Below are 59,642 nucleotides of genomic sequence, written 5' to 3' on the forward strand. Positions count from 1 at the left end.
ACAAGTCTGCTCGGCTGCTACGCCACGGAGGCGTTCGCCAACACACGCACGCAGGGAAAAACTGCAAATATAAGCACAAATAGGCACTCACACAGCGGGAGCACCTACATGTGCACACGGACAGATTCGAACGCCTCCCCCACCACCACCACCACCACCTGAAAGCGAGCGTCAGTGTGCACACGTGCACACATCCAGCTGCAGTAAATCCTGTGTCGGTGCCGCTGCCCTGGGCTGTGTGATAGCTGAGCTGCAGTGTCCTCGCTGGCTGAACACCTTGACTGTGGAATATTCTGCACAGCATTTTTATTCACAGCACAACTGGTGAGAGGATGGAAAAATTAATGCTAAACTACCTCCACCCCACCCCCTCACACACACACACACACACACACACACACACACCCCGCACCCCACCCATCCCCATCCACACCGCCATCTTCCTCTCAGGTTAAAGCCAAGTCACAGGAACATTTTCTCCTTTATCCGCCGCTCTCGCTCCCTCTCCTCCGGCTGGTGAGTGTGGGCACAGAGATGGCACATAGATTAGTCACACGCTGGCGACGCCACTGACTGCTCGCTCCACTGACTCATCTACAGATGGCAGCCAATTGGCATCTGACAATACTGTATCCCAATGTTCAGCAGTAGCTCGCCATCCAACTTATATATAGGGCATCCTACCTATGTAGGCCGGCCAATCAGCGCCGACCGTCCAACCCACGCCCACATCGCCCGGGCAGCGGGCACCAAACTAACTGTTTGATGCTTACACCGTAGCACCAGAAGCGAGAACAAACAAATCAACCTGCCTGCTGTCTTAAAAAAAAAAAAATCTCCCCGAAAGCTCATCAGACACACAAATGGTTCAGTTCGTGCCAGCTGGAGCACTGGAAGGGTTTTGTAAGATCTTGGCCTTGTCGGTCTGTCGGCGCGACAGTCTGTCTGTCTGTCTTGTGTTTGAAGCTAATGATACAGTATCTTGGTGTTCTGCCCCTAAGCCAGTACGTCTGCCCAGATACAAGACTAGCCTGGACATGCCCAAAACGCACACAGTCACAGAGGACACGCCCTCAAATACACACAAGTAGGTCATAAATACCAGAGTAATGGTAAAGCCATATCAGACCAGCGGAGAAGGGAGTATTCTCAGAAACAAACACACACACACACACATACACACCTCGATATCAACAGTCCAGGTCAAGGTACTTGCAGGAAGAAACAAAAAAAACGAGCGTAATGGATGACGGGTGGTGAGAAGATGGAGCAATAATGATGATCTATTCAACTCTATACATTGTGCACTTGTAGGAAAAGTCTAACAAAATACAACTGCTTTGTGAACTGAATCAGGGTTCGAGGAAATCCTCCATCAAAAATAGTAAGGCAAACATCAGAGGTGCGAAGGGAGAGGAACACATTATTTCACACACTGTGTCTGATACCTGAGCTATCTGGAGAGTTTCCTGGCCCAGCACGGAGCCCTGACTAACACACACGCGCACATGCACGCAGACACACACACGCACACACGCTGTATGCTCGCGCACAAACTGCAGGCTGAGTGGCATCCGGGGCCTGTGTCTGCCTGTTCCTGGCTAGTGTGCTCGGATGGTGTGTTTAATTGGGTGTAGCACAGACTGTACTTCAGGGAACTGAGATAAGTTATATCCTGCCCGTTAAAGGGGACAGCCAACCAGGAAGCTAGAGTTCCATCAGTGGGCTCGCTCCAGCCCCACCCCCCCCCCTGTCGGGGCACAGCAGGGGGATGTGGAAGGTGGGAGGTGGGTGTGGGGGGTGGGGTTTTCAAACAACCCAAACAAACAGAATAAACCTCTCTCATCGGTCAGCTCACGACCCCGCTGGTCACCGGTCAGTGCGTGTCTCTCCAGATTTGTGCAGCAGGTGGTAGAAATAACACGGGCTCGAAGAAGCTTCAAGTCCCCAAAATGCAAAGGAAAGTGTTCTTCCCAAGAACGTAAATCAAGCGCTCCTCTCGTCCTCTCTCCTGCGTCGCCGGCCGTGCGGAGCGTGTCAGACTTTGTAGTAGATGTTGGCAGGGCTCTGCGGGGGCATCTCCTGGACAATGTAGACGGGGTGGCCATAGTCGCCGCTCACCTTCTCGTAGTGAGGGCAGTAGTTGTTCTCTGTCCGCAGCGGAATGATGATGTCACTGGGCTCCGTGCCAGCCGTGCCCCCGGGCATCTTGGGATTGGACAGCGTGCTGAGTGACAGTGCCGAGGGGCGGGGCTGCGAGTGGGCGTTTTTCCTGGCGCGCTTGCGCATCTTGATGAGCAGGATGACGAGGAGGAGGATGAGCAGGAGGAAGATGATGCAGCCGGCCCCGATGGCGGAGAACACGGCCACTTTGGAGCCCAGGATGCCGTCCGAGTTTGCGGAGGAACCAGACTGGTCCTGATTCATGTGGTCTAGAGAGAGAAATGGAAAGAGAGAGGGCTTAGAGACAGGAATGTTCAAAAATGACTGGAGAGGGAGGCGGGGTCAGAAAAAAGGGAGGGTGTTTTAATTTCATTTTTGCTGAACCAAGGGCGGAATAGCTTTTTTTTTTTGGAGAACAAGGGAGGGTCTTTTATTTTATTTAATATTTGTAAGATTTATAATATACTAGAGAGATCAAATCCACATGTGCATCAGAAAGATGGTTTTCATGTGCTTCATAAAGATGTGTCCACATGCAGAGTATGTGGTGCAGGGTGAAAATAAAGCGTTGCACAATCCCTGCAGCACAGAGCTGTTCCCTGTTCCCGCTTTACTTAATTGGTGGCTATAATAACATTTTATTTATCAGCCTTTTATTCACAAATACAGAGTGGCTGTATTTTTTACCATTTTGTTACAGCTGCAATAATCATGCTATTTTGAGAAATGGGGCGATGATGTTGCAGCTCCTTTTCTATGCAGCCGGGGTCCAAACAAAACATTGATAACACTTGCTTTTTTTGCAAGATAAAATGCAAGATTTGGCCCCCTCCCCACCCAAATCATCTTGGTACAGTCTCTTAAAGGCCGGTGAACAATCAGAGGAAGAACAGTAAGCCCGCCATGTCCTGTGCAGATCTTACTGCCCTGTGCCTAAATCAACTCTGATCACATTGTTGTTTGTTCGACATGACGAACAGCCCCACTGATGTAATCCAATTGAATTAGCTCAATCAAAATAGCCTTGTAATGAAATCCGGAGTCATCACTCAGCATTACAAAGATTCCTGCTCTGATTGAGATTGAGCCGCGGAAACTTGTATGACATGTCGAGGCCACGTTTGTATGGCAAAGGCCGAGTGAGATATGAAAGAAATGAGGAGGGCATATCTGAACATCTGATTTTATTTTATCCTTTTGTGCGAGGGGTTCAGAGCAGGGGGGAAGACGGGGGAGGAGGGGGGGCTGTGACTGGATGAGAGAGAGAATGGCTGGCTCCTCCAGTGACTGAAATCTGAGAGGAACCAAATCTGTTTTCCATGTATGCATGCAGCTGCTGCCAAAGAGCAGCACTCACCTCCTCCCACCACCACCTCTTTACTGTCCATGACCCCCCCCCCCCCACCGGGACACAAAAGCCTCATACGTCCGGAGACTGCCATCTCCACTAATGACTGTGTCTCCACACTCGGCTGACCACTCTGCACTTAACCATTTATTGAGGAGGGGATAACCGCGCCTTACGCCTTATCGCGGCTAAATGACATCACTGAAAGCTACCGATTCCGGCCTTATCGGTGAAATCAGAGGCGCGAGGAATTTCGTACATTCTGGGCGCTCGAGAGAGGCTGTCAGAAATTTCATTCCTGAAATATCAACCCCTCAAACCGCAGTGACACGTCCTTCATTCCACCCTCCACTTCACTTGACATAATCACTGATCTAACAATGGCAGACAGGTAAAAGCCCAGGTATAGGGAAAAAGTGACATTAGAAAATCTTTTTATAGAGCAACTAATGTCAAATAAGCAATTATTAAATGAGGACGGCTTATCACATTGGGACAGGCAGAACAGTCTGTACTTGGAGGAAGTTTGTGGCTTGCAAAGTTGTGGAGTAAGTCAAAAAGTTGAGAAGTGGTTCCCCCTGCGCACAGCGTCTATGAGAGGTGCTGGTGAAAACAGGAAACAAGGAGGGCCCAGAGCATCCACGGAGGCTCGAGTGACTTCTTCAATTACCTCTGCTTTTAATCCTCATTTATTTGCAATTCTAATGAGTTTTAAAAAGATATATAAAACAGAAGTGCGTCTTCGAGTCTCCTTGGGTGCAGCACGCCCTTTGTGTACAGTGCGAATGAGCTAAGTGGCTCGGGGTGAGCTGTGTTTGTTTCGGGTGGTGTTTCTTGTTGTTTTATTGCACGCTGCACTCTGGTGTGTGATATTTTATTCTGTAGAACATTGGTTTTACACCTATTTTAGCATGTTGACCCCCCCGAAATCAAAGGAGTGCCCGCGGCATGGAAGAGCCATACGAGAGACTCAACTGTGAGTTTTATTTTCTCTTTTCAGGCTAATTGTGATTAATTATTAGAGGAGCCCCTGAGGCTGTGAATATTCTTTTTTTTTTTTAATTCCAAAAACCTTTATTTTACTAAAATATTTGCACTCTAGAAACTAGACAGCACTCTGCGAAGAGTCTGAAGCTGCAGTTTATGGGTATCATATCGGTCTGTCAATCTGCTCACCAGGGTTTCCTGGCATCTCTGGTCCAATGCGACCCTGATCAGGCGGACTGGGACTGGACTCCGGTATGGCGTTGTCTTCTGGAGCCTCCGGCGCCACAGGGTTCGCTGCGTTCGGGACTGTGGGAAACAAAAAACACACAGAAACTCAGCCTTGGCAAGCCGCATGCTCTGAATTACAATTACTCGTCTCTGTTCATTGGCAGGGATTATTTTTTATCATCTTTTGATATGTCTTTTATACAGCGAGAAGGTTATCTTTGCATGTGTTGAAAGCGTCTCAGAAGCGAAGATGAAAGCACAAAAAGAGGAAGGACAAGTCGGGGAACGTCTGTGAAACACGCCAGTATCCCTGTCCTGTCGTAAAAAATGAGCTCACATCTACATCAGCAGCTCCTTCAGCAAACACTCAGACAGGCATTTCCAACGCTGACACATTCACGAGTGCAAGACACACACGCGCGCACACAAACACACACATGCGTGCACACACGTAAGCCCACACCTAGAATATTCTTACAATACACTTAGGCATGGCAGAATGAGGGTAAAGTAGTTATATATTAACTTTTTATTGTTTTACATTATTCATCACGTTAAAAGGCCATAATATGCCTTATTTATTGCTCTGGCTTTAACTCAGCCTGAGAGAGGCAGACTTCTGAAGAGGAGCGAAGAAGAGGACAGGAAGAGAAGGGGGGCAGAAGAGGAGAGGAGAGGAGAGGAGGGGGTCGACGGCGCTCTGAGGAAACAGACAGTTTATCTGTCTGTCTGTTGTGATTTCAGCACACGCACTTTGAAGTCTTTGTGCGGTAAACACCGGCGGGTCCGCTGCGTGGCTTTTACGAGGGCAGGGCCGGCAGACAGAAGACAGTTAGAAACCATTACCGAAGTCGGTCCGGTGGATTCCACAGTGCGCTATCAGATGCATCCCCTCTATCAGGCCTTATCTGCATCTGCCCGAAGGCCCGCTCAAGGGGTGTGTGTGTGTGTGCGAAATAGAGAGGAGGGCGTGTGGGGAGGCAATTTACATTTGAGTCCCGTGTGGCTGTGAGTGTGTGTGTGTGTGAATGAGTAAAAATGGCCCAACAGTCTAGCTGTCTACTTTCTATTTCCACCCCGGTTTGGCTGAGACGCATGCAGGGGGATGATTCTGGTGTCTGGCATGTATGAACGATAGAAAGGGAGGAAATATGGAAAGAGGAAAGACAAAGAGGGCCATAAATTCACGGGCGCTTTTTTTTTTTTGGCGAACATAACTGCACTATTAACAAAAACAATCTCCTCTCCTACTCTATCCTCTCCATGTCCGGACCACCGCATTGCCCCACACTGATTGCAGCAGCGGTGAAGTTCGCCGTGAGCTGTTGTGCGGCGTCAATAATTGATGAGAAAAGACAGGAGTGAGAAGTGGGAACATTCAAGTACGGCAGAGGATATGAGAGGACACAGTGATCTGATTCACTCGGTGTGTGTAGCCCCAACACTGTGTGCCACTGAGCATGTGCAGGGAGCGTTCTAATGTTCTGACCCATTTTTCGGTGTGTACTGCTGACATTTCCCTTAGCTATGCAGACAGCAACTACCTCAGAACTGCCAACCCGCCAGAAGGAGGGAGAAGGCAGGGGGAAGAGGAGGAGTGAGAGTGAGGGAGACAATGATCGAGCGACAGAGGAGAGAGACGGATATGTTGGGAGAGGTAGAGAGGGATGCGTGCGAGGCGGTGAGTCAACATATTTCTAATGAGCGCAGTGACATGATGTGGTGGAGGAGAAGCAGAGAGCTGAGCGGCGATGGATGTATAAAACATGGGCCGCCCGTATTTCCCCTCAATCAATTTCGCTTCCCTTTTACTTCACATGTTACATAAAGACAAAAGACGGAACACGAGGCTTTTAAAGCACAATTAGATATCTATGTGCCAGGGCGCATGATTTCCCACAAACAGATGATTCAACGTGATTACACCCACGTGTGTCTCCACAAAGAAACCGTAACAGTGAAAGAATGTGCATGTATTGCACAGTGGCGTGAGTGGACATATGGGAAGATCTCGGGGACTTGGCCACAGCAAGCGTTGGCATTCGGCTGCAGAGGAAATGTGGCTTAAACACAATAGCATCTGGGGTCAGAGCCAAGCTGAGCCCAGGTTTTTGTTTGCTTGTTTGTTGAAACAACATCTAGTGCGGCTGCAGAGGGTCGAGTCTAGGGCTGCAAATAATGCTGGTTTTCATCGCTAATTCATCTTTTAAGGGTTTTGTTTTTTCAATTAACTAATTTTACCCTATAAAATGTCTGAAATATGGAAAAATGCCCATTACAACATTTAAGAACACAAAGTTTTGACTAGGCAGCAGGTCCAATATACTGAATCTATGATTAATTTACAGAAAAAAAGCATTAAAACTTCATGTTTGAAATTTTTGCTTGATAAGTAACTTTAAAGTATAATCACTAATCAAGATTTTGTCAATGAATTTTCTGTAAACCTGTCAACAAATCTACTGAAGTCAGTCAAAAACATCACTTTTTAAAGGTTGGAATGCTTAGCAGTAAACTGGTAAATTTTGAGACTGTTTGCATCAAATGGTCATCGGATAGGAAGTATTGAGACCCTTCACTTAAACAAAAGCAGCAACACCACACTGTAAAAAAACTCCATTACAAGTTAAAGACCTGCATTGTAAATGTCACAAATCTATATTGGGAGTTATACATCTTTTTCTGACATGGTATAGACAAAACAATTCACTGGTTAATCAATACAATAATTGTCAGGTTGATCAATAATGAAAAGAATCATTAGTCGCTGACCTAATGGTAAATCCTTTCTGTTTTCAGGGAAGTTGCACACAGCAGCCGAATCAAAGTTTCCGTCAACGCTCTGATTTCTCACGGGCCGTCCTCTAATAGTTACTGGGTTGGAGGGGCACATTATGCATCAAATATTCCGCTCACAGAAATAGATTTAAAAGTAGTAGCAGCTGGGCCAACAGCATCTTTTCTAACAAGGTTTTTAGGGCACTTTGATTGTGAGTGACAGCTCGCTTCGGACCGTTTTGGGAAATGAGCGCGTGGCTCTGGCGGAGTTGAGGAACAGCCGGCGGCCACAGAAGCAGAGAGGAACTTTCCTAGAACTTTCCTCGAATAAGACGCTTCCTTTCGACTTTCATTAATGTGAGTTCAGCCGTTTGTTTTTCCTCCCAGCTAATAGTTTACTATAAAAGCCTGTGTTGCCTGCACTCACGCAACCGTGTTGTCATTCGGCGACGGTGTTGCGAGCCCGGCCCGCCGGGTGCTCGAATCGACCTACATGGGGAGATAATGCGACGCCTGTCTGTTTCCGAGGCGGCTGCGGGTATTTTTCACCGTATCTGCTGAATTTGTTCCCACTCAGACCTTGCTAGCATCAGCAGCTTGTTAGCTTCTACTCTGCCACCGACTGCCAGGATGCACTGCTGTCATCCCACTAGCCACCATTCAAGTGTCTGCACGCAGATGTGCACACACACACACACACACACACGCACACACACTGAGCAAGTCTTAGTTTATTTTTGACATGTTGAGATCCAGCTTTTAAGCTGGAATCAGATCATCGTGGCGGGCAGATGTTCCTCTCAGATGGTGGTTAGTGTCTGTTTCGCTCATAACAACCACACTGAGGATGGGGGGAATGTTTACAGAGTAACACATCTGTGTACTGTTCCCTGTCAAATTCAGGATTTGTGCGTCCACATATTGAGCAAAACTGCGTCTAAAAGTGAAAAGTATGATGCAAACCAAATGTTGTGTCCAAGGATATCTAAACAAAGCCTGCTTGTTTACTCCCAGCATTTTTAGATGACTTACCCCGACCGTGCACTTACATACCAATTTCAAACACATTTTCATTCTGTGGTTCCTGCATAAGAGTCAGGTTGAGAAACAGCTGAGGAACATCAGAGGCCTTTTTACAGCTTGCAAGTGGAGCCATTCTTCATAGTCACTTTCTATTTGGTTGTTATTTCTGTGTGATTTCACTGTTTGCACCAACTGTTTATGTGTATAAAAAGATTTATTCAAAACTACTGTCTATGACTGAGAGGGTGGACAATAAGGATAAAATCATTTATCACTGAGTGTGTCAGTTTGCAGCACGATACCGTCATTTTCACTGGACATTCAACTGAGAAAGTGATCACAGACAAAGTAACTAAGTACATTTATCCAAGTACAGTACTTAATTACACATTTGAGGTGCTTGTGTTTCCATTTCATGCAACTTCTACTCCATTACAGAGGGACATTTATATTTTTCACTCCTCTCCATTTGTCTGACAGCTTTAGCTGCTATTTAGTTTTCAGATTATGATTTTTTTTATACCCTTCATGTCCAGAGAAAACATGTATCTCCAAATGTGTTGATTTTGAATGTTTGCGATAAACTGGAGGATTATGTGTTCCTTTATGGCTTGAGAAAATTCTCCAACATTTTAATCTAAACAAACTATTCAAAACCCCGGGCGGATTAACTGGAAAATGCATCGTCACAAGGCTGAAAACTGGCCTGTTTTTCTGAGCTTAGGAAAACTTTTTAGAGATACGCGGATCTTGGAGGACAGCGATGCTACATGTGATGATCTTATAGAATATGATGCACTGCTGCAGATTAACCTACCAAACATTATAAAACATAAGTAAACATCAAGAGCAGCAAAATGCTACAAACACATTAATGCAACAATAATATTAATCTAAAAACATGCTAAATCATAGCAAAACGCTGTCAGGGACCATTTTACTGCAGAATGAGTACTTTTACTCTGACACTTTAAGTATGTCTTCTTGCTAATGCTAACATGCTTTTATTTCTGTAAGGTTCTGAACGCAGCACATTCACTCGCAGTGGAGCGTGTTCACAGTGTGGATCTGAATACTTCTTCCACCACGGATACTTGAGATCCTGTAAATCCAGTCCTGCAGTCCATAAAACAGTCCTGCGTATTGATTTGCAACATTGCCTGTAATGGCTTAATTCAACCAGAGATATTAAAGTAATAGATCACTTCGTATGATATAAGGCAAAATCTCTGCTGGTCGACAAATCTCTGTTGTTTAATCTTTATTTGCTCTCTTGAACTCTTGATCTGACAATTACATTTAGACTATGCTTTTTTTGGTAACCATTTATTATTGATTAAATATGCCCTCATGTTTTATATGACTTAGAAATATTAAATATGCATATGTTCAGCATATTCATTTTTTTTATTCATTGTATAATATATTGAATTCACTGTCTTAACGAGGTTCCTTTTAAATACGATATGTAAATTTTATTTACCTTATTCATAAATAACAACTGAGAAAACTGCATTCATAGTTTATAATCAAACTAGTATTTCCTGAGTCAGGAATGAAGCATCAAATTCAACCTGTCTTCATGAGTTTTACATTTAATGTGGATCGAATGTGTTAGAATTGTTGATAAATACACATATTAATGCTACATGGAAAAGTGTTACCATGTCTTTTTTCTTTAAAATAAATAAACAAAAGATTACACTATTTATTTTTATACTGTGTTACGACCTGTAAAATCAAACACTGCAATCTAACGATGAGTATTTATTTTATTTTTACTACTATATTTTGAAATGATTGTTAATGTTCTGAATATACTTTTATTGCTGAATGCTTTTGCACACTCATTAGTTGTATTTTATATCGCTTTTATTTTGTACTTTGTCGCTGATCTTTTGCATATGTGTGAGTCTTGGATACAAATGCACACACTGAGCTGGACACAACTGCAATTTTGTTGTGCTGGCATAATGATAATAAAGTTGTTGAATCTTGAATCTAAGAGTAGGGCTGGGCAATATGACCGGAATACTTATTAAAATATTAATACGAATATTTTTCACTTTCAATATGTAGTATATAAAATGCAAATGTTTACAAAATCACACATAAAACAATGTAATTGTAGTTCAATTAAATAAAATGCTCCATTGTTATGCATTACATCTAACAAAAGACTTCAAAAGTGGAAATAAAACTTATTTTGTTAATTTTTTTCTCTTTAGGTCTTGCTTGGGATGATACACTCGGACATCAGAACTTTTTTAAATGATTGGACGAGATGATCATATCATAAGAGTTCATAAAAGACTAAATGATGACCATCACTCAAGGAGACACATCAAAAAATAAATACAAAAACACAAACAACAATTCATTCCATCACGTAAGTTCAGCGTTGTAGAGAGCTGGTCCTGCAGGAGGCCGGTGGCAGACAAAGTCATGCTAGGCACACATAGCGAGAAATGAAAATGTCACACCAAAGTGAAACATGGCTTGAAGGCAGCGCCGCCGTATTGTGTTCGACATGTGAGGTGAGCGCACACTTACCTTGCCCGACTTTCATGATGACTTTCATGGCTCGGCTCTTGCACACGCCTCCCTCCCGGTTCTCCAGGCCCTCCACTGTACCGTTGGAGGTTGCTGCAGGGGGGGGGGGGGATGAGGAGCGGGAGGAAGGGGTGAAGGACAGGAAGAGGGAGGACGTGGTGGAGGGTGAAGAGAAGAACGGCGGGAGAAAGAGGAGGAGAGAAGATGACACACTGGTTAATGAGCACGTCCATAACGCACAGAACTAATCAATATTTACGACAAGCACTGATTAGCTGTTCCAGTGATTAGCCGTTCTCACCCTCAATCAACCGCCAGCTCCTCTCAACAGTATCTCTCATTAACACATTAAAGTGAAGTCAAATGAATGGAACAACATTAGAGCCTACTGAGGGAGGGTGGGCACTGAGGTGGAGAGGAGGAGCATGGTCAGACCTGTGTGTGTGTGTGTGTGTGTGTGTTTTCTGTCTGTGCATAGTTGAGCAGTGAGACATGCCAGCAAGACTTCCAGCTGCTTGCCAAGTCCTCGAGCAGCTTTACTCCCTCTGAGCCACATGTGTCATTACTTGCTGGTAGTGCTGAGAGCTAAATGCCTCGCTTAATGTTTGTGCGTGCGTGCGTGCGTCCATTTATACATTGTACTATGTGTGTGTGTGTGTGTGTGTGTCAGCCTCTCTCCATTTGTTTTAAAGCGTGTGTTCTGCTCAGACTTGAGCGAGGAGCTCAGGGTCGAGGGTTGTTTACTCAATGTCACATTCACTTCAGACACTGTGACACAATTGGCTGTCTATTTTAGGGCCCATGATAATGACCTAGGGAGACAGAGTGTGACTCTGACCTTAACACTGAGCGGCTAAGCACAAGGCAGTTGTGGGTGTGCGTGTGTGTGTGTGTGTGTGTGTGTGTGTGGGCGTGCGCCTGTGTGGGCGCATGCGATGGCAGCTCTAATTTTGGAATTCCCCAAATGATCTGCATCTCCGCTTAGTCTGCTGTTTCAACTCACTCCCTTCCTCTGAAATGCTTTTGTTTCTCTTCCTGCGTTATCCGTCTTGATCTCCTCTCTCTCTCTCTCTCTCTCTGCTTTCTCGTTCACTTCATTTAGTTTTTTTTTATCTGCGCTATCGGACTCTGCCCCTCCCCTTCCCTCCCCCTTAACTCAATGACCATCTCCCTGGGTGATTGCTTCAGATGGCACCCTCATTATGATGAGATAGTCTTGGAGAGGGTGCTTATCTAATGATGACACAAAGAGAGGCAGGCTCAGCTACAGATGAGTGGGGGGTGGAGATTGGGTGGGCCCAAACAATGCACTAGAAACACCAACATGCTTATCCTCGCTGGCATGATGCAACAGTGTTTCTACATCACGTTTCCCTGCGATAAACTGGTGTCACATCAAGCGGCGATGAAATCTGGCTCAGCAGCTACGGAAAAGCTCATCAAGTTGATTCATGCCTTGTCATTCCTAAGTATTATTAATGTTGACATTTCGTTGCCCTGTGGGATTCCAGCTTTGCACTCGGGCGAAATTGGAGAAAACGAAATAATGAATTGCACTAATATTATGTTACATTATCAGATCATACTCGGGCTCTAAATTACACGGGGAACCACAACATTTTGCTAGCGTGGTCGGGCGACGTGATAATTTGTGAGAATGATTGTGATAACATTGTGTCAGGAACCCTTTGGCCGCGTCCCTCCCGCCGTAGACTCAACACGACTGAGTGAACCGGACGCTGAAATGTATACGGGGGGCCGGCGGAGCCGAGCGGCGGCGCAGGAACAGAGAGATTTTACATTTACGTTGGGACGTTAATGCGAATGAACACTCGAGGCTAAGTGAGGCTTATGATTTATGTAGCGCCTATGCAGGGAGCGTGTCTCTTCTGAAGGGAACATTCAAAGACAGTGAGGTGAGCAGGCCTGCTTCCAGTCTTAAAGGCGCACCGTCTCGCAGCCCAGACGCTGCCACGAGCGCTAACCTCATCCTGCCATTTTCCACCCAATTTCTCCTCTTCTTTCAATTTTCAAATTTCCAGGGCAAGGTTATACAAAAATGAGCTCTTTGAAGATCGAGCTCAAAGGCACTTGAATAATCTGACTAAGAGTGAGCGTCATGCTAAGAATTTTATATCCACTCAGGGAGAGCAAATCTTCCCAGTGCTAACTTACTTCTGTCATCTAAATTAACTCTTCCTTCAGGCTGGCTGAACGGGCTCCTGCGCTCCTGATGTGGCATGATGATAAGTTGGCCCTTGGAGGCTTCTGTTTAGGCGAACAACTGAAAGGGAGCTGGATTCATAATGAGATGATCACTTTATATGTTGTTTGTATTCAGGCCATTTAAAACGTCAAATAATTTAAGGCCTTTACTGTACGGCTGGAAATTCATAATCCGATTAACCGTGTCCAATTTTAACCACATTTCCTTATGTGAATCCGTCTTTTAAGTACTATTCAAGATGGAAATCTGCTACAGAAACAACTGTTGAGTGCAGGAAATAATGTGCTGTGGACAAAAAAAAACAGAAAAAAAACCTCCAGACTGTGCTTGTCTTTTTAACCTTTGTCTGATATCAGTGTATTTACATCTGTCGTGTCATGAGTTCACTCAAAAAAAACGACGATTGCCAGCCACGCTTCTCAAACTCTCTAACCCTACTCCACAACAAGGACACGCTGCCAGCTTTTCTTTTTTTTTTTTAATCTGAAAGCCTCTCATTCACTCTATCTCCTCTTTTCCTCCCTCTCTGACCCTCTCTCTCTCTCTCTCTTTCTCGTTTCATCCCCGCATACTGACGTTAATCCAAATCTGGATTTCCAGATATTAAAGGGCCGACGGCTATGGCGTGTTTTGGAGAGAGGAAACTGGGGAATTGGGTCTTCCTGTGTGTCTCGACGGAGATAAAAACACAAGGGGATAAAGCAGCGACGGGGCCAAGAACAAAGAAACTCCCATTCGGCTGCTAATGATTTAGTGGAACAAACCGGTTCAGCGTTAGCGGTCCAGAATACCCAAAGCACTGGTCATTGCATGAAGGAATGTTGATTTTTTTAATAAAGCGGTCTGCTCCAGAGCTGTTTTTTTTTTCTATGATTTAAGGCCCTCTTTGTGGGTGTGGATCACTGGCCGCAGAGTGACTAGTGGGAGAACAAAAGATCTACAGCTGCTGAAGTCATAAGAGGAACCAGGTGCCAAATGTTGATGTTGGGAAATATCTACAGTACAAACGTATCAGCCAAGAGAAAGCCTTACAGGGGAAAGAGCTGGCCCGCAACAAAGGCTCCTGTTCCAACGCTGCACGCATACCACTACTGCTCGCACACTGACATGCATTTGTAAATGCACACGATCGCATATACACAAATGCACACAGATTTCACAAGGACATTGAGGGCAGAGTGGAAGGACTGCTCCCCCAGGTGCTCCGAGGAGAAGAGTGGGAGATGTGTGAGAGATGCAGTGCTGACTGGCCGAGACGACACCAGCTTAGGCTAGAGTGCGATGCGGTGGTCTATATTTATTCTCAGGTCTGCTAAATGAGGTCACTCAGGTGGTCCTGCTGAATACATTCCCCATCTCCATCATGAATCATCTGCTGCTTATTATTCCTGTCCAGCCCAGGGGGGTTTGCTTTCATACAGCGCAATGGGCTGTGTGTACGTGGGTGCGCATGTGCGCCCGTGTCTGTTGGGCGCACGCGCGAGCTCCGGCGCGCGACATCTGCCCAAAGCACCGAACGAGGGGATAGATACAGCCCATGTGACAGACAGAGAGCAGGTTGTTTAATGAGAAAGTGGATGAGAGGTGACATTCATTGGCTACCTTTCACACACCGCCCCCCCATTCTCCACAGCATTCAGACTTCCACTTAGACGAGCCGAGCAGCAGTCGCGGTAACCACCAGCAATAATGTCTACGCTTTCAAAAAAAAAAACTAAATGCATAAACAGGCACAACCGCGACCTGATCACTCACACTTTGCATCAAGGAGAAAACAGCAGCACGCAGAGCTGTTTCATCCATGTGAGGCAAGGCGGGGAGCTGTTTCAAACACGGCGTCACAGCAGAAATGGCTATTTCTCATACCTGCGATATTCTTATCTTGGTTTTTGTTTACATTAGCGGACCACAGTCAAAGTGGGGAGAAGGAAATGGGAGCCTATTTGCACAAAATATTTCACTCCTGAATGAGCACAGAGAGGGTTAGATTAGGTTTACAGGCCTGATTCCAGAGATAACCCTCCCCAGCAGATCTGGCATGCATGCAAGCACACACGTGCACACACACCCACACGCACCCACACAAACATGCAGAGTGAGGTTGGCAGACTGGAATAATACTGGGGGATCTAGATGTTTGCACTTTGAACCTTTTCTAATCCTGAGTATTAGGGCATGGCTAAAGCCTGATTATGGCAGAATGAAATGGATCTAAATAGATGTCCCGGCCCATCAGCCCTCCATTTCTTTGTCCTAGAAATAGAAATGGAAATCAGCAATCAACCTCCAACCTCTCACTCGCCATCTCTCCCACGTAGCCTCCTGCGCAGGTCTGGTTTGAAAGAAAATTCATTCAGACTTCTCATATCATCTCAGATGAATTAGGCGCACTCGGCTCAGCCAATGTTTTCTTCTCGTGTTTCTTTTCAATAATAAAACCTGACAGACAATATAAAAAAGTCATATCTTTGAGGCTAGCTGCACATTTTTCACGCTATTTGGAAAATCCAATATTGAATTTAGGTTGGAATAAATGTGGTTTTGAGTAATGGGGCTGGACACAGCTGATTTTCTCATCTTCATGTTTAACAACAATGCTTTTTTTCCCATTTAGTTTTTGCAAAGCACCGCCATGTAGCAGGTCTAATATCGCGGCGTGCTGCCTGCTCCCAGGAGCCGCTTTGAAGCATGTACGGTGAGCAGGTAGCAACACTATTGTCAAGGTTTAAGGTGGTTAGCGGCCCACTGCACACACACAACTGTTGCTCTGCTCACTGCTTCAGTATACAGCCAGAGGGGGAGCTCCTCTCCTGCGTCCTGATTAGACTGCTCTCGCTCTCACGCACACACACACGCAAACACACACATGCACGCAAGAAGCAGAATCATGCACGACCGCGCACACACAAACACGACCACACTTGAAATGGTTGTGAAAAAAAATATACAGACGTGCAAGCACTTGGACCCACAGGAGCAAGCGCACGCTGAAGCACACACTGACATGTGCGTGCACGCTTACACATGCATATTCACACACACACACACACACACACACACACACAGATTGGCTGCCTGTGTAGCCAGAAGATCAGGCAGGACTTAAGAGCTCCTCCGGCACCAAAATTACAGGGTACCTCTAAATCCTTCCAGCAGAGAGCACTATGGGATAGCATGGGGTGGGGGGAGGAGGAGCGGTGGCGCTGTGGAGGGGTGAGGGAGGGAGGTGAAGTGGAGAGGTGTGTGTGTGTGTGCGTGTGTGTTGGGGGGGGTTGAGGTGTTTAGAGAGCTGATGGAAAGAGGAGTGTGGGGTTGGGGGGGCAGGAGAGGAAGTGGGAGATTCCTTTTTTTGAAGACGAGAGAGTGTGCAAGCCGGGGAGGAGTGAGACTTGATCTGTCTGAAGTGTACTTGCGTGCGAGTGTGTGTGTGTGTGTGTGTGTGCGGGGCAGCGGATGGGGGTGTCTGAGCGTGTGTGCATATGTCGGTGAGGGAATATGGAAGGAGGTGATGAAGTGAGGAGTCGAGAGGAGGAGAGCTCAGTTTGGAAAGAAGAAGAAGTGGGAGGTGATCTCTCTCTGTGAAGCAGAGGAAGCATATGTGTGTGTTGGATTGTGTGTGTGTGTGTGTGTGTGCGTGTGTGTGTGTGTGTGTGCGTCTGCCAGCTCGCTTCTCTCTCACTCACACTCACCATTTCTCTTACGCTCAACCCCGAGTCACTCGTTGTACGTGTTTTGGCCCCTGTGCAACTGCCTGCATTTGAGCATCTCTGTCGAGTTGCGTGTGTGTGTGTGTGTGTGTGTGTGTGTGTGTGTGTGTGTTTATATTTATGTGTGTTTGAGTGTGCGTGTATGTTTGGACAGATATGTGTATGTGCATGAGTGTGAATTTGTATTTCTGCATGTACGTATATACATTTTCCTTAGTGATTTTGGTAAGATATTTATTGTGTGTGTGTGTGTGTGCATGTGTGTGTGTGTGTGTGTGTGTGTGTGGTCCCTGTGCATCAGTCAAGACAGTCCCAGATTACGGAGCCAAAGGTTGGGCATTATGGACTTCCGTGGCCAGCACCACTGGGCTAGTGCTTCAAGGCTACTTACGACAGCTTTTAACCTCTGCAGAGGACCTGTCAGCGGCTCCCAAAGTGTCTGTGTGTGCGTCTGTGAGTGTGTGTTTGTGTGTGTGTGTGTCTGTACAAGACTCACAGCCTGCAGACACAGAGAGCTTCTGCATCATTTAGCTGCAGGGGTCTGCGTGTCACCTCTCTGGTGAATCCAGAGGGGCAGAGCTTTTACACCGCTGCACTTTCCACTCTCCATTTCCCAACTCAGCATGCTACAAAACCCTGCGCTCCTGTGCACAGCACAAAAGTTCCCCTGTGTATCTGCACACACACACACACACACACACAAAGACAGAAGATGACGCCGTCTTGTACGTACGCGCGAGCGTGGGGAGACACAAAAGACGGCATACGCACATGCGGAATTTTCACATACACACCCCCACGCCTACGCCCAGAAAACAAAAAGTACACACACGGCGCGGGCCGTCTGTTGGATCAGGAGGAGATAAAGGACGCAGAATAACAGGAGGACCTTGGGGAGCAGAGCAAGTCATCTGTCTCAAACATGAACAGACTGAGCACACTCCAACATGACAGATGTAGACAGACTCATCTTAGAGCACATCGCATCCTCAACCTTTCTCCTGTGCTCCTGCCCCTGCGCCCCCTTCCACACACACACACACACACACACACACACACACACACACACACACACACAACGAAGGAGACCTGCTCAAAATGTGCACACACGCTTCTAAGCCGAAACCCATATAATATGACAGGTGTACACCGGAGGAGCTCAGATCAGAGAATCCTGAACGTGGGTCGATTGGGACAATAAAACAGTGCAGCCTGAAGGAGCGGGACTTACAGCTTATAATGCTATACGCTATTGCATATGGTGTTAAAGTTATGAGAGGCATAACTTTAACTGAAGCATCCCATATTTATTTCGTAATGACACTGCCTGTAAAACTCGACTCTGTGTTCACAATATGGAACATTTTTAGATTATTAGCTATTTCAACATTACCAGCCATTCCAGCTATAATGTATTCTCTTGTGTGGCGAAGTTGCCAGGAGCCCACACAACCCTCCCTAATGACAGAGTAGCTAATTGGCTGTAATGGCTCTTTTCACCGATATCATCGAGCTGCAGCCGCAGAAAACCTCAGCAGTTTGACACAAATCATGTGCAGAGTAAAAACAGGGAAAAACAGCCTGAAGGAGCGGCCTGCCGTAGCTCTCTTCGCGTTAGATGACCGGCAGTTATACGCAGCTAAAAGCGCTGACTGAACCGTAAAGGGAAAACGTTCCAGGCGGTTGTGACTGTTGTTTTTCTTTGTTGGTGGCGAACGTCGCTTCTTATCAATTAGAAGATTATTTCTCAAAAGCGGCACAGCCCTAGTGGGCACACACACACACACACACACACACACGTTAACACCCTCGGATAAGCAAAACTAACAGGTGAACTAACGTGCCCCGAGAGCGACACACACAAACACAAGAACACCCAGCGCACACGCAGCGCATCATTTGACTAATAGCAGCTGAAATGTTGCGTGTTCACAGAAATACACAGAGGGGAAACTGGGTCAGAGAGAAAAGAGCAGCATTTCACCTCCTTATTGGTCAGAGCTAAAGGTTAGAGGAGAAGGAACACATGCTGACGTGCACGCACACACACTCACAAGCTTGAAAGCTAAAGGTTAATATTGTTCATGTGGGAGTTGCTGAGTTAGTGTTTATCTCGTGCTTAAACAATGTGTGTGTGTGTGCATAAGGCTTGTGGCAAACAATGAGTACACAGAGTTTCATCCCTGTTAAAGACAGAGGGGAGTTCCACATTAGTGTTTCATTAATCCCATCATGGGCCCAGTGTTTCCCTGTTACCACAGAAATCAGTGGGCCAGATGCCAACTTTTCTCAACTAAATGCCCACTAATCCACATCAACAATCAGTTCACATGACTTCTACTACTCCGGCTCTCCTGCTCTTGCTCTCATCTAACAGATAGCAGCATCAGTGGCCACTGATCTGCCATCAGTCGCCATGTTGTTGTCAAGATGACTCTTCACTTCCTGCTGCTGCGTCAAATCAAGAGCTGCACACCTCAGCCATATCCTTCAGTCAAGCCCAGGGTTAAGAACGTTCTGGGAAGTCGCGCCCAAAGAAATGGAGCATATTATTCCATTTTCATTCTTCATTAACCGTCATTTGTGCTGGGGAGAGTCGGAGAGAAAGCCAAGAGAAATGGTGGGCAAAAGGGACAAGTCTCTGTTGACAATATTAAGAGTAACTGCCCTGAAATTAACTACGAAGAAATGGCTGCAAAAAATATGAGAAATAATGAGTCCATTTAATGTTTGGAATGGATAACAAATTAAATGAGAAGAGATAAAATGGTTGAATTATCTACAAATAACTAAGCCAGAAAACTCTTATCATATATTTATGTACTATCAAAAGGATGAGGATAATGTCAATAAAGAGCTTCAGAACAAGGATTTAATAGTGAACCAATGAAAAACATTACTTGGGATGCAGCTAGAGGAAGTGCTGCATTAGAAAATGAGGCTAGCAGCCATGATTACTTATTTAAAGTGGAATATATCAGTGGTTCTCAACCTTTTGGCTTGTGACTCTTTAAAATGAACTGTAACCTATTTGTGACCCCTCACCACAGCTTACGGCCTGTGCATAGTCAATAATGAGCCGGTAAACCAAAGATGGATTTTTCTGTCTCAAAGTAGGAAAAGTACCAAGATGTTTATGGAAACAATGAAAGAAAGGTCAGAAAATATCCAAATTCTACCTAATATGATCCAATCCCTTTATCAAATATAGATTCTTGTGACCCTCCACTTTGGGAACTTTTATTTTTGGGCTGCAGACAACAAGCTGTTTTTGCAGTTTGAGTACAAACCTTTAAAATGTTCAAGTGAGCAAGACTTTTGACCTCTTTTGACCATCATCCCTTTAATTGCAACTGCTCACAGCAAGACACCGAGCTCCCAATTGCACGGATGTTCATCATATGAGGGCTGCACTAGGGCAAAACTATTTTGCCCCCATAGAAATTGCATTCACAATATTCTCATTCAATTTCAATACATAAACCTTTGAGGCTGAGCATTCTACAGCATTCAGAGCCCCTTTTTAATGTAATGAAACTTACAAGATTTCAAGAGAGAAAGAGACAGTAGTGCTCTAGTTGTCCCATTATTATGGTCATTACAATGCCTTTGCATTAATCTCAGCCCATTATAAATCCCAGGAGTTATTTTCTCAAAAGATGCAGTAACGTCCATGTCAGTGGGTGGTATTGGTATTGTCAGGCTACACATGTGTAATCAGCTGACAGATGCACACAGAAGGTCTCTTAGTCAGCTTGTTACCCAGCAGGGGGCTCATTGAAGTTTTCGCCTTGCTTCATTTGCACTGATAATCACACGAGGTGAACCGTGGTTCACTCGCTAAATCCCAACAGATGATAGCACTGATCCTCTTCGTCTTCTCTCTGCCCTTTGTGGTTGTCTACAAAGGTGATATGGGACTCTGGACTCCGCAGAGGAGTCGCCCGGCTCGATCTAAAGGTCCACGAGCCACAAATCAGCCCGCGCTGCCTGATAAAAGAAGCGCTGGAATGGATCGGAATGTGGTGGGAGATAGTGATGGCATGTCAAAGGCCACGAGGCTCCAAAAATCTAGACTGGCTAAAGAGCTAATCTGTGAGCAAACTCCCCCCATGAGAGAAACCAGAGTCGAAGCCCTGGAACAAGTTAACGAACACGAACGGCGCGGGACCAAACATCCTCAGAGGATCCGGGCTCGTGCTGATGCATGTAAAAAATGTGCTGGCAGGGACAGTGTGTGTGCTTCTGCGTGCGTTTATGCAAATGTGTTTAGATGTCTGAGCCTGTCTACATGTGTGATCCTGTGTGTGTGTGTGTGTGTGTGTGTGTGTGTGTATGTGTGTGTGTGTGCAGAGCTCCTACACTGTGTCCATTCATCCTTTGTGGAGAGAGGAGCATCATTTTCACTGACCTTTTCAATCTGGCCTCCAGAAGAGAGTTATGACAACTGAGCCAGCCTTGTGCTCCTCGGCACAATAACACACATCAAAGATGGGAAACAAACAAACAAACAAACAATAACTCTTATGGCACTCGCTCGGCACTTCCAATCGCAAATAGGCGATGCAAAACAAACCCAATGAGGTATGTTAAGTAAGAGCGATCAGTACAGTGATCCGACGTGAGGGGAGAGACAAGCTGAGTGCTTTGGCTCAGGTGAGAAAACTGTCCTCAGGGTAATGAAGCTGCCTGGGTGATCATGCTGGAGAAATACAGAACAGGAAGATTTAAGGCCGCAACAAATGACTTTTGTTATGAATAGTTTTTTGGGGGGGGCGTTAATGAAGTAATTTACTTGTCAATAACATGTCAGGAAACTGTGAAAAATAGCTATCACAAGGTGATGCTTTCAAAGAACAGCGAAGAGCAGCAGATCATCACGTTCGAGAGGCTGGAACGAGCGAACGTTCGGGATTTTTGCTTGACAGCCGAGTGAAGGGAATAACTGAGGAATCGTCTCAGCACAAGAGGGATTACGGCGCAGAGAGGACGTAAAGACGGCGAGATGGACGGAGAGAGAGATGTCAGAGGCAGACAGCGAGAGACGGAGAGTGTACTTGTTATTTAGGAGAGAGTCGATGTCAGCCCATCTGTTGTCCGCAAAAACAAAATCTGCAAGAGGCAGAACAAAGAGAGAGAGAGGACAGTGCACGTGTGGTGCGTGGGCGTGCATGTGTCCCTGCGACCGTGCACGTGTGTTTTGTGCGAGCGGGCGCGTGTGTGTGTACGTGTGAGCCTGTGTGGCTGAACCCTGGGGAAATCTCCTGTACCTGCTAACATGCGGGCGACTGAACAGAGCTGACTGCAGCCAACACGGGGCGGGGAGTCATCGCAGCTCTAACGCACGCAGACACACGGACAGCGAGGGCGGCAGGAAGACAGACAGATACATAATAAATAGAGGGTCTGATGTAGCCGACGTGTAAAGCGCCAGAGCTCCGAGCCCGTCTCCAAACCACGGCGAGGCTTCTCCAGCTCTGAGGCCAGGCTGCAACACAAGAAGCAGGAAAAGAAACACACTCTTCCTCCCTTCCCCTGTTATTCGCCAAAACCCCAATCAGAGAGCACAGCAGACCACAGAGAAAATGCTGCTGATTGCATCCTAATACACACGAAGCCAGCAGCTGACGCACATATACAAACACGCACGCACACACACACACGCACACACACTGATTACGTTCTCCCTGCTGCTCCTCATCCCTGGTGTCGGTTACACGGTAAAGCCACGCTGATCGAGGATCAGTGTTTTTTGGCGCAGGGCGGTGAAAGAGTTCGGGAGCTTAACCTCTCGTCCAAGGAGCGGAGAGAAACTGAGGCTCCGGACCCCCGTGCCCCCAGCACAAATAAACAGCTACAACACAAAAATGTCTGGCAGACTCGAAACAATTTCCTGAAGGATCTGTCACTGTGCAGGAGAGATGAGGAGAGGAGGGAGGGAGGGGGGGGGGGGGGGTAAGATCTAAAAAGGAGAGAAAATAGGTGGAATGGCAAGGCGGAGGGAGAGAAAGATTAAGTTGCAGAAGAAAGAGAGGAAGAGAAACACAGGGGAAAAAAAGTGGACCTGTGGGTTTGGGAGGCAAAACTGTTCCGTCGCCGTCATCAACTCGCTGCGAGAGGCGGCGCAGCCTGAACGCAAACAATGGCACATATTTATCTGAAGACATGACGCTTTCTTTTCAGCGTCCGTCAGTCCGTCCATTACGGTACGCATGCACAAACTCTGACAGCGCACACGTTCACGCCCATGGGACCGCGGACTGGAAATATCTTGTGCTTGGCTAAGCTACAGCTCTCTTGAATGTGCATTAACAAATGCACAATGCATGCAATGGCTCCTATTACGCAAGCAAATCTGTGCAGAGAGATGGAGGATGGACGTGTGAGAGCGCATTGTGTTTTTGGTCTGAGCATCAATTTGCATGCTAGTAAGAGCTTATGAGTATATATATATATATATATATATATATATATATATATATATATACAGTATATATATTTGAATTTGCTTATGTGGCTCTGTGCTTATTTATGCCTCTGTGTTTGTGCGCACACACGCCTCTTGTGTGTTTGTCTGCTCCTGTTACTGTGTTTGTGCGCCTGTGGTCGCGCTGGAATGGAACATGGACATTTTGCCACCGAGCTGAATTCACAGAAACGGGCTTGGTCCTGGCCTGCAGAGCAGTATTTAGACTCTGTATTTATGCGTTGGACAACCACAGCAATCTCTATCACCGCCTTGTGATTCATGTTTGTTTGCTTTGCTCGCCGCTCGTTCGATTCCATCAAGAAGCTCCCTTTTCTCTCTCGCTCCCCCCCAAAAAAACGCTGAAATGTTCACGCCATTCCCCGGTCAGAGTTTCACAGGCCGCCCCTCGCCGTAGCTGACCAAGCATGCAGTGGTTACCATAGCAAGGATGCGACATTAAAACTAACAACCTCTATAATTATACATCCATATTTCTCCGATGAGTTTGTGTAAACAGGCCCAGGCTCCAGCTCGGGGAGGCGGACTTCTTGGCAGGCCCCGGCTGAGGGTGCCACTGAATGGCTGTCGGAAAACAAAGCCATTTCAGAGTGTGCCTTGGAAAAGAGAAACCACTGTTCTAGGGATGGTGGAGAGAGAGAGAGAGCTCCATTTGAGAGACAGAGAGCTGTGATTTGAGCTTAGCTTTGGCTGGAGAAGAAAGACACTGAGAATATGTGTTGTTGGCAAAGCAGAGGGCAAACAACCTCAGACATCTCCGATGGAAAGGGAAATATGCATTTGAGTGTTTTAGATTATGGGCTGTCATTGTTTTATCCTGAGCTTGTGTTTTTTTCTGTGCACCAATACACCATTGTCCGAAACAATTTTCCTTATGGACAATGATGCTCATCTTCTCGTGTCCTACATTTACTTTCCTAATCACCACGGACTCTACTCCAAACGTGCATCCTTCCAGCGGTCTTAAGATGTCTCCTCTCCTTTTGCCTGAAGCTATTTTAGTGTTGCAAAAAAAGAAAAAAAAAAACACAGAGATGGTTTCTGCATGGCGGATGGAATTAAAGAAAACCAGGAAGATACTTTCAACAACAGAAAATCGCTCGCAGAGAAAGGAGCCTTTCTGCAAATGAGTTTGTGTTAGTTGAGAGGATGAAAACGAAAACAAAAATCAACAGTGTTGTTGTTTCGCGGAGTTAGCTCTGCGGTCTCTCGTGGTCTGCGTGTTGAAAGGAGATCTAAGCTATCAGTTAACAAAAATGACTTGAACACAGACTTCCCACAGTACCCACACACACACACACACACAGACACACAACTCCCAGACATGAGAGCAGAATGGCGGAAGGAGAAAGGGATGGGTTGGAGGAGTGGGAGCGAGGGATGACATCGTCGGAAAGAGAGGGAGAACTCGCACGCAGGATAAAATATTCTAATAAGATAAGCACGGAGCAGAGGCGAGGAGGGATGAGTGTCTGCGTGTGAAGATGCACGGAGCAGACTAATTGAGATGAATACATGAATATATCAGCTTCATCTAGCAGCGACGGGTTCAGCCGTAACCAAGGGTTACAATTCACTTGTACAGCCACGTGAGCAGCCCCCCCTCTAAAAGAAAGTCCTCATGTCCCCCCAACCCACCCTCCACCCTCCAAACAACCCCCCCTCCCACCCCTCCACTCTAAACAAACTCCTCTGTAATAAACGAAAGGCAATAACCAGCGACAATAACGCTGTGCCTGCTAACCCTCTCTGAATGAAATATCCAACGGAGAAGTAGCAGAGGCAGCCTGGATAGATTTGCAAAGCAAGCAGAAAGTCATATATTACACTGGCACTCTAATAAACACCGGGCTATATTCACTCGCAGGGGGTGGGGGGTTAAATCTCCTTATCCCAGGCCATGCTGCTGCACCGGCGCTAACCTGACCTGTTAGCAGGGTTTATTTTGAAAATGAAATCCGTTCAGGCTTACTGCTTAAAACTCTAATCGGTAACATCAATGACAGGTACTTGAAGTCGGCCCACAATGATTTTCTGTGCGAATCCTGCTCTTAAAGTGTTCTGCAAACCATGGTAATTCACTCATTGAAAATCATGACACATACTGGAAGGAAATGACTGATAACACAGCAGTTTAACAATCTAAAGGTATGGCAGTATCCTATGGAATCAATGGATATAAAATCAGGATAGTTTTCTTTATCCTAGCATATACTAGACCATAGCATTTAAAATAGGACTACTAGAAACGTTTACCAACAAAAGAAATCATTATTTCAGACCCTGTAAGTGATTTTTAACATCTGCAAACACGGCTAAATATGCAATAAATGCAACAAAACAATACGTCTTATGTCCCTCCCTGCTCACATGTACTGTATGTGGGAGAGTCCACTGTGTCTCTTGCTTGTAATTAAAATATTTCAGTGCGATTTTACTGAGGGAGGTTACCAGATGTTACCATTTATCACTTCTCTAGAAAAATTCGTTTAATTGCGAGTTAGAAATGTGTGAGTGTTTTGCATCTCTGTAATCTGACAATCAAAATGCCTTTGTCTTTTTCAAACGCGCCGCTGACACATGCAACGGCCTGTTTTCTAAGCGCCTGTGATTTGATTATGGTAATTTTATGTTAACTCTAAAAGATGACATTTAACACTTTTTTTTCTAATCAGATTAATGCTATTGCTCTGCAACAAATCAAGCTGCAAGCCTGCTGCTGTTTATATTTATTTGACTGTGTACAGGCCTGCATTTGTATATATGTTTGCGTCTCCGTGCTCATGAACTCACTGCGTGGGAGCGCGCATGTTCACATATGTCACATAGGAGCCTGTGATCCGCTGCAGCCGGGCCAAGGATTTCAAACTTGACCTTCAACTCTCCCAAGGGCAAGAAGCTGACTCGAAAAGCAAAAGAGGATGGTGTAACATGCATATTGTCCATTGAAGGAGGATTCCTTGGGGGGGTATTTGGATGGAGGGGTGCATAATGTGTAGGCTGTTAGTTTGTTGAGCAAAAAATAACAGCAATACAGAGGCACCCACGCTAAAGAGCATGAATGTTAGTGATATGCAACATGCCTCCTAACCTTAATCCTGTCAGGTGTGAGCTCCACAGGAAGATCATCCCACAGTGTCACATGCAGGTTGACAGATGTATTCTTCAGCATTGCTTTTCAAAGATTGGGTCAGCACCCGTGTTTAAAGGAGCCATGAAATAAAGAGAGCTTTTGCATGACTAATCTATCCTCAAAAAATAAAGTACTTATCAGTCCAGACTGGAAAAAAAATAAAAAAATTGCAGGAAGTTGGAGTGGATTTACCTGCAAAAGCAAGTGACAAGAATGAAAACATCTTTTGCTGTTTGCTGCGAGTGGGCATTACCCAATGTATTTTTTTACTGAGGCAATCTCCTGGAGGTGAGATAGCGTGTGCTCCACTGCGGCAGTATTCTGGTGGGGAAGTCGGTGTGTGTCAGAGTCCACGACGGTACACTCAGATGGAGAGTGACAGCTGTCAGGAGGGATCAGGCTTACCCTGCCCACTACACAGGAAATCAAGGCAGAAGAGGAGTGCACGACGACAGGCTGCCTGTGTTTACTGCCTCATGGCCTTGCCCTTATATAGAACAGAGACTCACCGGCCCGGCTAACCACTGAAAACATATCACCGAGCAGTCGCAGTACATTATTTCAATGCTGACTCTTTTTTTGTCTGAACATATATGTGTGCTTGTTCCTTCTCTCTCTTTCCTGCTCTGTTGCTCATTCTCTCCATTATATCTCCTTCTCCTTAAAAGCCTGCTGTCCAAAATCACTTCTCTCCTGACTCCAACCCCTAAACACAGCGTGGCCGTTTTCCTCACAAACAGCTCATTCCATATCCTGTGTTTAGACAACGCAATGAAATACAACCAGTCAGCCTGCTCGTACGCCAGGTGGGCGGGAAGGTGCATGCGTGCATGTGTGTGTGTGTGTGTGTGTGTGTGTGTATAGGTCGAGGGGCCGCTGATGGACAGCACAGGCTGGTGCTGGCCTGGGGTTTAGATCAGTGCAGGGTTATCAATGCTGACCCCCTGCTGTGTTTCCGCGACCCCTCGTCCGTGAGTTCTGACCTTTAACCCCCCCACGACTCCTGTCGGGGCTGGGCTCGGATAGACGGGACCGAGCGGACAGGATCCCCTGTGGTGATGCCAAGGCACGGGACACACACACACACACACAAACGAATGTACACACACACCATTTGTTGCTTACTTTACCCCACACCTTTTGTTGCTTCTTCTACCCCATGGAAGGAGCAGAAGGAGGTGCGGGGGTGGGGTAGTGGTGATCAAGGAAAAGAAAAACGGAGCCGCGGAGTCAGAGTGGAGACCGGGGGCGGACGAGGAAAGACTGCTGGAAGATTCAGTGGAATGTCCACTCCCTGTGCATCTTCTTCTCGTCTCAGACCGCGTCTGCCACGCTCGACCGTTAATCAGGGCAGATAAGCCGGGTCTTTATAGGCCGAGCAGATTTACACCGCTCTGCTGGCCGGCTGGACTCCATTCCCAGCAGAGACGGCGGGATAACGCGCTCACATCTTCTGGGAGGGGATAAGCTGGCCTAAAGGGGCTTCAACACACACACATACAAACACACAGAACTCTACTGTACAGGAAAAGTGTGTGGTGCAGGTGCTCACTGCCCCGCTCTTGCCCTCCCAAGAAAACACACACATATTACACACATATGGCAAGCACGCCTTTATCATTACAGCCATTATCATTACAGCCATTATCTGAATGATAGATGAAGTGTGTCACAGTGTGTGCACAGGCTGCAGTGGAATAAATAACGGAAGCTCTTCCTGTTCCAAAGGACAACAACATTAACATAAAACCAAGACAAACACTACATCCGATTACTGCTGACGCGAGAATGTTACAGTATATGAGCCTAATGATGATCTACCATCAGGCAGGATCGTGCACGTCCAGCCTCCCTTGTGAAGGATTTACAAGGGGCTCTAGTTATGAGTTCACAGTCTGAAACACTGTGGATTCTTAACGCTTGCATAATACGCACATCAGCAAGATATGCTGTTCTTCAGGCACGAGAGAGTGTATAAAAGCAAACTCAACCTAAAATAAAGTTGTTTCCTTTTTGATGTCGGATCACACTGTAGTCGAGACGGGCGCCCACGCATATGTCACTAATAGAGCAAGTTAAAATATTTATGATGTAATCAGAAGACAGTATGTGAAGCAGCCCCTCAAACAGCTGGATAGGAAAACTGCGAGCAGACAACGAAAGCGCCCAAGGTGTTTTCCAAAGACATGTGGGGGTAATAAAGCTCAAAGAAATATTTCTTAAAGTCTGCATGATATGTTGCCACCGAAGCGGGGCCCCAGAAATTGTCACGTGATAGCATCGCGAGCTTCACGCCATCCCCGCATTCTGGCTTTGAGGCAGAGCTCACAAATATCAATTGATCTGCAGCAGATCAAAAGAAAAACATATGTGAGATTAAATTTAGCGTGGATTTTTCCTTCAGAGGGAGATGATATTTTTGACTGTAAGAGTAAAACATAGCTTGGGTTTTAGGGGGGGAATTCACTTCCACTTCAATAAGCTTTCTCTCCATATTTGCCTAAAAAGAAAAAAGTACATACTGTAATAAATGTGATGATAAAAGGTAAAAATGGACTTTATTTCTTATGGTGTTCAGAGCCTCCGCTGACTTCTCGCTGCGGCGTGAGGCTGCAGCTTGTTGCATGTTAGCTTAGACGTCGCATCTCTCATGTCACGCTCATCTCTGATCATTTCATTGATTCAGTGAGGAATCAATTACAGATGCGGCGCAGCACCCAAATGACAGTATCCTCAGACCAGATCAACCACAACACATGGTTTGATTTTAGGAAACTGTTCAAGTCATTCCAGGAAATGAAGGAAATGACTAACCAAAGTAAAAATCAGATAAGGCCTAAGTAACGTCTGGAATAACACTGTCTTTTTTGTTATGAGCTGAGCTACAGTTTGTTAGCTTCTGCTGCTACTGGGCTAGCAAGAAGAAGCAGCGTCTAGGCCGTCTGATGCCTCACCCCCACGATGAACTACTGCTTTATACATACTAACTCACAACTTAAATGATATGGCTGGTATTATTACGGGTATGTTCAACAAATCACACTAATAGACTCAAACCAGGAGTGTCTAAATATTTTATGAATATGTCTGTGGCCCCTGCAAGCCCATTTGTTCCTTCTGAACACCTAACACAACCTAAACACCTAAACAGGTTGCAAATACAGCAGCAGGACAGTAAAATAAACTACTACAGTGTTGATCGTGATAAAGAAATATGTAACCTGGTACAACAGTGTGGCTCCTTCTTGGGTTTTATGAGGGTCTGAATAACAGTGGAGGTCTATGAGACAGAAGCATCAGCTCTGTCAGGCTGCGGCCTCTCAGGCAATGAATGTTAGGACAAATTTGTTGACAATTAGAAAAACATAGACTATAACCAGCCTTAACCTTTACAGCTAAATATGTTTGGCTTTGTACTTCACTGGAAATGCTGGCATGACCAAATTCTTTTATCTGTTATCTATGCTTCATTTAACAGTAGTGTCCTCAATGTGATTATAGACTTTGCACTTTATTTGACAGGATACTTGAAAAAAAATGGCAACCCACCACAACATGAGGTCGTTGTAATATATGCGGAATCATGACACTGTGACTCAACATTCTGAATTCCGCACAGACCTCATAAAGTCTGGACACACTCTTTGTGCCAGGCAGATCAACTTTGTTTGAGTGCTCGCTGGTCTGCCGTTCAACGTGCTCTTGTGAAGTCTTCGTAATTGCCTCACAGTTTTGTTTGTTCTGTGTTGTGATCTGCAGCAACAAAACATCAATGAGTTTCTTGAAGGAGGCAGAGGAATCTACAGACCCATCAGATGATGTGAAAGAGTTTCTGTTTTCACTGGTGTTCAACTTTCAACATCTATTTTAGAAAACTGATTACAACAAAAAGCATCATTATCTGATTTGCCTGAAAGGCGCTGTTTGATACACCCATACGTGATCGCGCTCTGCAGCTCTGCTGGAAGACAAACAGTTACACGTGTCAGGTAAGACTTTCTATCCTCACATAAAATGGCGGATACATTTTGGTAGATTGTGTCTTGTCATGCTTCAAGATGAGTTATCTCCTTTCTGTTTTGCAGGTTGCTGCTGGTGATGGAACCTCTAAGGCACATATGTCAAAGTGATTCCATAAAGGGCCGTGTGGCTGCAGGTTTTCGTTCCAACCAAAGAGGAGCACACCAGGCCAACCAATCAACATCAAGGGATCATTAGTTATCAGCTGAAGACTGAGATCAGCTGATTAATTGATTCCAGCCTGGTGTGCTCCTCTTTGGTTGGAACAAAAACCTGCAGCCACACGGCCCTTTATGGAATCACTTTGACATGCCTGCTCTAAGGCTTCAACAGAAAAACACAGATCCGGTGTCAGGTGAAAGCTGAAGACATGATTCACTTAATTTTGGACAAGAGCAAATATATGCTGAGAGAACAGTAAGCTACGAAGAGACACACAGATGGTCTACAACTACACCTTGGGTGAGTGATGTAACCTTAAACTCATCACAGTATTTCTTTCTTGATTTTTATGGTGAGGGTATTATATCACATTATCAGAAAAAACAAATAATACTCCACTCAAAACATGAGTACCTACCTCTTTTCACTCCATTAGCAATGTAAGGCAACACATCTTCACAAAAAGATTTTTTAAAATTGACATGTTTATTGCTCCAAATAGGAGTGAAAATGAGAAATAACCCTACATGTGTTTTGGAAGGAATAACCTTCCCCATAATGTAGGTTAATAATTTAATGTAAAGTAATTCATTCTCAGAGTTAGATAAGGGTTAGGATCAGGCATCTAAACAACATTTATTTGGCAGAAAACCCAATGTAGATACACACAATAGTCAGTGTACCATGGGACATGGGTCTATCAAGTACATTTACAAAAGGCAGTAACATCAGTGTTGGAAAGCTACTTCGAAAGTACAGTGAGCTCAGACTCCAGTTACTCTACATCAAATGAAGCTTCACTACACCGAAGCTGTGTAATGCTGCTTTTTTCTGTTTTTTTACATTGAACCAGCTTCATTCCAAGTCAATGCTATCTCAGGGATCAATTAAACTGTCAGTAAAACAGACAGGCAGGGAAAATGGTAATTTCAACTGCTAATTAAGCACTAAACTGTGCCCTCTGCTCTCACTGCTCCAAAACCAATATGGCACAAAAACAAACAAACCAAAAAACATGTGCACCACATGATAACAAAAAGCAGGTGTCAGAGTGTGTGTATGATCATCTATTTATGTGTGTGCGCAGGGGCACCTGTGCTTGCATTGTATGCTCAATTTAGGCTCAATTTAGGCTCAATTGCGACAAACTGTTACCCTAAAACGTAATTACACATCTGTGTATGGCGGTAACATCACTTATTGATCCTGAGACTTAAATTTCAGACTGCAGCAGAAAGCTCCGCTGCGTTTGAGCTTCAGATAAAGTTGGGAAAATGTAACTTGTGTGGACACGACTGTGCTACTTCATTAATAAAGAGCTAAGCTGCTGATTCAAAAAACAGGGACGCGACCACCAGGCTATTGAAAAATGTCGTAAAGTCCTGACGCTTGAAGCAGCGCTGTTCCCCAACACTGACAGACACAAACACACACTGGCAGAAAAACCAAAGTATGTTATATTATGACAGTAGTCAGTGTACCAGGGAGCGTGTCTATCAAACCCAACTAAATCAGAGAGCAACAGAAACTCATAACCAACGCAGCAGGCTGCAGAGGAGGCTTTCCTGAGACATCAAAACCAGGAGAGCTTGTATTGCAGCATTAAAAGTGGAGATAACCTCAGATCTCACTGCATGAGATGACCAAAAATGCAAAATGAAGGCCAACGATGATATTAATGTAATGCCCATTGTTGAGGAAAAGCCAAAAACCAACAGAGAACCAGGTTCTGCTGCAGCTCCGAGAACATCCCCTGATGAACCTGCACTCATGAATCAGGTGAGGGAGGATACTGGACAGAGGATATCTCAACCTCTGGCTATAACTAATGTTCTGGCCAGGGAGGGGGTGTATGAAAACCCCAACCTGGGGGTTGACCCAAAACCCACCTGAGAACCAGACTTTGCTGTAGTGCTGTCAAAACTGACCAAAAACTACATTTGAATATTTCTTCTAAAATAACATGCCGGTTCAAACCATTCGAATGTCTATTATTATTATGTCCACAAGAGGGAAAACCAATACGAGAGACACAATACTTGGACATGGTTTCTTTTGAAATACCAACATATCTAAACATTACAAAATAAACCGATACCATGTTATTGAATTGCTCGCTCATTTCAGCTCGATTTAAATTTCATTTTCCAGCAAAGAAATGGCTCCAGCTGCATCGGCTGCTCATCGGCTGTTAAACTGTTAAACAACTGCTGCTGTTTTGTATATATGGAAACTCACTCATTGTCTTGATGCAACGATTCAAATCTAAAATAACTGGTCATTGTTTAAATGGTAATGCTTCTGGTGAACATGGAATTTGGGAATGTTTTTTCATTGTCATGCTCAGGTGTAAAATATGTTTCAATATAGTCATTTTTTGTTGTCAAAATTGCTCTCTTCTAAAAAAAGCATCTACTTGGTGATTTTTTAAAAACACTTATTTATAAATGTCTGTCTTTCTTATAATTTCCTGACAATTTTCCACAAAATAACTTCCCTAATGATTTTCCTGACAAAAGAGCTACAATTGAAAAAAAAAAATTCATTCACTATTAATTTATTGCTGGAAACTTTAGTCTGCATACATGTTAAATAATTTGCTTAACTGTAAAGGAATGAAGTCTACAAACTAAACACGGTCTCTATTTTCCAAATAATTGGTGCCTTATTTTTTTCCAGGAAATATCTTATATTTTATTCTTATTATGAAACCAAAGTCCTGAAAGCCGAAGTGTTACACACTGAAACAATAATACAGAATTTTCCATTTGTACAAGTACAAATGTAAAGGAATACATAGGAGTGTAACTGTATTAAAGCAAAGTAGTACTTGAGCAAATGTTGATACAGATGGTAGGTTTGTATCCTGAACTGACAGCAACTCTACACGACTCTCTGAAAGCCACCCACCACTGTGCCAGAGGCAAGGCACGTCACATCCAGTAGATGTTGTGGAGCTGCTGCAGGGGCCATTAAAACACAAATAAAACTCCCAAGTGTGACTGTGTGTAAGCAGAGATTATTACTCAGATTGTTCACTCAGGCTGCTCTGGTTAAATGAGGGTTAAAAAGCTGAATCTGGACGATAAATCTTATTTTCAGACAAACTTACAGGTGATGTAGTAGTTCACATTCCTCTTGAACTCCAGGCCCATGTAGTTGGGGCTGAACTCCTGGAATTTGATGGTGAACTTGATGTCCTTCTCCGGCTTGTTGCAGTTGACCAGGACATTAGGATCGAGGACCGTGCTGCAGCTCTCCGCCTGCTCCCTCTTCACCAGATACAGCTTGTAGTACTCATACTCTCTGCCTTGGTCCGCTTTGGGACAGATGATGTCCAGCTTGTCCCCAATATCTGGGTAGATCACCAGGCCCTTTCCGGCCAGAAACCTGCGGGACGAGAAAAAACAAAACAAGACTGTTATTAACGTATAATTAAGGAAGTCTGGAAAAGCAGCCACGTAATTCAACAACAGTTTACACAGTCTTAATACTTTGAGCTATAGGAGTTATGGGTTTAGATTTGTCTGGCGTGGGCTTTCAGGCAGAGCGTAGTTAATTTGGCCCCACAAAAACCCTACGTGTAGCAGCTTGACATTGTTCAGCGTCAGTCGACAGAGCGCTTCGCACAAATCCTCTAAGGTTTTTTCTCATACTTGGATCCAAATCAAAGCATACCAAAAGTTTACAAAAAGGGAAACAAAATGGCCAAACACAAAATGGCTGCCACAGAAATGGCTACAGATAGGATTACAACCAAAGAACGCCACGGATTCTTTTTTCATTCCATATAAGACCCGTGCTTCGGCATAATATCTACGCTGCTTCTTCTTGAGGGGTTTCTGGAGGAAAACAGTGCGCGGGGGTCAACCGGGAGGTTAAGGCTTCCTGGTTCATCTTCCCTGTGCCGTGATGATCTACTGGAGGATTAAGATAATCCATCTGGCCTTACTGTACCTCTCCACCTCGCTCTCTGCTGCCAACTCAATCAGATCAGCTCTTGTTCTCCTTTATTCACTAAAGGTGGGGGGACAGGAGGAGACCCACTGTGTGTGTGTAAGGGTGTGTGAAGAGAGGGGGCGGGGGTACGCTGAGTACTTGCAGTGTGTTTGGGCAGTGGTGTGTATGTTTATGCATGTCTGCATGTGTGTGTATGTGTGCGAGTCGGTCAGCAAAATGGGCTGAGGTTGCGGTCTGACGGGGGGGCAGACGGGCTGAATCATTGTTCTGGACTTGTTTGAGGCTTAAAATGTCAACATGGTTCAGCTCTGCTGTCCCAGTTAGCCAAGCATTAACCCAGACAGCCGGACTGACCACGGGTGTGTTTATGTACGTGTGTGTGTGTGTGTGTGAGTGAGTGTGTGTGTGTTGTGGTCGCAGACAGCGAGCACAGCAGCGGGGCTATCTGCTAGATCTGCCCATGCCAGCGGATTTAAGCAGGATTTAGCGGCGCGCAATGCATTTGTTGTTCTTCCTGATCCCTCACGTTTTAACAAGACATCAGGGGCTGGGTCCCTCTCTGTCTCTCCCTCCTTTTTCTCTCAGAGTGTAATCTCACCTTATCTACAGCCCCTCATTTCATCATCACACACATCATTTCACCACTAAATAACTAACTCTTCAGACAGGCCCAGGGAAGGGAGGACTGCGATGCCTCCTGAAAGAGACTGATAGAGGAGTGTGTGCGTGCAGGGGGAGCTCATGATCGCCATCCCTCCTCCTCTGATGTTAAACATTGGCAAACGGCCAGCCGTTGTAAGAAACGGTCATTTGAAAAGTCCCATTTTCTGAAGAAATACCCCCCATGAAAATGAACATGATTGGATTAAGGCCTTTTCAACATTCATGGCCATTCTTCTTGGACAGGGACGTCATCAAATAAATAGCTTCATTCACAAAAGAGATAAATGCAACATGAAATCTGCGAAACGGTCAAAATCCCGTCCGTCAACCCCTGTTTTTTTGGCAGAATATGATGTCATGAAAGCATGTGCGGATAGCCTGTCTCGTATGAGCCCTGGGAGCGGGTGAGACGTTATTTCTACCCTATTGTCTGATGCTCCTGGGGGTGAGGAGGGGGCTGGGGGTGAGAGGAGGGGTTGCGCTAATTTAAGCGCAGATAAGAGAGAGAACGCGGGGTATCCTTTGTCCTACCTCTGCCCATAATTTGCTGGTTTTCAGCAGAAACACTCTGCATGTGCTCCTGTGTGTGTGTGTGTGTGTGTGTGCGCATATGTTTTCATGCACGCATGTGTGTGTGCGCGCGTGCACCATGCCAGCGAACACGTGCGTGTGTCTATGAAGACACGGACACAATCAGTCCCTAATTGGATCTACAAGATGCATCAGTGAGGCATAAACAAGTTTCCATGGCAACATTTGGCTTTGTTGCTGACCACCCCCCCTCCTCCCCACCTTCTCTCTATTCCTCCCTTGATTCCCCCAAATCTCAGCCCCCTCTATTTCTACTCACCAATCTCATTCCCTCTAGCTTTATCCTTCCCTCTCATTCACCTCCTCAACATCTCCCTCATTCTGTTTTCCCTCACCCCCTCCCTCCATCCTCCCCTCCATCCCCCTCGCTCCCCCCACACACACACAAAAAACACCTACAGAAAAACAAGCGAGAAACCGGAGGGGGAAAAAAACAGGCCGCGCAAACATCACAATTAGAGCTTGATTTGTTTCACTCAACAAGTAGGTGTTTTCTTTGTAGGGAAATTGTTGGCAACTTTTTTTTTCCAAATGCCCTGTTAAAAATACTAAAAACAGCCTGGCTCCAAAATAAAACAATGAGCATCACACCCCACTTCTCGCTTTTACAACCCATTTATTCCACTATCAAAGTGAGCCGCAACTATTTAGATGAATTATTAAGATTTCCAAAATCTTACTATCTTAATATCCCTGAAGGATTTAATCACAAGCCGGCCCCTGTCATTGATTCAATTTTCCGAGCAGGCCTCCTAGTTGGCGGTTAGATAGCTATCCTAAGTGAATTCTCCGCTTCTGTTTCCCAGCCTTTGTTAACTGTCTGCTATAATGAGGCTCTGGCTGCTGTGGAGGTCTGGAAGCACCATCGCAGATGGGAAAGAAGCAACATAAAAGAAATAGGGCAGCAATTAGTGTTTAGCCCAGTTTAAAAGCCCTCCACTTGGCAAGCTGCGGCCCAGCTCCAGTCCAGGATGTGAAACTAAACTGGTGGGCTGGGACTTTGTCTCCCGTTTGTCTCTCTGTTGGCTTAATCAGCGCCACTCCGGTGCTACACACAGCCACGCAATGGAGAGGAGGAGACGAGTGACTGAAGATTATTGTACTTTTGAGGAGGTCGAAAGGGAAAAAAGGGGGGAAAAGGGAGGTTGAATTGCATCTTTCATTCATGTTGTCTGGAGACTTTATAAGACCTGTTGATGAAAGGAGCTCGGGCGCACAGAGGAAGAGCCGTGCAGATACAAACGATGTTTCTGGGAAATGACCCTGAACGCGAGAGAGCCTTTATTCCCCTCATGTCAGACGAGGTGGATCTGCCCGAACCAAGCAAAATAAAGAGAATCATTTTCAAAACAACCAAATGAGGTTGGTTTTGTTTCATCTGGATGGCTCCACGGCGTGCTCAATCCTGTAAAGAGCTTATACAAACAGACCTACACTGCAGCACAGCGGAGAGAGAGAACAGAAAACAACGAAGCAGAGGAGAGCGGAGAGCCCCCTCCTCGCTCTTTTTACATTCCACTGGTGAATATGAGCACATGATCTCACATATGCTACACCCCCTCACCACCACCAGCACCACCACCACCTCCCCATACACACACGCGGATGTGAGAGCACACAAAAGCACTGTGGGGTGCATCCTGGACCTTCCCAGCCCAACTTCCCAGCCGCCCCTATTCAAGCGCCCTGCCCTCACCAACTTTCATATAAAACGCCGCCTACACGAAGGCCCACTCAAAGCCCCTTACAGAGCCTCAAACCAGCCCTCCCCCCGTTCTCCACCCCCGTCCAGTCAACTCAGGCCTCTGCCCCGAGCATAGCACTGGCAGGCAGCCTCAGCCAGCGAATGAATGGACCCGAGACACAGGAACTGTGAGAGAAAGAGGCAGAAACGGCTCATATCAGCAGAGCGCTGTCAAATTGATTTGTTCCTCCCGAGCAGCAGCATGAACATGCCATACATGTCAATTAAAATCAATTATCCTCTTGCACGTATATCAATCCACACGCAATCCATCTTTACTAGCAACAGCCCAGGCGCAGGTGCGACATCTTCCTCTTCCTCTCTGCAGCCCAAAACTCAGCGTGCCGCTTTTTTCTCCCTGACCTTTAAAGCACACGAGTGCGTCACGCAAACACAAACACGCATACACACACTCCACACACAATCACCACCACAACAGGTACTCTATTCCCCTCGCTCGCAGCGTGGTAATTATCACGCCAGGAAAAGCGTTCCCTCACCAATTATCATTTCTCTTTTACATTATCCACAAAATCAGCGTGGCTGCTTCCCCCCTATTATTACGGATGACACTTTCCGTACGGCAGCCACATTCCCTTTCGTCCATATTCCACAGGCTTACGGTTTGGGGAGATTTTACGGCTTCTCGTGAAACATTACTGTAATTCACCCACGTGACAGCGGCTACACTTAAGTCGGTTAAGAACACAAAGCTGCGTTATGCAAAAAGTATTGTAGCTGAGCTCTTGTGTAATATACATAGCGACGGGGGTTTAAAGCTGATTCACTTGCCCGAGGCAGTCTGCGTTTTGCCTAATCGCAGGGTACAAACGCATCCTGTTCTCATTCAAGTCAATCAATATTAAATAATTGTCTTCTAGCAGAGACTGTTTCAGCCTTAAACCACTTTCAGATCCATCAAGATAGAGCCACATGCTCGCTGCGCCTCACAATGGAAACATTCAAACAGCAGCTTCTGAAATGGCTTCCCTCTTGATGTGTGGTTAAGATCCATGCAGCGCTGTTGACACAGTGTGATCGTTTCATACTTGGGGAAAAAAGGCACATATCATCACACTGTCAGTGTGTTTGTAGGGCCCCAGAGAAATTTGCCACATCTATAATACCGTCACGTCACGTGAAATGTCCGTTATCTGGCTAACAGGTCTCAGTTCCTATCCAGTTTGAACCGTCTCCCTCTAGCGTCTGAAGGGACGGCGTGGGAAGGGGAGCTGGCCGAAGGCCTGCCCTCGTAGCCCGGGGCTCAGCCCGAGCGCTTGTATACATAGCGGGCTTCTGTCAGGCCGTTGCAGGGGAAGATGTTCTTCGGGAGGCCTGACTGTAAACACACACACATAAACACACGCCCCGCAGTGTACACACACCGGTTTCCTCACATGTCAAACACGGTAAACAAGTCACCTCAATGCTGGTGCAGGCCACACACACACACATTGAGACACACAAGGATCCTGAAATTAAGCAAAACAAGGCCCATCTGGCTCCAGAATTGTTTAGCAAAGCAGGAAGGATTTGACCCTTATTATAGAAAAGCAGGACAAACTCGCCAACGGGTAGTGGTATTGGACAAACTGTAAACTCAATCCAAGTTGCATTTAAACTCCAGACTTGGCAGCGGCGACTTGCTGGAAAGCAGGAGGCTCTGTATTTTCCCTCTGCGCTGTCCCCATTAGAGGGACACAAATGAAGATGTCAGAGGGAAAAAAGACAGACAGAATATCCTGAATCCCACCCCGCGGAGAACTGCTTTTGTACGTGTGAACGCCGACACCCTCTCTCTCTCACAGACAAACACACACTAGCCTCAGTCGGCCCAGTCAACAGGCTGGCATGCAGAGCAAATCAGATTCAGCGTGACTCATAACGGCACACACGGGCGAGTTCTAACACACACGGACGCGAGAGCGGGCCGACACACACTCCCCTCGTGTTCACCAAACGAGCTCGGTGTGCTTGCCCCGGATCGCTGTCACATGAGGGGCTAGCATCACACCGCCGGCCGCCGTAACGAGATAACAAGATGACGCCCAGATGGCCTTTGCCGCAAGGAGGACAGAAGTGGACGTTGTTACTGGACGAACAGGCTGAAGAGGACTGCTGAGCGCGAGGAGTGTCAGAAGTCATTAGGGAGGAGAAAGAGCATAATCTGTTTCTTCTTATGGCCTCTGTGGTTTCTGTCAGTGCTGAGCCCATCCCTCTCTAAGAGCAGGGGAGTTAAGCGAGCATGGGTGTATGCGGTTGTGATTGAACGTCATCCACGGTATCACTGACAGCAAGAGAAGGCCCAGACTGTTGCACTCTGCGTCTCCACTTATTCATCCCGGAGCCCAGGGACTGAGCTCTTCCAGCTGGAGGGCTGGGGGGGCGGGGGGGGGGGGTGAGGAGAGGAGAGGAGAGAAGAGGAGAGTTGGCTCAGCTAGATGAGAGCGCTTGGGTCAGTTTCAGCTTGAGTTTAGCCTCATTCTGGGGTTGTTCTGTGACCCAAACACACGCCACGACTCAACACACACACACACACGCACGCAAACTCACACACACACACACAACCAGCTGCCTCCCATCACTGAGGAGCAGCCACAGATGGGCTCTGCATGCTCCGTAAAGATCTCTCCACAGGCCCAGTCTACGGTCGCTGCCAAACCCGCCTGGCCCGAACCCCACTGTATGTGTGAGTGTGTTTGTGCGACTGCGTGTGTGCAGATATACGTGTGCCCATACGTGCCTGAGTGGGTGACGGTGTGTGTGTGTTACCCTGCCAGACTCCCCCGAATGTGCCAGAGTTGGTGCGTGCGTGTGTGTGTGTGTGTGGTGGGGGGGCTGGACAGTCGTAGAGAGAGAGAGAGGAATCCCCCAGGACTAAGAGCTGCAGAGCAGAGAGTCAAGAGCTGGACCAGGATGCAAGGTTGTAATCAGTGCCGAGCAGAGCAGGAGGCGAGAAGGCAGGAGAACCTCCCAGACGAACAAAAGCATCTCTCACACTCAGCCGATTGTGTTTCATTCCCACGTGGGGGAGCGAAGGAGAAACTAGAGAGGAAAAGAATCATAACCATTATCAAACCCACGCAGCTTGCCCGGGTTGTTAACCAGCAGCCATTTTCTGCTCTGTATCTCCAAAACCATCGATAAGCTCTCAGAAAGCATTTCCCAGGAAAAAAAAAACAGCACTTTAATGTTGCTACTCAATCAACACACACACACACACACAACCGCTCCATATTATACATTAGTTATTTAAATTCAGCTTAGACAGAGCATGGTTAAATTCAATTTTTAACAATTGCCCTCCTATCTCAGCGTGGTTAAAAATTACTCGAGGGATCACAGTTTAGACTGAATAATGAAGCAAAAGTGAAAAGCTCATGGAGGATTAGAGTCAGTCTACTGTTTGGAGCTAAACTTAGCTAATTTGTCCAACCCGTGCTCGCAGTGAGTCGGCTTTCAGCCGGGGGGGGGGCTCGGTTGCCCTGCTCAGCAGTATTATGGCACCGACACATCTGGGAATCAAATCAGCGAGCGATCAGCCACAAGACATCTCCCAAACAAACCTGACACCCATTACTAATGAGGTTTTTCCCCTTCAACATTTTGGGAAATATGCTTGCTTATTTGCTTTCTTGCCTGGAGTGATTGAGAAGATTGATACCACCCTCGTATCTGTACGGCAAATACGAAGCTGGAGCCAGCAGCAGCTTAGCTTAGCACAAGGACTAAAACAAAAACAAGGCTGGCTCTGCAGGAAGGTAACAAAAGCTGAGCAGCACCGCCCTGAACGCCGCCATGTCTCATTTTTTAGTTTGTTTTAGTCCAGCTTGTTGCTTTTGGACGGAGCCAGGCTAGCCCTTTGCCCCTGCTTCCAGGCTTTAAGCTGAGCTAAGCTAACTGACTGCTTGATGTTTAGCGGTATCCACTCCCGGCAAGAAAGCTGATAAGTGCATTTCCCAAAATGTCAAAAACATTAGAACAGTGATAATAAGATGTCGATCACTGAAAGGATATTCATTACTCAAGCACGTCGTGAGAAAGTCCGAGGTGTGTCAGACTTTACAGAATGACCTGCTTCCAGTTTGAGTTTTATGGCAACGCTTTATGATCAAGTGGGAGCCGAATTGATATTTTATGAGCGTGTGTGTGTTGTTAACAGGTGCTAATATGACACAGCCACAGAGAGTCTGGAGAGAAACCAAAGGCGTCCTGGAGGAACAAAGGGAAGACATGGCGCGCAGAAAGCGAATCAATCAATCCCTGCCACGGCACGTCTGGCTCTGACAGCGCGGCTCTGAACCCAGAAGTAAAAGATAGCACGCAGCAAAGTTCAAAATACTTTCATTGTTCATCTGTCAACGTGAGAGACAATTGCAAGGGAGAGGGCGGGAAAATACTAACACAATATTTATCTTGCGTCCCCTTCCCTCCTGACTCACTCTTTTTTAATGTATTCCTGCTATTGTGAGGAGCGCCGGGAGATGGATGGGTAGAGGAGTCCGGTAGGTGATATGTGTCTGCTACAAGCACAGTGCAGTCACTCACACATTTCCCCTGTCTCCAATCTCGAGCAACGGCAATAATTCAGTCGCCAACAAACAGCGGCGCTTCTTTTCTTTTTTTTTTGTGGCATTTCAATTGTCGGTGGTTGGTGGTTTTTCTTCTGCATTGTTCTTGAAACTGCTTCCCTGGGAAACTGGGAAAGTCAAACAGCTGACGAGATGTCACCTCATGAACCCTCTCCTTGGTTTCACACACTCGCAAACAGCCACGTCGGCGATTTGACGCGCACCCGCCCTCTCAAGCATTCTCTTTCTGCTCCTCACACGCACGCACACACACACACACACACAAATTGTGAGGATCTCTCATCAACTGCTTGTCAAGCTCAACGGCACACATGGCTGTCTAAACAGGTCGAGAGCTGCAGCTTCTCACATGCACTGACTGTTGCCTTTCAAGGCTGTGACTCTTGATCATATCATTTCAGACATGCGGGTCCTCTGATGGCTGCTGGCCTTGCCTTCATTCACAAGTCGCTGCAAAGGCTCACAGTAAATCTAAGGGACTTCCGCGGAGTGGGAGCGCACATTCCTCTTAACTTAGCTTTCCATTTAGCCTAGAGCCGCGAGAGCATGAGAGAACGTGTGTGGCGCAATAAAACTCCGCTTTAACAGTCATTTCCCTGTAGCGATGGATGCTCACTGTGCATGCCTGCACCTGGGCCTCACACATGCCTGTTGTGACTGGTCATGCGGCGCTATATGGGGGAGCATGTATGACCTGAGGAATTATCCTGTGCTCGAGCAGGGACATATGCATGGACATGCACGCACGCACACACTCGTGCATGTGCGTATGCATTATGCACACGCACATTCTTTAAAAGCCAACAGTAGCGAAACAAGAGAAGATAGGCCTCTCTGTGTGCAACTGACAGAGCGAATTACACGGCGAGCTAAAACACCGGCTTCCTGTCTCGCACAACAGCGCTGGATGGCTTTCAGACGGATTCTTGTGCAAACAGTGATTCAATAATGGGGTAATGGTCGAGGAAGAACAGTTCACAAGTGATTTGCGGATAAAATGTATGTTTAGAGCACTTTGCGCCACAGGCTGCCACCAAGCAATGACAAGGGCCAACAGATTTCATTTGCGGGGCCTGACACCAGAGCTGCATGCAGATATCCGAATGTTCCTGAATGTTCCTCATCACAGACAGGCCTTGGAGAGAGGGAGAGAGAGGGAAAAAAAAGAAATTCCGCTGATGAAAAGCTGATAATTCTGTCTCTAACGATTCAGGAAGCCATGAAATCAATGACAAATTTGTGTTATGAGCAAACGTACAAGACATTTTAATCCTTCAGCACTTTGCCTCTGATATTTATGTCTGTTGCCAGCGCTTTCATTATCATAAAGCGTGTTTAATATTTCTCAGCTGTGCGTGAGCGGGCCGCCACACTACAGATGATTGAGTGCACTAGATTTAGAGGCTCTTTCTGTCTCCGCTTCTCTTTCTCCAGCTGTGTCCACGTACTTCAGGACCTATACACACGGCCACGTCGGCCGAGGGAGAGGGCAACAGAGCGGAGAAGAAAGAGAGGGGGGGAGGAAGCGCTGTGCAAGCGCTGAGGACATGGTGCCAACCAGAGAGGCCCACCGTGCCTCAGTCCCATCTCTCCAGCTGAGGGCTTTGATTCGCCTGATTGTCTCCAATATTGAGACACACAATAAACACAACACTTGGCGGCCATTTGCAATTCTAATCAGTCCCTCTCAACCGGCCTGGACAACCCAGCTACAGCCCTCTGGGATATCACTCATCTGACTGCAAAATAATGACACAATCATCGCCATGGCTACGCTCCTACTGCATCCCATGAGCGGCAGCACAGAGAGGATATTAATACACAGGAGTGCTCAGAGGACTAAATGAATTAGCCAGGAGATTAGCTAGATACCAGGTTAATGAACGCGCCACGCAGGCAACTTCTCCCGCCTAGCATTTGGGGAGCATTCACACCCCCCTCCCCCCCAAATCACTAGTGGCAAGTAGGCTAGCGAGCAGGTCCACACCTGCTTCTGCAGGGCATGTTGCAACCGGATTTCAATAAACCATCTTCTTTCAACATGAAATTCACACTATGTAAACTTCGGCTGATTGTTTCTTGATAAGGAAGCAAGTTGCAAACTCCTGACTATCTGATTCTGACATGCTGTAAAGTGACGATAAACCGGCGCACGCAGGCTGCGTGGTGATCGTTATCCGCCATAAAAGTCTGTGTTTATGTTGAACTAAGTGAAGGAGCTTGTTTTCCGGATGTTAAGAATCATGAATAAATGTAATTTAAGAAGTTTAAGATAAGCTAAAAGATTTTTTTTTCAAAAGTTTATCTTTAACAAACTGTCCCAAAATCATACATCTGTGAATTATAAAAGCCCATCTGTTGGCTTTTCCGGTGCTGTTTTCATTGACTTGACAACATGATGGTAATAGATGCTTGCAGATAAATGAGAGCAAAGTGACACGCAATCATCCACGTTTTAGTCGCCTTGATGTATTTGCTTTAACAGTCACCCGGAAGATGAGAAACTCAAATTTATTTCAGAAAATAACAGGCACATCTTACGAAACTGGCTATTTGACTTGCAAATCATTCAGATGATTCATAACGGCAGCCGTGCTCGTCTGCCCTCGTTTCGCGAGCGAGCACGAGAGCACGCCTGCATGCGTACGACCGTGTGTGTGTGTGTGTGTGCCGGGGCACTCGCAGAGGCATGTGAATGACAGCCTGTCAGTGAAAGAGATGTCATTATCTGGCTGATGTCTGCGTGAGCTGGGACCGGAGGCAGGGTCACATCACTAGTGGGGGGCTGACACCGTGCGGACAGGAAACATTACTTTATGATTTCCCACTTGAGGGGAAACACTCTCTTCACAATCTGCAATGCCACTGTTCGACCCCGTTTAGAGGTTATTCCAATATGAGCAACAAAAAAGTGTGTGTGCAGCGCACTCATGACAATAACATGACAGATATTTCTCAAAAGCGGCTTCGACGGGAGTGATTTCTTTAAAACAACATTTTTTCCTCTTCTTTTTTTTTTTGCTTTGTTCACAAGGCCTTGAAGAGAGGAGTTCTGGTAAACCTCTCCCCTCCCCGTCCTTAGCCTTTGACTTTTTCTGTGTAACAACAATACGCCGGTTTCAGTTCAGTGTCCTGCAGTCGATCTGTTAGGGCGCTGATAAGAGAAGCTGATGGATAGGTTTAATCAGCCAAGCCCTGGGATCAAGACCACGAGAGAGATCAATCAAATGCTGCGTGGTTTATAAAAGAAGCAGCTTTTATCGGCGTCTCAGGGGTCTCTGTCTGCGCTTTTTGTCACCGAGGGAAGAAACCAACATTGGCACAGCAAACTAAAGGCAAAAAATACTATCTTAGGTACGTGTGCCGAAAGCTGCACTAACTAATGTGACTTAAAATAATGAGCCAAATGCAGTGGGAAAAAAGCACAGAAGAAATAAAAAAAGGCACATCTGTAATCACCATACAGAGACTAGTAACCTTCTACGGAAAGCATAAAACTAATGTCCCTGGTCTCTAGCATACTAAACACCTCCTGACATAAACTGAAATAAAACGCCAACTAAACCCCTTCTGACAAATAAAAACTTAACAGAAACGAAATCCGCACTGAAATCTGAAAGGAACACAACAGAAAGAACAAAAAAGGCTGAGAAGTCTCTACACCAAACAAAACAACAGATCTCCATATAAGAGAGCGCCGGGCGCTGTTCTAACTAGGACACGGTGTTTTTAATACACAGCTGCCTTCCGTGTCTTAAAAGCAGCTCCTTATCAGAGAACTTGAGTGACAAGCCTATTCTCTGCTTACAATCTCGGCTCATGATTGTAAAAGACAGCTACACATGTCCCATCCAATCCAAGACAAATTAGTTGCTCTTTCTTTCCTCCCTTGGATGGGAGATCTTATCCAGGCGGACATGCTTAAGTTGTCAGTGGGTTTCTAAAACCCATATTGAACAGCATATTGACTGATGCAATCGTGGAGACACACATCATTAGGCTCATTAACAGTGGATGTAAAAGGGGAGGACGGCCTAACTGGTGTAGCGGGAGTCTGTGTCTCCTCTGATAACGCTCGACTTTAACAAGCAGAGCGCAGGCAAGATGCAGGCTGTCGGTATTAAAATGAAAAGTGTGTGTGTGTGTGTGATGTGCGTGCTAATAAATAGCTTGTTTGACATGATGCTATTCTCATTCACACAGTTTGCTCTGTGATAACCGGGTGGATTGTGGCCTCGTAAAGACGCTCCATGTGTTGTTTTAGGAAGCCATTACGAACTGGGCCGTCTCCATTACAAGGGCTATCTGATCATTATTACCGCCATCTGTAATGCACACTCAAACCTTAATCTGCACAAGCCGACCACAGCTGACTCCTGAGCTAGTGCGCACGCACAAGTCCACGCCACCTTCCACGGTGATATATATACACACATACGTGCGTGTGTGCAGCCGGCCGTGACACAGCCGCCGCTCCCTCGACACGTTGCGGCTTTCGGGTCAACACTTTTCTGTCCGGCCTACTTAAACAACGCCGAGCAGAGCACCGCGTTCCTGTCGAAGCCAGCGACTTGCAAGTCTCTCTGCAAGGCCCGAACCCCAAAACCCATGCAATGCAATCGCAATCTCCCAGCCAGAGCTGCCCGCACCCTTCAAAGGCTCATCACAGGACGCACATCTAATGCAGAGAGAAGGCCGGTTAAAGCCTCAGCCAGGCACACTGCTTTGAAGCGACTGCTCCAGCCCCTCGAATAGAAGCCAAATCATTTCCCTTCCCTCCACCATTCCATTGTGTGAGAGGTGCACCAGGCGGCTCTATTCGGTGGTGGCATGTGGGGCGCCTTCAAGGATCACGCCACTCCATTCCAGAGCAGGGCCACTACAGGAAATGAGACTCTCCCGGATGCACAGGGGCGTCTCGACAATAAATATATTCATGCATTCATGTATATTTCAAATACGAATTTTACTCGGCCCGCATAATGCGCATGCGAGGGTCCGACTTCGAGATTCTTGACATGCACGAGGTGCTACAATCAGAAATTGTATAAATAAATCAGAAAATGCAGCAAACAGAGCTACTAAAAGCAGCGACGCAGGCCGGGCCCCGGCGTGCAGAAAGGACTCACAGAGGTTTGTCTGCAAAGAAAAGCTTTCATCTCGGAGAGGAGAGGAGTGATGTGGTGGAGGTTTGGGCTGTCATGTTTCACAGCGGGGGGCTTGGGAGACAGATGAGGAGAATAGCTAAAAGTAGTCAAAGTTTTCAGTGCAGGGGGAAAATGGAAGACGACACAGCAGAGCACAGAAAGAGTGCCACACATTAAGATTAGGGAGTTAAAATCACAGTGTGAAATATTATATTACAAGGCCATGAGAGGAAAAACTACCACAGTTACTCATTAAATCGAGTCAACGCAGTGCCTACGGTCTTACTCTCTGCATAGTTCATAATAAAGCGAGCGGAGAGGGTTTGGGATATTGTGTTTGCTTTAGCAGACCTTCACTCCTATTTCCAATATTGGAGAGATGAGAGGCTTCCATGGCAAAGCACATCATGGGGGAGAATAAACACACATCTGATGGGAAACATGTGTGTGGGAGATGAAACGGCCTCCCTCATATGAATGGGATGAAATATAGACCTGCGTCCTGCTGTGCTCCAATCACGGCCGTAAGAACTCGCCGTGGAGGGGAAACGGCAGACCCCCGACCGGCTCTCTCACTCAACACTCACACACACACAAACACACACACACACAAGCTGCCAATATGGCCATTCTGGAGCGGATTCATGTGGAGGCCAGAGTCTGACAGTGACATCTCCATTCACTCTTGAATTCTTTTTCTCTTCCCAACATGCATTGACACACACACACACACACACACACACACACAGTCACAGAGAGCCAGAGGCCATGGGAGGAGGAGCAGCGCTGGGGCATAAAAAAGCCTTTCTCCCTGCCGTGGGTCTCTGTGGGGTTTAGCATGGCATTATGGGAAGATTAGACTTTAGAGTGCTCTACTATCTGATGTCATTGTTGGTTTTACGTTGTCTGGATGGCTTGTGGAACTCGGACCTGATGGCAGGCACATTCCTCTCAAAACAAAATGCTCGGGGTTGCAGTTGTGATTGATTGCAGGTTCCTATTGTATCTGTCTGGTACGGCTCTATTGGAAGAAGAATTAGTCAGACAAAAACTCATGGAAAACGCTGCACATCTGACTCCATCAATCAAGTCAGCAATCAAAATAATTCAATTAAGAGACTTAAATCCCGCTGGCTTACGACTCCCTGCTCCAATAGCCCAGAGACAAACTCAATTTACTGACAATCCATACATGATAGCATTAACTCCACTTTTAGGCTCAAATCTTTTTCCATTACTTACATTTTCTAAATATCAAGGGAAACGCAAAGGAAATAGCTGAGTTAAACTGTTTACTCAGGGAGAGGACAACTCGGAAAAATATTAAATAAACAAGAGCAACTTTAAATACATAATCAAATTGCGGACAGGCTGTCCAGACATCTAAACTAATTTGCAAGTTGTTTAAAAGGAGGGCTTATTTGCAAAACACAGAAACTTTAGAAATGTTTTTTGTAGATCTGGTAAATGGGCGTACATCAGGGATGCAGGATTGTGGAAAGACCGGGAGAGGGAGGTTGCTGAATATGTGTGTAATTGTCTTTTTCCCCCCGTTTCCGAGGTGTGAAAGGGAATGCAGGGTTGCGCTGGGGTGTCCCAGGGAGAGGCGATTGAAGCGTCAGTCACAGCTGCCACACAGAGCCCCGGCGCGCAGCAAATCCCAGGCCCGGCCCTCGTGGGCGGAGGGGCCGGGACTGGGCCTGGGAGCAGCGGGAGTCCCACAGGCCTTTTCTTCCAACTCCTCTCACCAGCACAAGGGGGACCGGGATCACGCTGGGAGTTTGCTTAGAAAAGGCTGAGCCAAGACTTGGCAGAATGGGTTAACGGAGGCACGCATACACACTCACTCACACACACACACACATACACACACACACACACACTCACACACAAACACACACACAAATTTCGAAAGCTTTTTGGGCTGTCTGTCTTGCCTGTGGGCATGGTGGGAAAGAAAACGATGAAGTAGGAAAACAAAAACAAAAAAAAAAAAACAAAGATAAATCAAAGTTCCAGTTAACGTCTGAAAATTTGGGACACACATGTACAGAGACACACACACGGAGCAAGAAAGGGAGCGCTGAAACAAGATTACTGGAGAAATGAGTGGTTTTTGCTCGATGCCTGGGGAGCCTAATAGTGGTAAAGTCCTGAGGATTATACACTGTGCCATTTCCATGCTCCCCCTAATAGTCTCCATGTCCTGCCTCTGTATGCCATAGATGGATTATGATGCTTTATAATTAACATGGGGGAGGGGGGTTGTTACAGACCGCCCATCTGCCATGCTGACACACTTACGGGGGCATCCCCTGGGAAAAGGGGGCCGCTACCACACTATTCCATTACTTTATCATTCTATCATTCTATTATCCTACCACTCCATTCAATTACACTGTCACTCCATTAGTGTACTCATAACAGTGAACAAAGAGCTCCATGATGATCATTAATGATATGTTCAGAGCCGGTTGGGTATGGTCATGCTTCATCCGCTCTCTAAAATATTACCTGTTACAGAAGTGAAGCTCACTCTGGTTCCAGGTAAGAGATTCAGCAACCCCCACTTTATCTTGTATTATATTGTATTGTATTGTATTAATCTTGAGTGATATAAAATTCAAAAATAAAAGAATACTTTCCTGGAAAGTTTGACACAAGCTTCACCAAAAAAAAAAAAAAAAAAATGAGCTCAAGGTTGTCTTACTTAACTTTTTCAGAGCTTGTCATGGTCTTCCTCAGCAGATAGAGTTTGCTTTACGAGAAGACAAAAAACATTACCTTTAAAACCAGTAAATCAACCTTGATGGGGTTTTTTTGTTTCGTTATTTATTTATTTATTTATTTTTTAAAGCTAGCAAAATTACTGCTAAAGCTAGTAAGTTAGCTAGCATTACATATATTTTTTCGTAATTTTGTTGATGTGGTTTAAAGCTCAAGTTTGTATAAAATATGAACAAAGCTGGTAAGAGGACCTTGAGTTAAGACATTTTTGTTATAATTTTGTAGTTTTGCAGATGAAAGCTCCAGGAAAATAAAATAACTTTTTAAAAAGTTTTCTGTAATTTTGTTCTTCAGCGCTGAAGAAATGAAGGAAGGGTCGTTCAAAATTTAACGACCTCAAATTTTCAGCAAAACGCTGACATTTTTATTTGTCCATAAACACGCACTCCAAGTCCTATCCCACCCGTTTTGTCGCTGTTTGATCCCTCATCCGCTTCCCCAAAGCCTTAGCACACTAAATTCAAACCTCCCCACAAAAGTCTTTCTAGAGCCACAAAACTGGGGGAAAATAGCTCCCTTGCTGCCTGTATGCCGGTGACAACTCATGACGTCTTAAAGAACTTGCATTTCAGCTGGCTGTAAAGGTTGCCTGCCCGCTGTTTGGGCCTGGCGTCTGATGAGGTCTGCCTCCGCGGCACAGAGGGGTTCTCTGAGAAAGAGTTAAGTCTATGAGGTCAGTCCAGAGGAGGAGGTTACGAGTTCCCGAGTCGGAGCCGCAGGGGTAATGGTTTTAGAGATGGCTGTCACACAGATCCGTTCCACTGTCCAACACTGCCGCTGATCTCCACCAATCCAAGTCTGCTTGCTTTTCAATCGCTCAACTTCTCTCTCCCTGTCGCCCTTTCTTCTTTTCTCCCTCTCTTTCCCCCTCGCACTGACACATGGAAGTAATCTGGGAGCTCTGCGCCGGACTGAAAGGATGTGCGGTTGAGCCCAGGGCCGCGTTTCAACGCTCTACATCAGCTTCCTTTCCTCTCCTATTTAATCCCCTTATTTTCAACTGCTCTTATGTAAAAGAACTAAGATGGCAAACAAAAGGCAGACTTTTCCCCGCCTTTGCCCAACTTTTTTCCCCACTTCCTGTAGCTCTGCATCCTTCCATTTTCACTTGATTCAGCTGAGGCGCAGGCGGGGCGACGAGAAGAAATCTTAAGGGAAGCATTCCAGCACCAGCGCCTGTGCCTCTGCTTGGCAGAGCTGGAGCTGATGGGAACTTCCTGGTTGCTGCCAGCCAGGCCTCCGTCTAATGAAGCCGGGTCGCTAACTGCCTGTAAGGCAGCCACTGTTCAGCCACTCCACACTCGTCCACCGCTCGGCCCTAAGCACTTTCACAGGGGCACACTGGCACGCTTCTAACACTTCCTTAATGCTCCTCTGTGGCTGGACAAAGAACAATGGCACACCGGCATGCACTCTCAAGCACTCATTCACTTCCATAAGCTTAGACTTGTCCCTTTCATATGAGACTTAGTGTTTAATTACAGCATGAACACATAAATTGAGTGAAAATTAACAGAACGCATATTGAGTTGCAATTCATTTCACAATGTAACTGGATTAGAATTTACAGGAGAAAATAAAGACCACATATGCAGTACTTGGTGTTTGTTTTGGCCCACTCAGGTCTTAAATTAATGTGGTTTTATTACCAAAACAATTATGCTGAGTAGCACAAAGTTTCAACAGCGTTGTCAGAGTTGTCTGTGACTCTAAACAGACACTCAAGGTCCATGTCTGTCACAACTGTGTGACAGCAGAGCAGGTCCAAACCCCGGATCTCAAAATCCATTATCTGCTCTAGGGCTGCAACTAATGATTACTTTTTTTTTGTTTAACTGAACTGAACCAAAACACAAAGATATTCATTATGTATAAAACCGACACATGGGAAATTCTCACATCTAAGACGCTGGAAGGACGGGCTTTTTTTGCACAAGCGCTTAATCAGTTGTAGGCGTGTGCAATATGGTAATACACAGCACAAGACAATAAAACTTTGTCTGCTGTGGCATCCACCTCTGGCTGGATTAGGTTTTAATGACAGGACTGTTGCATCAATGTGGTGAAGTATCTTGATATGTCAGGTTTGTAATTCCCAAGATAAACCTGAGACATTCCTGTCTGTTGAGTTAGTGTAGCAATCAACAGTTTCTCAACGCTGTGATATCTCTCAGTGTACTGCTATTGCACCACTGCTGTTTGTTTTTGATCAGCTAACTGATTCATTAACTGAACTAACATCTTGAGCTCTTCTTCTTCAGATTCATTGCATTCAGCTGTTGTCTCAGTTGTGAATCTGTCCATGAACTGCAACTCCGGGTCATGAGGGCCAGTTGGGAACTTGTACATGCGTGTGAATTTTTTTTTTTAAATGCTGAAAATTGGTTGCAAATGCTAGTTGTCCCACGCCGGGGAAGGAAACAGGGTTTCGTGCGCACCGCTGCTTGAATATAAAGAAACGAATGCATCAATAACACACAAAAAGCAGAATGATCAGTTTTCAGTGATGTGGCAGCCAAACCACCAGCGGATAAAGTGAGTCCATCTGGAGGGAAACCATGACGGAAAAACTGCAAAAAAAAAATTCTTTGGAATAACCTAAAGCGCCGCAACCCCTGTCTGAGCCCAGGTGCCTCACGTAGATAACCGAACGAAGAATCTGCCACTACACACCGCTGAAACAACAGACATGTGGACACAGAAGTGCACACACATGAAAGCAAACGCAGCTGTCCTTACAGTGAGACACAGGGTGCCTTTACAGCACCATGGGCCAGTTGCTTTCCACAAGTATTTCTTATTGGCTGGCCCTCTCTCTGAGTGGGGCTCAGGCTCTAAGTCCTCTCTGTGTGTAATGAGATCTTTATCAGAGGGAAACACGATCAGAGTGGTAAGGGGGAGAAAGGGGGGACTCGGGGAAGCAAGGAGAGAGAAGGTGTACATCGCAAGGGGTAGAGGGGGCAAGCAGCAGGGCGCGGGGCAGGGAAGAAACAAAAACAGGCCTCTGACCCTCTCAGCGGTGACCCGCACTGCAGCGAGCTGCAGAGGGGAGCGCTCGCCGGACTCCTTGCGAGGAAGCAGATCCTGTTTCTGGTCTAGTCCTGAAGCCTCGTCCGGCCCCCGTTCAACAGGTTGCGGCAGTTTCGAGTTTTGCAGTTGCGGTTTGTTTTTTTAACCTCCTACTGGAATCCTCGTTATATTTAAATGTCAGCTAGGCAAAGCTTTTCTGAGCGCTGCCTCGCAGGAGTCAAAGGTTCCTCATTGTTTCGAGGGCAAACCTTTAAAGCATTCTGCTTTGATAGTATCTGATTCGAAAAACAAAGATACAGCGGACGTTTGTTTTTTCCTAATTACCTTATAGGAAAAACAATTTCTTCCCCCCATTATCTTCCTGAAAAAGCTAATTATAAAAACAAAACTTGAACTTTAATTAGGTCTTCTGTGCGCATACTCTGCTAATAGCACATACACATAAAACCACGTTGTTTAGAGAACAGATTAAACAGTAAACTTGCCACCTCATTATCTCAAAGTACAGCTTTTATTTCTCTTGAAAAATGATAACACATGCTTTTGTTTGTCTGTTTCGGAAAAAAAAATAACATGTTTGCTAAATATCACTAAATATCACAGCGGTAATCAAATCCAGCTTAATCATCAAACTCGCTGAACCTTCAAACACTGCAAGCACGCAATAAACCAAACCAGCCAACTGTTAAACTGTAAGCCAGGCAGCTGAGGTCAATGGACAGCAAAATAAGATGAGTAAGTAAAGACCCACAGCTACACAGGCTGTGGCTGACTTTTATCGACACAAAGGCCCCTCTCTCTCCAACGCTGTTTTGTGTGCCTTTGTGGGCTTCAAAACCGACACCGAGGCCAAGAAATGCCTGCAAACTGTTTCCAAGCCTCATCGAAAATGCGAGGAGTTCAAAATCGGAGCAGCCGACTCCTGGCCCGCCCGTGGCTGTTTCCTCGCTGTCTGTTTTCAGAGGTGAGCGAGCGTGTTTTCCGTCCCTCTCCCATCGTCTTGTTTGCCTCCTGAGCTGCAGCAAACTGGCTGCCGTGGCTACAGGTCATGAGGTAAATATTAGCGGAGGAGGGTTAGAGGACGTGCAGGAGCCACTCACAGCAACCTTGTCAGATTATCATTAAATTGGCATCGCTGCAGCATTCCCGAGCACAGTGTGAGTGTGTGTGTGTGTGTGTGTGTGTGTGTGTGTGGGTGAGTGTGTGTGTGTGTAGCATGCCTGTGCATTGCTGTGCTAGCTTCAGCCAAACCGATGGGACGTGATCAGTCATAACAAAGTGACATTTTCTGCCGTAATCCCACTCAGCTAAATGAGAACTAATCCGATTTGCTCTGATCAAATGTTAGACGGTTCTTTACCGACCAGAGACGTTGACACATCCAGCCTCCTTCTGCACGGCTGCTCCTCCACCTAATTCCCCCCTCTCGCCACCCCTCGCCATTTCACTCATCCAGCCCCAAATTAAATATCAGAAAGGTCTGATACATCCCGCAGCAATACCCAAACTCAGGGATCTCTCTGCTTCTTCTTTCCAGACGGCGCTACGGCGATGATGTATGTTGCCTGTTCAAGCATGCTGGGGGGAAATCAATTAAGCAAACCCCAGTTATTGATAATGCAGGAGCGGGAGTGATAGCATCCTCACATGGAAATCCATAACAGCAGGAGCGCTCGGAGGGCCTAAGCCTGCACACACAAGCACATAAAGAGGGGGGAAACACACAAACACACACCACAGTGGCCCAAACCTGCTGGTTTCCTCTACTTTGTCTCATAACTCATGGCCTGCAGGGAGGCGCTGGTATTGTTATATTTTGTGTGTATGTGGTACAGTGTGCAAGCAGGCCAGATTAATTTATTAGCTGAGGCAGCAGCGCTCCCCAAAGTGGGAACAGGAAGTAAGACGTCGTAAATCTAGATAAGTCACCAGATAGTGTACTGTACATTTCTATAGGCTTCCCTCCCTCTGTTATCACTACGGAGTAATATAGACCAAGACGGAGAGATGGAGCTTGAAACAACAAACAGTGAAGACAGATGCTGATTGCTGTACAAGTATTCCTTTTTTATTGGCTATCAGACGCCGCTGCTGACTGATACATTTCAGAAGAAAAACAGGTTTGTCTTTTGTTATTGCAAAGCCTGCACACAGCAAGATAATTGTCTATTGTTTTCTAAGCGCAGAGGAGCGGGATAATTAGGTTGAGAGAACACTTTGCGGAGTGCATTATTGTTCCACTGTGAACTTTATGAAATATTCAGCCGGCGCGGGGATTTTACAAGGAGCAGAGCGGAGAAACAGATGGAGAAATGATCTTCCAATCCCTGAACCAGCGTGGTAACCTTCTAAGACATTCCCTCCAGGTGACATCATCAATCAATAAATGTCCCCCTCACACCTCCACCTCCTCCTTCTCCTCCTTTTTTTTATTTGTCTCCTCATGACTGACACAAGGTGTGGGTTTTTGTGCATAGCATGTGTGTGTGTGTGTGTGTGTGTCTGTGTGTGTGTGTGTGTGTGTGTGTGTGTGTGTGCAATATCTCTATCTGATGACGCTCATTGTTCCACTACCTCTGCAGCCATACTCAAATAAAAGCTGATGGGCCGTAGTCTTACCATTAGGACCAGGCCACACACACACACACACGCACACACGCACACACACATAGCAACACACACTCCACTGAACATGGCAGCAATATTCATACTCACTGACTGCACAACGAGCTCCTATGACATCTGACATTTGGGGGATAAATCATGGATTCAGTTGAATGAGTAAGTTCTAGTTATAAGCTGGTGGAGCTCCTCTCCGTCTCCCCCCGGTGCTGGGAGCTCAAATGAAGGTCAGCTCCTCCGCTCCAGCCACGCAGACGCGCAGCAGAGGCCTTTTTTTTTTTTTTTTTTTGTTACTCTTCCTTTTTGAGTTTATTTCCCCCTCATGTATGCTTTTCCAACATCATGCAAATGTGGGAGTCAAGTCTAAGTGGGTGCTAATTGTTGCCAGAGCGCATTTTATTATCAGCAGTCTGGGCGCACTCGGCTCGTTTCGGTGGGAGGAATATGAATTTTGAGACAAAATGTCTGGCTTCGGCTGCTTGCTTTTGAGAAACTTGCCCCCGGTTTGACGTGGAAGCCAGGACAATTAAGGCAATTTCGATTCATTTCAAGCATTTGCTCGTCTGAAACGTGAAACCATCTTATCGCACTTTTGCGCGTGTGTTTGCGTGTGTGTGGGCAAACTAAACTCAAACGGCGGAGAGCTGTGGGGACGCAGCGTGGCCCTCTCAGCAGCCAAGTGGCCCCCGCGTTCAGGGCTCCTGAGGCAGCCGCAGAGGAGAAATATCCTCGATTGCTGGGCTACACCTTGACACACTTGGCACGCTTTCCCTCACTGTTCTTCCTCGGCCTCAAATCGGCTAATTACATCAATCGCGAGCGATTGTGGGGATGAAGTAGCGGACGAACTCTCACAACTCCGAGCCAGTCGTGATTCAGGTGTCCAGGCAGACTTTGCCCTCAGCCTGGTAATAAAAAGGTGGATGTCATGCTGTCATAAATTGCTATAATTAACAGTCTATTATTGCGTTTTAAGTGAGGCCTTCTGTGTATTGTATAAGCCTGTACCTACTGTGTTTCTTTGGTGTTGGGAAATTCCCCACTGGGAAATAAACCAACACAAAACTCTGCGGCGCAGGAATGACAATTACAACTAAATAAATTGTGTTCTTTTTTCACATAATTGCTACATTTAACAGAACATTTAACCCAGCCTGCGCACAATGGCAACTTTTCCAGTAATGTTTAGTCCTCCATTGCGCACACACCCAGCGACTTTGGTATGCTTGTACAAATGAAACACGAGACTTACTTGGAATTCTGCGAGCTCCAAATGATAGTCTCCAGCGACTTCGCCGAAGGTAACGCCGACCTGCACATTAAAATAAAGATCCAGAGATAGTACTTCCAACAAGCGAGTCCCGCCATTCTGGTAGACGTACAGACAGTGAGCCGATAACTCAGAGCGTCGGACGGTGCGCCTGGCAGCCTTTATGCGTGGTTCGCCCGGTGGGAAGGTGAGCTACGATCAGTCGGGAGCATGTGAGGTCGATGTCAGATACATGTCCTTCTGTCCGACTTCTTAAGATCTGCTCCAGGCCCCCGTGTCCTTGACTGAACTGTCCGCACGAACAAGCCCCCGGTTCTTCGATAGGATCTGGGAGGAGAGCAGCCCCCGAGTGTCCTGGTTGACCTGTGGCTGAGACACACACACGCACGCACACACTCACACAAAATCAGCCACTCGCGACCTTCTTACTCTGCGGAGACAACTCGACGATGCGATCTGACGTGCGATCAAACGGACCCCGCAGATCGCACGGTTTCCAGGGACTCAGTTTCGGCGATGCGGCTGCCGATGAAGCGCTGCGCCGCGTCTTTGTCAACGCTCCCCTGACGGTGTCTGTACCTGCCGCTGAATGTAGCCTACAGATGACCACACTCATCCATCAGTCACAACTCCGCAGCACGCTGGGGATCCCGAGCTCCACTTCATTCCAGTGTTATCTCTCCCTCCTCCGCCCCCTGCTATTCTTCCTCGCAAAGGAATTGAGTTTCTATTGTAAATATTCCCCCCGGCTCTCAGCGCCGTTCCGCGTGCGTGTTGCGCTCCGGCAGGGTAGCCTCTAGTCCAACTCGGGCATGCTGCGTGGCCGCTGCGTAAATGTACTGTCCGTCTCCTCTTTGTTTGCCGCCGCTCGGACGCAAAAAAAGTGCCGCGGGGAGATCAGACCCGCTCACCAGCCCGCTCGCTGGCTCCGAATCCACTTGCCAACCTTTCCACGCCGGTGCATGTCTCTCTTTTCGACCGCTTACAACACTCCGTGCGCTCCGGCGAGTGCGGCAGCTCGAGCTCAACTGTAACCCGAGCCGAGCGGAGCGCAGGGGGAACAGCCCACAGTGCGAGCCGCGGCCAATCACAGCGCTCTGTCCGAACTTGGAAGCAGGAAGCGAAGGCATTTATGGAGACGTGGAGGGGTGGATGGTGGATGGAGGGAGGAGGGGGGGGTTTCGGGGGTGTCTGTTATTGGGTTGACCCCCACATCTCCACCCGCGCCACCTCGGCCCTAGCCATCGACCCAAATTGAAATGGACTTTGAAGTTATTCGTCATACTGAAAGCTTTGGGGAGGAAAACGAGCGTGATAGGCTACTGGAGCGTGCGTAAAAGTGCTTACAGGAGAAAAAGTTTGGCCCCTTTAAGTCCTGGACCTGCTTGTCCCTGCGGATCCCGCAATAAACGTTTATGCCATAACGCTCTTATAATAAAGGCCCATCAAAATCTTTCCATGGGGATTTCTAATTATTCCTGTGTTGGATGGGATAAGCGAATTTCTAATAGTTTCTCTTTATAACTGGGCTATAACTTCAGTGTAATACTATTATAAACTTCTCCAAATATATACAGTAATTCAGCACAAATCTTTAGAATGCACTGTATGGATTACAGTGTCTGTTATTTTGGTCCTTTCTTTTTTCCTCTTTGAAAGCAATGATGATTAATGGTCTCTTTGGATCTCTTTCTAGTTGTCCCCTTTTGGGATAATGAACTGCATGAGAACTTAGTCTCCAGTGTCAATAGACAATAGACGGTCGGTAGCCTATAGTCATTGGGCCATTCATTCGTTGAGGAAGAAATGCTTGACACATAATTGATCATGTCCATGTCTGTGCCCCCTTTGTGTCCGTATGCGTGTGTGCGTGTGTGTCTGTGTGTATGTGTGTGTGTGTGTGTGTGTGTGTGTGTGTGTGTGTGTGTGTGTGTGTTACAGAGAGAGAGCGAGCAGGAGAGTTTCTCTTAATTTTGCTGCATTTATCCAATCAATGCCGCCCCCTAATGGTTGTGATGAAATCGATGCACGGAATAAAGAAGGGGAATTCAGCATAATTGGAAAGGAACGACAACAGACATTTGAAGACATGTCTCATGGTTCCTGAAATTATTTTTTATTACATCCTGTTAGGCCTTGACAGCCCATAAATCTCTGTAAAAGCTCAACATCAGCTTCACACCCAGATGACAAAGCACTCTAATTGTGTGCATTCACATTGAGTGTATTGAATGTGTTTCATATGTGTGTGTGTGTGTGAGCCAGTGACAACAAGGCCAAGTGTGCCATGGCTGCATCAGAGAGGGGATTTGTGGCACAGAGGCAGCTACTTCTAAGGTGCATGGCCAAAGGACAAAGTCTGAAGAGGTCATAAAGTTGTCCTTTGCACTACAAGTGCTGCTGGAGTTTTGCCATTTCTG

At 46.2% G+C, this 59,642-nt stretch overlaps 1 protein-coding gene across 1 annotated transcript; it reads right to left on the reverse strand.

The window, feature by feature from the left end:
• Positions 1-426: 426 nt before the first annotated feature.
• efnb1 (ephrin-B1) lies at positions 427-58,237 on the reverse strand. The gene is made up of 5 exons (XM_041944263.1): positions 57,205-58,237; positions 33,929-34,206; positions 11,081-11,173; positions 4,688-4,804; positions 427-2,432 (listed from the first exon to the last, which is right to left on the reverse strand). Exons 1-5 carry the CDS (start codon positions 57,318-57,320, stop codon positions 2,038-2,040), a joined length of 999 nt encoding a protein of 332 aa, XP_041800197.1. The 5' UTR covers positions 57,321-58,237; the 3' UTR covers positions 427-2,037.
• Positions 58,238-59,642: the final 1,405 nt, after the last annotated feature.

This window comes from Chelmon rostratus, chromosome 9 (assembly GCF_017976325.1).
Source record: "Chelmon rostratus isolate fCheRos1 chromosome 9, fCheRos1.pri, whole genome shotgun sequence".
Classification (NCBI taxonomy): Eukaryota; Metazoa; Chordata; class Actinopteri; order Chaetodontiformes; family Chaetodontidae; genus Chelmon; species Chelmon rostratus.

What these genes read in the sequence shown, in the direction of transcription:
- efnb1 (XM_041944263.1), bottom strand. Translation starts at nt 57,320, where the DNA reads ATGGCGGGACTCGCTTGTTGGAAGTACTATCTCTGGATCTTTATTTTA. An exon ending in CATCATGAAAGTCGGGCAAG is followed by an intron (nt 4,805 to 11,080) that starts GTAAGTGTGCGC and finishes TGTTTCCCACAG; the next exon opens with TCCCGAACGCAGCGAACCCT. An exon ending in AGAGATGCCAGGAAACCCTG is followed by an intron (nt 2,433 to 4,687) that starts GTGAGCAGATTG and finishes TTCTCTCTCTAG; the next exon opens with ACCACATGAATCAGGACCAG.